Source organism: Helianthus annuus, chromosome 6, assembly GCF_002127325.2.
Source record: "Helianthus annuus cultivar XRQ/B chromosome 6, HanXRQr2.0-SUNRISE, whole genome shotgun sequence".
Classification (NCBI taxonomy): domain Eukaryota; kingdom Viridiplantae; phylum Streptophyta; class Magnoliopsida; order Asterales; family Asteraceae; genus Helianthus; species Helianthus annuus.
In genome coordinates this window covers 26,440,784-26,512,872 of record NC_035438.2, presented here as the reverse complement: position 1 = coordinate 26,512,872, position 72,089 = coordinate 26,440,784, and the positions used below count along the sequence as shown (strand labels likewise).

At 38.9% G+C, this 72,089-nt stretch overlaps 2 protein-coding genes across 4 annotated transcripts; both read left to right on the top strand.

The window, feature by feature from the left end:
* Window positions 1-8,365: 8,365 nt before the first annotated feature.
* Window positions 8,366-12,591, top strand: LOC110865062 (probable protein phosphatase 2C 80). 3 transcript variants are annotated; one of them, XM_022114264.2, is made up of 4 exons: window positions 8,366-8,526; window positions 8,763-9,483; window positions 9,654-10,128; window positions 12,103-12,591. In XM_022114264.2, the coding sequence occupies exons 2-4, from the start codon at window positions 8,873-8,875 to the stop codon at window positions 12,388-12,390; spliced, it is 1,374 nt and encodes a 457-aa protein (XP_021969956.1). In that variant the 5' UTR covers window positions 8,366-8,526; window positions 8,763-8,872; the 3' UTR covers window positions 12,391-12,591. The 3 variants fall into 3 exon arrangements, with proteins under 3 accessions (XP_021969956.1, XP_021969958.1, XP_021969957.1); XM_022114266.2 differs by having other exon boundaries at window positions 8,366-8,588; XM_022114265.2 differs by lacking the exon at window positions 8,366-8,526 and adding an exon at window positions 8,569-8,644.
* Window positions 12,592-49,699: 37,108 nt separating this feature from the next.
* Window positions 49,700-52,429, top strand: LOC110865063 (ethylene-responsive transcription factor RAP2-3). The gene is made up of 2 exons (XM_022114267.2): window positions 49,700-49,950; window positions 51,614-52,429. The coding sequence occupies exons 1-2, from the start codon at window positions 49,761-49,763 to the stop codon at window positions 52,126-52,128; spliced, it is 705 nt and encodes a 234-aa protein (XP_021969959.1). The 5' UTR covers window positions 49,700-49,760; the 3' UTR covers window positions 52,129-52,429.
* Window positions 52,430-72,089: the final 19,660 nt, after the last annotated feature.

The window sequence follows — 72,089 nt, the reverse complement described above, 5'->3', positions numbered from 1 at the left end:
TCTGGCGCGGTATGACACGTTTTCCCGCTGCACTAGTACGAGGTCATCCGGGTTTAGGGAATGTGACTCTTTCCTGGACAAGTCACAGTCCTTAAACTGTGTTTGTGTTTGTTGAACAATGTTTATGTCATTAGGGTGTGTTCCCGTTGATACAATGTTATTGTATTTGGTTTTTAAAACTAAATTAAATGGATGATCTTGCATGATTTTATTTCATATAGCTTTGTTATGATTAAGCTATGGTATTAAAAAGTCACACCAAATTAACCACGCTTCCGCAAAGCCAGGGTGTGACATCTTCTCGGCCTGCCCTCTCGGGGTATTCTGCTGACACAGAAGAAGGAATCTTTGTGTTTAAGGCTCAATCTGAAGAGCCATTCCTCAGAAAAAGAGGGGATGGTTCAGTAGGGGAGCACACGAGCGTAGGAAACGAATGAAAAAGTTGCAGGAACAGCGAGTGTTAGCCGTAGCAAAAAGAGAGACTGATGCCTATAATCAGGATATGCTCAATAGGGGTATAGCTAATATCCATATCTTAGCAACCACTGCTGCTGACCCAAACCTGGAACAAATGCTAGCACCCCAACCACAAAATCCTGACCAACCCATGGAAGTAGAAAATCAGATAGAAATGCCTGATTACAACCCGGAGGAGATACCTAGGGTACCTGCACCAAATCCCCTAGACCCAAATAACTACGACCCCTGGTGGGACGATGTTAGGGACTACGTGCAACAAAACCCAATACAGGAAAATGTGCCAATGCCCAACTTAGGAGCTTATCCAGGGTTAGATCCTCAAGATCCCTACAACATTAGTGATGCATATGTTAGGGAAATTTTAGAGAATCCATACCCGTACCAGGCCCCTATGCCTCCATATCAGGAACCCGTACCCCAGATTCCAAACCCAGTCCTAGAACCTGCACCCCCAATGAGTGCAGAAAATGTCCAAGAACTTAGGACTTTTGGAGAGGAAATTTTAGAAAGCAGTGAGAGAATGCGACAGGTGGGAGAACGCCTCGTATGGAAATACGATGAGCGTAATATGGATTTTTGGATGAATCCATATCAGTGAATGTGATTGCAGAAACGGTAGTAGTAATAATAATAATAATAAGATAATATAAGATAATAATAATATATGTGTGTAGGTGTTAGAAAAAAAACACTACGGATGCCTACTATTAGTATTGTAGCTTTACATTTCAGTCGGTATTGTAATTTAAATTTCAGTACTGGTGTGTAATGATGCATACTATATAAATAGAGTAAAAGTCGCAATGCTCGACGCTTTTGACCAAAAAGTGCTTGTCATGTGATTGGCTATATTCAAATATTATTTGTGATATTAATATTTGGTAAATGTTTAAAATTCAGATGGCCGACGAGGGAAATCAAGATAATCTGAATAACGATAACCAGAGTAACATTAACGTGGTTAATGAAAATCCGGACAACAATAACAATGGAAACCAAATGGATAATAGTGTCGTTCAACACATAGTGGCACAAGGAATTATAGCTGCAATGCCATTTATTATTCAAACAGTTCAAGAAGCGAATAATAAAAGTAAGCATAGCAGTAAGCGACCAAGTGAACCGGAACACAGCGTGAACAATGGACCCATACTTCAAGCGCCCATTCCCAAAATAAGAAGAACCATGCCATATGGTTGTTCTTACAAGGAATTCTGGTCCTGTAAACCAATAGAATTCTCGGGCAATGAAGGACCCATTGCAGCCCTACGCTGGATAGAGAAAACTGAGGCTGTTCTAAAATAAGCAAGTGTGCTGAAGAAGATAAGATAATGTTTGCTTCAAATCTGTTTAAAAATGCAGCCTTAGAATGGTGCAACACTATCCCCCAGTCAAGAGGAAGTGATAGAATTTATAGCATGGAATGGGAGGAATTAAAAAATATGGTAGAAAGGAAATTCTGCCCTCCCAATGAAAAGGAACAAATAGCAAATAAGTTTCTGAATCTTAGAATGACCAGGGTAGATAGTAAGGGTTACACTACCACATTCTTTGAATATGCTAGGATAGTACCCACCCTTGCATCACCTAAACCAGTGTTAATCTCCCGTTATATCTGGGGATTAATTGGAGAGATTAGGCATGTAGTCAAGGCAGCTAGACCCCAAACTATAGAAGAAACTGTAGAACTAGCCAATACCTTGACAGATGAGTTAATCCGTACTAGAGAAGAAGACCAGAAGAGAAACCTAACCCAAAGGCTTACTCAAGAATTCCGTTCAGGGAATTTTAACCGTAGGAATGTAGGTTCTACCTCAGCACCATACTGCAGAAACTGCAAGAAAAAGCATTCTGGAAGATGCTCTACTTACTGTAAGGCGCCAGGACACAAGGAAGAAAATTGCAGGAGAAAAACCAGTAATGAAATGTGTTACAACTGTGGAGAAAAAGGTCATATTAAGACAAACTGTCCAAAATTGGCTCCAGCTGCAAACAACAAGAATCCTAAAAATGCTAGAGCATTCGTTCTAACTGCAGACAAAGCTAGGATGATTCCGGGCGTTATTGCTGGTACGTTTTTAGTTAATGATATTTTTGCTAAAGTATTATTTGACTCTGGTGCAAACCAAAGTTTTATTAATACTTCATTTTGCAAACTCCTAAATCAATCATTAACTAAACTACCACAAGAATGTCTAGTAGAAACCGCAAATGGAGAAACCGTTAGGATTTCTGAAATCTTGCAAGGAGCAAGAATAGAAATTTTTAATCAAAAGTTTATTGCAAACCTTTACCCAATGAATCTGGTAGGATTTGATGTCGTGTTAGGAATGGATTGGTTAATAGCCAATAAAGCCAATATCTTATGTGATCAAAAGTCAATTCAGGTAAACTCACCAAGAGGTGAAAAGATTACAATTAAAGGAGATAAACCATCTAGATCCACTAAATTCATCTCTGTGATGAAAACTGCGAGTTATATAAGGAAAGGATCTATAGTGTATTTGATTTCTATAATCACTAACACTAAAGGAAAAGAATTAAAAGACATTCCAGTAGTGTCCCAGTTTTCAGATGTCTTTCCAGAAGAATTGCCAGGACTACCGCCAGACAGGGAAGTTGAATTCAGAATTCACCTGTTACCAGGAACAGCACCAATTGCCAAAGCACCTTACTGTTTGGCACCCGCGGAAATGCAAGAACTGAAGAAACAACTAGACGAATTATTGGAGAAAGGATTCATACAGCCAAGTTCATCGCCATGGGGAGCGCCGATTTTATTTGTTAAAAAGAAGGACGGATCAATGTGTATGTGCATTGACTACCGTGAATTGAACAAAGTCACGATTAAGAATCGGTATCCATTACCGAGGATCGATGATTTGTTTGATCAACTTCAAGGAGCTCGATATTTCTCAAAAATTGATTTAAGATCAGGATATCATCAATTAAAGGTACAGGAAGAGGATATTCCTAAAACCGCCTTCCGAACAAGGTATGGTCATTATGAATTTACTATCATGCCATTTGGTTTAACCAATGCCCCAGCCGCATTTATGGACATGATGAACCGAATATGTAAGCCATATTTGGATAAATTCATAATTGTCTGCATAGATGATATTCTAATTTACTCTAAAAGTAAAGAAGAGCATGCAAAGCACTTGCACTTACTTTTAAGTTTATTGAGAAAGGAAAAGCTTTATGCTAAATTTTCAAAGTGCGAGTTTTGGTTAGAACAGGTACAATTCCTCGGACATTTAGTTTATCATGAAGGAATTCATGTAGATCCAACAAAGATCGAGGCAATTACCAAATGGAAAACCCCTGCCAACCGAGGTTAGAAGTTTCTTAGGATTGGCCAGATATTATAGAAGATTTATTCGAGTTTTTTCTAGAATAGCCATTCCTTTAACTAAGTTAACCTGTAAATCTGTTAAGTTTGAATGGGGACCAAAACAAGAGGAAGCTTTTAGAATCCTTAAGCAAAGATTAACCCATACACCCATACTAGCGTTACCAGAAGGAACTGAAGACTTTGTAGTCTTTTGTGACGCTTCTAAGTTAGGATATGGATGTGTATTAATGCAACGTCAAAAGGTTATAGCTTATGCATCTAGACAGCTTAAGAGTCATGAAGAGAATTATTCAACCCATGATTTGGAATTAGGAGCTATAATTTTTGCCCTTAAGATTTGGAGACATTATCTTTATGGTAGTAAGTTTACCATATTCACAGATCATAAGAGTTTAAGGTATGTTTTTGGGCAAAAAGAACTGAATATGAGACAAAGGCGTTGGATGGAGATGCTCAGTGATTATGATTGTGATATCCAGTATCACGCAGGAAAAGCAAATGTGGTGGCTGATGTTTTAAGTCGAAAGTATCATGAAAAGCCAAAAAGGGTACGTTCTCTTAAATTAAATCTTCAAGTAGATTTAAACGATCAGATTAGGAAAGTTCAAGAATCAGTAATCAAGGAAGATACTGAAAAATTAAAAGGAATGATTAAGGAATTAGAACAAGGAACAAATGGAATTTGGAGGTTCCATAAAAAGAGAATGTGGATACCTAAATTAGGAAATTTACGTCACCGTATATTAGAAGAAGCCCATAAATCTAAATATACGATGCATCCAGGAAGTGATAAAATGTACCAGGATTTAAGGAAAAAATTTCTGGTGGATAGGCATGAAAAGGGACATAGCAGCTTATGTTTCTAAATGTTTAACCTGTTCACAAGTTAAAGCTGAACATCAGAAACCCTCAGGTTTGTTACAACAATTAGAAATGCCAGTTTGGAAATGGGAATTGATAACAATGGATTTTGTTACCAAATTACCCAAAACAAGAAAAGGTAATTATACAATCTGGGTGATTGTAGATAGGCTAACCAAGTCAGCTCATTTTCTACCAATGAAGGAAACTTTTAGTATGGAACAATTAGCCAAATTATATGTAAATGAAATTGTTTCATTACATGGAATTCCTTTATCAATTGTTTCTGATAGGGATAGCCGTTTTACTTCTCATTTTTGGTCAAGTTTCCAAAAAGCAATGGGAACCAAGTTGAATCTAAGCACAGCTTATCATCCTCAAACAGACGGACAAAGCGAAAGGACAATCCAGATGATGGAAGACATGCTTAGAGCTTGTGTAATTGATTTCAGAGGTAATTGGGACGAACACTTACCTTTAATAGAATTTTCTTATAATAACAGTTATCACACAAGTATCAATGCTGCACCATTCGAAGCACTTTATGGACGAAAGTGCAGAACCCCAGTCTGTTGGGCAGAAATTGGGGAAAAACAACTATCTGGACCCGAGATAGTACAAGAAACAACTGATAAAATCATTCAAGTCAAGGAACGACTGAAAGCAGCGCGTGATCGACAAAAGAGCTACGCTGATAACAGATGCAAACCATTAGAATTTCAAGTAGGAGATAAAGTATTGGTAAAAGTCTCTCCTTGGAAAGGAGTGGTAAGATTCATCAAAAGAGGAAAGTTAAGTCCCAGGTATATTGGACCTTTTAAGATTATTAAAAGAATAGTACCTGTAGCCTATCAGCTACAACTGCCAGAGGAAATGGCAGGAATACATGATGTATTTCATGTATCTAATCTCAAAAAGTGTCTAGCCGATGAATCACTCGTAATACCTCTCAAGGATATAGAGGTAAATGAACAACTCAAATTTGTAGAAAGGCCACTACAGATTGAAGATAGGAAAATTAAGAATCTCAAGCATAAGAGATTAGTTCTGGTCAAAGTGAAGTGGGACTCCAAAAAGAGGACCTGAATACACATGGGAACTTGAATCAGAAATGCAAAGGAAATATCCACACTTGTTCCAGTAGATCTCGAGGACGAGCTCTAAAACTAGGTGGGGAGGATATAACAACCCTCGGTAAAACCGACATCCTCATAATAATTCTGACACCCTAATATATCTTAAAACGTCTCAACATGTCTTTATATGCACCCCGTATGTGAAAACCGAGCCCAAAATACAATATAACATATAAAATAAATTAAAAACACTAAAAAGTAAGCTGAGGCGGGCCGCGTAGGACCTCACCTCAACTTAACGCGGGCCGTATAAAGGTGTAACCGGACTCCGCTGAATTCTTTAGTTGACGCGGGCCGCATAAGAGATTCCATTAGTTAACGCGGGTCGCGAGTGTCTCAAATGGTGGCGCAGCCCGGTGATGACACGTGTCATCATCGTGGCGGACCTATACGCTGACCCAGCCAAGCTACGCGTTGACCCAGAGTTGACGCGGGCCGCGTAAGCTTGGCCTGTTCTTTACGCGGGCCGCGTGAAGACGCGATTACAACCCTATATAAGAAGGCAACGGGCCTTCAGTCTGTTTCGTTCATTTTCTTTCTTTCAATCTCAATTTCTGTAGTGGCTTTATTATACCCGGGTGTTATACCCCCTAAAATAGCGAGGTTCTGCTACGATGTAAGTATTATAACCCCTGGAGACGTATTAGATACTCTGCCCGATTGATCTAGGGTTCCGTAACGGCTGTCGTGGTTCTGCCCGACGTAGTCGTTGGAATGCCGTCTCGGGGAGGGTATTACTAATGTTAAAATGGGTTATTATACTAACACACGTGCAATTGTGTAATTTATAGATTATTCACCAGGAAACCCTAAAGAATAACCTAAGACAGCAATGTGAGTTAATCCTCTTTTTATATACTCATTTTTGTGAGTAATCCTCTTTTTGTTAAATGTTTTTACAAAACCTTGAATACCTTTCCATGCGAATAACAGTTATTGAGTATTTGTAAGAATACAATTATCGTGGGTATGTTGGGGTTTTGTATACAAAATTTGTTACAACCTGGTTAAGGAGTAACATTTCCACAAGTCGGGTTCGACAGTACCAACGGGTGATAATTGATATAACTTGGAAACAAATGTAATTGTGGGATCGCCCTCAATACTGTTCACTGTGAAATGATTTTATTTAAACTTGATTAAAATGGGATTCACTCACCAGTATTTCCCACTGACAAAATGTTTTTAAAACGCGTTTCAGGTAACAAAATGTGAAAGCCAAATAGAAGCCAGCTGGACAGCACTGAAGGCTTGGAAAAGTGGCAATAAAATTACCTAAGAATAAAATGGATGTTTTTATTAAATAAATAGGATTTATTCCTATAAAATATGTGTACTGAAAACTTGGGTTTTACCCATATGTTTAATATTAGCAAATATGGTGGTTTACTCTGATTAAATATTTCCTAACTACGGTCCTGATGAAAATTTCCGCTGCCAAATTTGGATAAATAAACGTGATACCACCGAAACTGGCTCGCGGCCGCCCGTTCCCGGGAAATAGGGATCGGGGGTTGTGACAGTTTTCAACTCAAATCTTGTACTTCCTTGAGCTATATGCATTCCTTCACCTTTCTATCTTTCAAATTTCAACTTTTAACCGTGAAATCAACGGATTTGAGGTGTTCTAAAGTGATGTCATCATGAAGTTCTTATGAACTTCAAGTGTTGGCCTCATTCCACCAAGAACAACTCAGATCTAAGGGATTTCCACAAGAATAAACAAGGTTTTCACATCAGATCTACACATCATCATGAATAAGAGGATTGAAGGATGGTTTTCCAACTTTCTTTCAACTCTTTCACTCTCAAAGTATTCAAAAACGGTGGAATCAGAGCTTATACCGACCTTCTACTCATTCTTAGTGTCGTGTTGGTCAAAGATCTGATTCCTAACGATGAAACAACCAATTTCGGGTTAAACAAGGGAAAACCATCAAGAACGGCCAGATCTGAGGGAACGGGGTGACTCCCGGCCGTTAGAACGGGTCGGATTTGATGGGACTTCAGTGGTTTAACACGATGACACGCTACCTCAGTCTCATCACCTGAAATCTTTTCAAAACCCATTAAGTGTGACATGCAAACCTGTATACTCGCCAATACTTTTGTATTGACAATATTTTAACGTATGTTGCAGGTTTAGTTGAAGTCTTCATCAAATCAAGCTAGGAAGTCTAGAAACTCACCTAAAATCTAGGTTGTCGGATTTGAATTGTTCGAGAGGACAAGAAATCTGTGATGACTTATGTGATTGTATTATTTGTTAGTATGAGATAACGGATGTAATAAATATTATCGCAATATAGTTGTTATGGATTCTCTTGAGTAATCTGATTCGTCTAGTGCCGCGCCCCGATGATTTCGCCATCAGTTAAGGTGTGACAGATAAAACAAATATTAAATGAATTTTGATGCTCGCCTAAACTAGAGTGGGTAGTCTTACCCATAGTTACAAGTCACTTACAATCTAGAGTACCAAACCCACCAACCGGTCCAACCCTTACTTCCTATAAAACAGGTAGATACAAGATACACCTTCCTTGAAATCAAAGCTCCCATACCCCTTCCTTAAGTCACAGTTTATTTCCCCAACACTATCGGATATTCCCAAAATTAGGGTTTTCTTTCTTTGTCCCGTTCGACTTACACCCTTCAAGTTCCAATCTCAATTCTATACATACAGATAAGGTTCTTCTTCTTCTCTCTCTATCTCCATCTTTCCTCACTACATCAATACATAATCTTTCAAGGCAGATGTTAATTTCTTTCCGTTTTTCACAATACCCAGATTCCATTTTGCCATAAAGTTCCGATTTTTAACCTATTACTTGTTGAATATTCTTCTGTTTGTTTGATTTTTGAATGTTTTTTTATGTTAGTAGCGAATATTTACTGGGGTCTTGTTGTGATTGTGTAATTTGCAGGAATTTGTATGTTATACAGAGGACAGAAATTAGGGATTAATAGATGATATTAGCTGTTTATGATGATTAAATCTCACAACAGTTGTTTCAGGGTTTAAACTTTTAAGATAATGCCAGCTGGTTCTCTTTCTAAGTTTAATATCCCTCTTGGTTTCGGCTTTCGAAAAGGGATTAAGTTGCAAATAAAGAACCAGGTTCAGCCGAGGAACGGTTTGTTATTAAAACCGGGGAAAGATATTGTTCGAAAATCAGATTTCGAGTTTGGGAATTTGTGGGAAGATTGTCAAGTTGCAGGTGTTGTAAAGTTGCATTCTTGTATTTTTGGGTATAATCGGAACGCTTATTTTACGAGAACTATGGCTACTTCGGGTTCGGTGTCTGCGTCTGGGGATTTGATTGTGGATAATCTTATTTCGAGTTGTGGTAATGTGTCGAGTTTTGCTAGACCCGTTGGTCATTTTGTGGAAAGGAACAGGAGTTTTCATGCGGCTAGTTTGGGTATGAAAAGTAAGGAGCCGAATAAGAGCCATGGAGTTCATGGGTATTTTATATTTGGTGTTACGCACAAGGGGAGCAACGTTAGTACGTTTGGTGGGCAGTTGGGAAGACGATATAACACTTCTTCTTCAACGTGTTATTCGGAGGGTGGCGTTTCAGATGGGGGACTTAAAGAATCATCACATGATGAACCTATTGCTAGTCTTGCTATTGAAGTCGATGGGTATGTATGTCTGGCACTCGTTTCTTTATTTGTTATATTTCTGAATTTCTTATTGGGTATTTATATTTAAATCTACATCTGCATGCCCATTTATGTTTGTGTTTTGTCAAACATATGCTGCTAGTGAAAATGTGAAATCGTTACATATTATTTTGTAATTGAAACGACAGGAAGGGCGTGCATGGTAAAACCCTAAAACTACTATCAGGATCTTCATACCTACCACACCCTGATAAGGAAGCAACCGGCGGTGAAGATGCGCACTTTATATGTGTGGACGAACAAGTAATCGGTGTGGCAGACGGAGTTGGTGGCTGGGCGGATGTTGGTATTAACGCTGGGTTATATTCCCGTTCACTAATGTCCAATTCCGTAAAAGCAATACAAGACGAACCGAAAGACGGTATTGACCCAGCCCGGGTCTTGGCTAAAGCCCACTTAGCCACAAAAGCTAAAGGCTCGTCTACCGCATGCATCATCGCTCTAAAAGATGAGGGTCTTCACGCCATCAATTTGGGTGATAGCGGGTTTGTTGTGATCAGAGACGGGTGCACTATCTTTCACTCCCCTGTACAACAACACGACTTTAATTTTACGTATCAGCTTGCGAATGGGAATGAAGGCGATCAACCGAGCTCTGGTCAAGTGAGTTCTCTTGTATATTCTTGAATACAAACTTTAATCAAAGTCTGGGTTGTAAACGAACCGAAGGTCATGAACTGGTCGTGAACTTGTTCAGCGGGAAGTTCGTTTATGTTCATTTATTTAATAAATGAACGAACATGAACACACCTTTTTGTTCATTTAATTAAACAAACGAACATGAATGTACGTTTTGTTCGTTCATTTATATGTGTTTTATGTTCGTTTAAACTTAAATACACAAGTAGTTATATTTATGTAAATATTAAACATAAAAGGAACTTTCTATCTACTTATATAAATATAACTAATTGGTAATTGGGCTTTCTAGTAATAAAAATGGGTTTTTTTTCCAATGGAATTTTCGTAATTAAACTTTAATTTATATATTTAGTAAAGAGTAAACTGCAACTTTACCCCCCTGGGGTTTGATGTGATTGGCAACCTTACCCCCTACCACGAAATTTTTGTTGCCTTACCCCTCAACTATTGAAAAACGCTGCAATATTACCCCCTGAAACGTGAAAAGACTATTTTGCCCCTGATAATAATAAGAAAATAGAAGTAAATAACACATTTACACCCTGTGTTTTACCTTCACAAAAACGTTTACACCCTGTTTATTATAGTGTCTTCTCCGGCGTTGTTCCGACCACCAGAGCACTTAACTCCGGCCTTCTCCGGCGATGTTCCGACCACCGGAGCACTTAACTCCGCGCGATAGTAGTTCCGGATTGACACTTTTTATATACTACATACATACATAATAGGAAAACTCACCAATTTCACCTTTTTTACCCCTTTCTCTCTCGATAATCTGGCCACCGGTGTCGGAATTCCGGTTTAACCTCTCTTTTGAAGCAATAAAGAAAGCTTCTGGTTTCCTTGATAAGGAACTTTATGCGAGTGGTTTCAGCAGGAAAGAACAAGATGATATCGAAAAAGAACAAAATTTCAATACTTTATGTTCGTTGACCAAACCGGCGAGCACCCCCATTCTGTTATATACCCCCCCCCCCCCCCACCTTTCATCTTCTTCATTCACTCATATATATTTCATCTCAAATATGTACACCTGAATCCCGTTGTCATGTTCACATGAATGCATCCATACCACAAAATATATATTTCATCTCAAATATGTTAGGATTCAGTTATAGTTAGTTTTTCACCCTCACTCTGCAAAATTGCCCAATTTCCAATTATGGAACTCTTTTGAACATTATGGACATAGAGAGAGATAACGGGAGTGAGAGGAACAGCGAAGGCGGAGCCGACATCAAACTCCGGCGAGGAGTGACGGCAGCGCCGCCGCTGCGACAACGGTGGTGCTTTTGGTTCGACATGTTTTTGTTTGAGCTGGTGAGTATGTGGATTCACCAGAAGATTTTGAGGCTTCTCCGATGGTCGGAATATTGCCGGAGTGTCGGAATACGCTTCTCCGGTGGTTGGAATATCGCCGGAGAAGACACTGTAATAAAACAGGGTTTAAACGTGTCGTCTTAGATAAAGCACAGGGGGTAATATTGAAGTTTACTATATAAATATGGGTAAGATTACGAAAATACCCTTTTGGTAAGGTTACAGTTTTACCCCTCAGGGGTAATATTGCAGCGTTTTTCAATAGTTGAGGGGTAAGACAGCAAAAATTTCGTGGTAGGGGGTAAGGTTGTCAATCGCATCAAACCCCAGGGGGTAAAATTGCAGTTTACTCTTTAGTAAATTATAATCATTTATGTTTCTTCGATTATGTTCATTTCTTTCGTTTAGTGTTTGTTAAATTATGTTCGTTTACATCCGTGAACTCTTTGTTTAAGTTTTAAACGAACGAACATGAACAAAAAAATGTGTGCAATTATATGTTCGTGTTTGGTTAAAGTTAAATGAACGAACACGAACATGCCTCGTTCGGTTAATTTACAGGCCTGATCAAAGCGTCGAACACTTATTTTGAATGTTTTGCTGGACGATGAACAGGTTTTTAAGATTCCTGTGGAGGTGGGTGATGTGATTGTGGCGGGAACCGATGGGTTGTTTGATAATTTATATAACAATGAAGTAACAGCGCTGGTGGTTCAAGGGGTGAGGTCAAGGGTGAGCCCTGAGGTAATGGCGAAAAATATTGCTGAGTTGGCACGTGTGAAAGCGCTGGACAGAAAACGACAGTCACCATTTTCTGCTGCGGCTCAAGAAGCAGGTTTCCGTTATCATGGTGGTAAGCTTGACGATATAACCGTCGTGGTGTCGTTTGTCACTGGTGAGTGAGGTTTTTCTGTACGTCATAGGGGGCAAAGTTTAGTGAATTTTGGATGAGACTCATGTTTTTTCGTTTGTCACTGCTTTTAAACAATCTTTTGCTTTCCGTGAATTTGCTTTGTATTTGAGTAGCATAACGCATGTTACAATGTGAGTTAACGGGGGTGCTGAGATTGAAATAACAGAACACGGTTTATTTTACCTTATTCAGTTTATTGTTGAAATCTCGTCAACTGCCTGCGCTTTCACAGCGAGGTTTACAGTTTGTTTTCCGTCCTTAAGGTTTATATCAACATTGGACACTGCCTGTTCTTTCATTGCAACATTTTGACTTAACATTAAAATGTCTGTCGCGCGTCAAAAGTCGGTTTAAACATGCAGAATGCAAACTACATAAGCTTTATGAATATAAGTAGGTTCTAGGAGCTCAGATCACATCCACAACCAAAAAAAGCATAAGGCCACTCCCATATTTCTGGTATGTAACAATATCCAGAAAATGGTTGAAATATACTAGACATAACTTAGACTAGAAGCTTGCTTTTCAGGTGGTTGAGGGGCTCTCTCTAAGGTCCCCCACCTACATTGAAGTGCAGGAGCGGACCTACTTTATAGGGTAACGTCATCTCGGGTAAAGCAGCTACGTAATTTTATAAATTAACATAAAAAGTGTATCGTAAAAAATGGCTTAACGTACAAAGCTTGCATGTTATAACCCCATAAAGGAAATCTTGCATGTTGAAAATAACCAAAGATTGCATGTTAAAAAAAAAAAAAAAAAATCGCATGTTAAAAAGAAATCGCATGTTTATACTGGATCTCGTACGCAGCTTACGTTAAGGCAATTTGTACAATAACTGGCCTCTGTACATGTAATGTTGAAGGGGTATGGTCCCAGATCTCGCGTCAGCATCGACCGCGAGTGACCATTACCCTTATCAAAACCCCCATTAGCTAACAACCTACTTATGTCCATGCGGGAACGCATCGACACAGTGGGTGAATCCAATTTGTCCAGTGATGGAGGACTTACCTGGAATATTAGAACGGTAGAGTGATGCGGCACAGCATCACATCTGGTGTACGAAAACGGAAGTATTCACAGCGATGCGGCCTCGCACCGCGTCCAGTGAACACTTCTATCAATACAAGGAAGCTGGATAACAGCAACAGTCACCACAGGCGACGATGCGGCTAGCACCGCATCTCGCGTATTTCTTGATCACAAGCAAGAGACGCGATAGCATCAAATGTTACCGCAGGCAGCGATGCGGCTCGCACCGCATCCTATACGCCCGACAAGTGGGACTGACACACCAGTGCAAGTAGCGCCAATGACAGTCATCTGTCAGGGCTACGTAAGTAACAGACTGACGTGGCGTAACCTCCACACCCGACAAGCCTAACACACCTGCAAAGGTGCAGCACGTCGTCAGTCTGTCCATCATCCTCCTCCTTCACTCCTCGGCTATAAATACCAACCCCAAACCAGGTTTGAGGTATCTCTTCACAACTCTCTCACTACTACTACTATCATACTTTGCTTCCCAAGCAGATTACTGATTCTCACGCCGGAGAGTGGTAACAAGGAGCACCCCCCACCCCATCCTCCTTGTTACGAGTCACGGTTTGTTCCCTTGTGCAGGAGATCGACCCACCGTTGACCTAGCCAGCGATCCTCGAGAGGAAGGGATTAACCCTTCTTGACGAGACCAGTGAGTTAACCCTGCCCGGTTAACCATTGTTTCATCATTGGCGCCCACCGCTACTCTTAGCACTTTTTCAACCATCATTTTCCCTCTCTCAAGATCATGATTGATCACCAAAACAACACTGGGGATAACCAAAATCCCACAAACCTAGGTCCGGTAGGGGTCAACCCCTCAATCTCGCAACCCGGACATATCGGTCCGTCGACACAAAGGGGCCCATCCCTTACGTTCGGACACGACTTATCACAGTACGCATCTGTGATCCCACCAGGCATGGACCTTCATACCTGGTACGACCAGCAGGCAACCCTGCTGAATGCAACATACAACTGCGCTTGTGCGGAAGCGCAGATACAAGCTGGGCCTACCCCAGCACCGCACACCCCTGGCGATCGTATTCTACAATACGAAGGCAGGGTACATTCACGTCCAGCTTCGAAAAGCAGACCGCGGATCATCTTACTGTGAGATCCGCACAATAAACGAGAACGATTCCTCGTACGGGTCCCACACCAGGGGACCAGTGCATACCCGCCTAGGTCCGTACGGTGAGGACAGGCGACGGTCCGCATCCCGACATGGCTCTGGAATTCAGAGGCGGTTGAGCCCGCAACCGTATACCGAAGGATATGGTCGTACCGACCCGGACGACCATACATATATCGGAGATTCGCATGACACCAGCAGCAGACCGGGAGGACGCAACTATGTTCCTCCCACTCACCCCCGAAATACATACCTCAGGGCTGCAAAGCGCCCTGAGAATAAACCCTACAGACCAAAGGCTGCGGCCGAAAACTCCAAATTCGCCCCGCGAATTGCACAAGCCCATGTCACCACAACGAAATTTCCATTCAATGTGGGGAAATACAGTGGTTCGACCGACCCGGACGACCACATGAACATTTTCATGGGTGCGGGGTGCAACGGCCTGTGGGACGAACCTACCTGGTGCAACTTTTTCCCCCAGACCCTCACGGGCCTGGCCAGGGCATGGTTCGATTCTTTGCCAGTGGGATCACTGGCCTCATTCGAGGACTTGCACGCAAAGTTCCTCGCTAATTTCAGCCAGCAACGACGTCACGTACGTGACTCGTTGGACGTCATGAACATCTGGCGAAGGGACGACGAATCTTTAGAAGCATTCGTCGTCCGGTACAATAAAGAGTGCCTAGAGATAGGTGACGTGCAAGACCAAATGGCACGGAACCATTTCATCAAGGCCGTCAGGGACAGTCAGATGGTTATGACCATCTCCGGCAAGGAGGGCTTGCCTAAAAAATGGGAAGATGTCATGGCCGCAGTCAAGACATACGCCCAGACACAGCGCTCCCTTGAACCGCATGTGGCAAAGGCACAGCCCCAAGCCGAAACCTCCCACCAAGGGTCCAAGCGTAACAATAAACGCAACCGGGACGTTGGAAATCGCGATATTTCCAAACCATACTTTCCGCGGACCAACCCGTTTGACCCAAAGAACTACAACCCCCAACGGGACAACCAGGCACCAAGGAAGGATTCTCGGGACCGCAACTGGACCGAGATCACTGTGTCGCCAAGCGAAGTCCTTCTTACGGACGCACAGCTCTTGCGACCGGCCCAACCAATGAAGTCCAAGAAAAATCAGGATCTCACACTCTATTGTGAGTACCACAAGGACTCGGGCCACACCACAAACAACTGCATCAGTTTCCGGCTGGAGATTGAGCGAGCCTTAAAAGAGGGGAAACTGCAACATCTTTTGCCGGGTGGACAAAAACCCACCAAGCGCATCACCCCTCATGGCGAAGGCACCTCCTCCGGGAAGAAGACCATGTACGTGGCCTCCACGCACATGATCAACGGAGGTAAAGGTAGGCCGCACAAAGCGGCGAGAAGGCCGGACAATGATTGGAAAGACGAGCAAGTCGTCTTTCCAAAAGTCCGAGACGGACCGCGCGACAGGCGCCGTCGTAATTACAGGCCAACTGGCACATTACTGCACCGAACGTCTATTCATCGACCCGGGCAGTACTTCTGATATAATCTACGAACAATGCTTCAACCAGTTCGACCAGGAGGACAAAGATCTGTTGCAAGCAGTAGATTACCCGTTGACCGGGTTCGCAGGGGAACTGTATTTCCCCTGGGCCAGATTACTTTTCCTGTGCGTCTTACCAGCGAAAGGCACACAAGAACAGAAAAGGTAAACTTTATGGTTTTACCTCACACCTCCAGATATGACGTACTCCTTGGGAGGGAATCCCAAGGCGATTTCAATATGATTACGTCCGTCCCCCATTCTGCTGTCGGTTTCCCAACCGAATCAGGGGTCGCGATAATCTACGCACGAAGGGACATCATGATGTCGGACGAAATACGTCCGACCAAGGTCGCAAGGCCCACTCCCAACAACCAAACAGAAAAATGGGTTCTCAACGCGAGATACACAGAACAAAAGATTACATTGGGTCACGCCTTGTCCCCGACCACCAAAGCGCACCTGAAGCAACTTCTCTTCAGGAACCAAGACATTTTCGCGTGGACACCCGCAGACATGACAGGGGTCCCACGTGATATTGCGCAACATCACTTGAATACCTTGCCAGGTATCAAACCGGTGATCCAAGGCCAACGCCACCTTGGATGCGCTAAAAACCAAGCGATGCAAGAGCAGGTGTAAGAACTGCTCTCCGCAGGCATCCTGCGGGAAGTTAAATATCAGACTTGGTTATCCAACCCAGTCATGGTAGAGAAACCATCCGGGGGCTGGCGCATGTGCATCGATTACAAGGACCTTAACAAAGCCTGCCCCAAGGATTGTTACGCACTCCCAGAAATCGATGAAAAAGTCGATAATCTGGCACCATTCAGATGGAAGTGCTTCCTTGATTGCTACAAATGTTACCACCAGGTACAAATGGCAATCGAGGATGAAGACAAAACGGCATTCCGCACTCCTACCGGGAATTACTGTTATACAAAAATGCCGTTTAAGTTGCGCAACGCGGGCGCAACCTACCAAAAACTGATGAATGACACTTTCCGCGGGCAAATAAGCAAAAGTGTCGAAATCTACATGAACGACCTAGTCGTCATGAGCATGGAGGAAGATACCATGCTCACAGACATCGAAAGAACATTCCAGACGCTGCGAAACGTTAACATAAAGCTCAATCCAGGGAAATGTTCGTTTGGAATGGAAGAAGGCAAATTCCTTGGGTTCATCGTGACCAAAGATGGGTTCAAGGTAAACCCGGAGAAAGTTCAGGCGATCGAGCGCATGCCATCGCCTTCAACGATGAAAGACATGCAACGGCTGGCCGGCAAGCTAGCCGCACTAAATAGATTCTTAGCCAACCATGCAGCTAAGTCTTATCCCTTCATCAAGACCCTGCGGAACTGTTTAAAGAAGGAACAATTCCAGTGGACCGCAGAGGAGGAGAACGCTTTCCGGGAAATGAAGGAGTGTTTGATACAACTCCCCGCATCACGCAAGAATGAGCCACTCATATTATACCTATCTGCCGCGGACAACGCGGTAGGTGCGGTATTGATAGTGGAGCGGGAGGGGGTTCAAACACCCATCTATTACATCAGCAAGATGCTCAACGACCCAGAAACAAGGTACTCAATAATGAAAAAATTGGTATTAGCATTAGTGCACGCATCAAGACGGCTGCGACGCTACTTCGCGAACCATGTCATCACGGTGCTAACCAATTACAGGATCGGCCCGATCCTATTTAAACCTGACATCTCTAGGAGATTAGCAAAATGGGCAATAGAGCTGGGTGCGCACACGCTGAACTATAAACCGCGCCCCGCGATTAAAGGCTAAATTTTAGCTGATTTCGCCGCCGAAGTACTGGTGAATCGCATCCAAGAATGCGAAGAAGCACAAAACCCTGCACCAACACCATCTTCCTCAGAAACATGGGCACTATTTACCGATAGGGCCTCCAACGAAGAAGGTGCGGGCGCAGGTCTGCGACTCGTCAGCCCTGATGGCCAAGAACTTACATATGCAATCCGCCTCGATTTCAAAAGCACAAATAACGAGGCCGAATATGAAGCCTTACTGGCAGGACTACGTTTAGCAGTCAAACTCGGCGTGCAACATCTGGAAGCACACGTCGACTCTTTGTTGGTTGCAGGACAGATACGCGGCGACTATGCCGCAAAGGGGGATATCATGATTCTCTACCTCGAGCAAGCCCTGCAACTAACATCAAAGTTCACTTCATTTAATATCCGGCATATTAACAGGAGTGAAAACAAATCCACAGATGCACTCTCCAAACTTGCATCCACCAGCTTCCAACACCTGGCAAAGGAGATACGTATCGAAATTCTACAAAATCCTTCATTACCCCTGCGCCAGGTCAACGTCATCCAATACGGCACAACATAATGGATGACACCGACTATTGCATATTTGCATTCAGGTGTGACTCCCGAAAGCAAGTCAGAGGCACGCAAGCTGCAATACAAAGCATGCCATTATCAAATGGGAGACGGTATCTTATACCGCAAATCATACCTAGGGCCACTCCTACGATGCGTCAACCCCCAGGATGCCACATACCTCATTAGAGAGATACACGAGGGTATGTGCGGCATACACGCCGAACCACGCATGGTAGTGGCCAAAATCATGAATGCTGGGTATTACTGGCCCGGCATGCACCTGGACGTCGTCAAAGAATTGCGCAAATGTGTCAACTGTCAACGACATGCTCCAAAAACTTTGCGCCCCAAGAACAACCTGGTCCCAGTCACCACCGCATGGCCCTTTCAAAAATGGGCAATCGACGTGGTGGGACCTTTCCCTGACGCACCAGGTGCGGTTAAATTTATCATAGTAGCGGTTGATTACTTCACAAAATGGGTAGAGGCAAAACCGCTCGCCTTGACCACTGCTATGATAACAAGAAAATTCATATGGGAACACATCATCTGCCGTTTCGGTCTACCAATGTGCATCGTCACCGATAACGGCACCAACTTTGCTGCCGGCGAATTCCAAAAATGGCTAAAAGAACTGCATATTGAGCACATATTCTCATCAGTGGCACACCCACAAGGGAATGGCCAAGTCGAGAGTATCAATAAAAGTCTAGTGGAAGGCATCAAAGCACGGTTGGGAACAGCCAGATGTGGTTGGGTCGATGAACTCCCAAGTATCCTATGGGCTCACCGTACGAGCCCAAAAACGAGCAATGGGGAAACACCCTTCAGCCTAGTCTATGGTTCAGAAGCGGTGATCCCCGCGGAAGTAGGCATCCCTTCTCCCAGAATGTTGGCTATTGAAAAAATAGACAACAGTATGGAACGCAGGATTGACTTAGACCTCTTGGAAGAGAGGCGTGAAAACGCTGCCATCAATGAGGCTAAGTAAAAATCCAAACTGGAAAAGTACTAAAACTCGCGTGTCCGCATTTGTACTTTCAACCCGGGAGACTACGTCCTCCATGATAATGAAGCATCTAATCCTGAACGCCCAGGAAAACTTGCCCCCAAGTGGGAACGACCCTACCTCATCAATGAGGTCTTGGGAAAAGGCGCGTACAAATTGCAAACATTAGAAGGCGAACCTATCGCACGTACATGGAATGCACAACAGCTTAGACGCTGTTACATGTAAGCCATGTTTTTACATTTTCATGTAACTTATCGGGCCGCAGGCCATTTGCAATTAAATAAACGAGCAATTCAATGCAATATTGTTTGTTACTACTATTACAAATGCGTGTTCCACTTTGCGGTATCCGCAAAAACAGATTAGCAAAATCTTCATTCGCGATACCCACACAAAGTGCCAACCACACACAAATATTGTACTAGGCCAGCAAAAGGCAGAATATTAAGTATCTATCCGGCCGGATAGACAAGTTTTTACAAATCTTACACAATTCCTAAACCCTAAAAAGGTAAACAATGGAATTGACGCGTACTCATACGACAAAGGTATGGAGTATACTTGACCCCATTCACAAATGGGTAAAGTCCCGGATATACAAGTTTTTACAAAACTTACTCAGTTCTGAAACCCTAACGGGGTAAATGACGGAATTGACGCGTACTCATACGACAAAGGTATGGAGTATACTTGACCCCATTCACAATGGGTAGAGTCCCGCATATACATGTTCAAACATGCAAGAAATTAAAAAACTTGTACACATTGAACAACAAACTTTATATTCAAAAAATTCAAGCACCCACGCGATTCTTAATGGATTTACATGAAGTTTCTAACATATACAAGAGGAAAACAAAAAAGGGGGCACACTAGCCAACCTAAACCCTATTTGGTACCGCTGGTTCCCGCGCCATCTTGGCCGCCACCAGCAGGATCCTCTTCTACATCGGCATACAGCATCCGCAACCGATCTACATAATCTGCAGCCTCCAAACATTCGTCCAACTTCTCCACACAAGAGAGGGACGTATCGTAAAAGAAGGCAACAGCCGCGTTAAGGAGCGCTTCGGTGTCCACATCACGAAACCCGGACCGCTCTTCAGTATAATCGCCTTTAGACATGACGTTTATGTGACCGATACAGCGGCTGTAACCAGCTTTAAAACCGGCATCGCGGGCACATTCCTTGACCAAGTCCAAACCAGTTGCGGTTTCAGGAGCATCCATGATGGCCTGAACAATCTGCAACAAAAGGATAAAAAGGTCATTATACGGTCAACCTTTGATACAAAAGTCACAAAATACGTACATGTCCAATGCCATGACTCCGCATCCACTCACGATCAGCCTCCAGTTGTTGGAGCGAAAAAGTCAGCGCATCTCTGGCTTCAACAGCAGCATCAGCCCGCTCTTCCGTAACAGTCACGTGGGCTGTGAGGTCTGTAACCGCGACCTCCCGGGTCTGAACTTCAGCCTTTCAAAGAGCAAAAAACAGTTTACTCAAAATCAGTAAACATTCTCAAAAGGCGGAAAGAAAAATACAAACAGAAATAACGAATCATACCTGAAGGCTGGCAACAACTTGATCCAAACGGATGCACTCAGCATTCGCCACCTCAAGAGCCTTAGAAGAGCGACTCTCACTCTCTTTGGCCTCCTCAAGTGCCTTTGCAGCACGAGCCCCTGCTTCCTTGGCCTTTTCAAGCGCCTTTACAGCCCGGTCCTCCACCTGCTGCGCTTTAACCGCAACCGCCTCAGCTGCAGCCTTCTCTTTGCACGAAACAGATTGTCATTCTGCTTAGCCCAAGATTCATTCCACTTCTTGCGCTCATTGGAAAACTTTTCGTTCCAACTCTTGCGTTCATCAGAAAGTAACTTGGCAAGAGTACGAACCTGTTTCAGCTCAGCAGTTGCAGCCCACGCTGCAGTCTGTTTCTGCTTATCAAAAGCAGCTCTATCTCTTTCAAGCTGCTCCGCACTCGCACGAGCAGCCTTCACCAACTCTTCTGCTTCGGCCCGCAAACGAGCAGCTTCTTCTTCCCTGCGGCCTAGCACCTTGTAATCTTCCAAAATGGCATTCGCCACAATGGAACTTCCTACTAGCATCGTAGAAAGTTGGTTGATGCGCAGCTCACGGGGTGCGGCACGGGCACGTTCAGTTTCAAATGGGGTGCCCAGTCCACCCAGAATCTCCCTGCACGCGGAAGGATCGTTCGAAATATCATCCCCCTGCATAACAGTTCAGGGGGGTCGATGATAAGCTGTACTTCGATCCTGTGTGTAGGTGCGGTAATAGTACTCCAATTCAGACTCCCCAGGCTGAATAGGAGGCCCATCATAACCCGCACCACCGGAAGAAGAACCGGTAACCTTCTCACCAGCAGAAGATTTCTGCGGCTCAGCATCAGTCTGCCGTGGCTCAGCATCCGACTTCTGTTTCCCAGTATCTGAAAACCTCAAGTCCAATCCATCACCCTCATTGGGAGAGATTAGATTGTTGGAGAAATCCACAGTATCAAAAATCTGGGAAACAGTCTTCTCCACCGTCTTCTCCACCTGCACGGTGGGATCAAGGGTCACCTCAAAAGGTGCCGCAGGCTCCTTTGGTAACTCAGGCTCCTTTGGCACCCCCGCATCCACAGCAGCGGTATGCGAAGGAGACAAAGGAAAATCGAAGAACGAAAAACCTGCATCTTGTGGTTCTGCAAATACAAAGAGCAATAACTATTAATCCAACACGATGTGCATGCAAAACAATGCAAAAAGTTATACTCACTAGCAGCAACCGCAGGTTTCTTTTGCACCGGAGCAGCCCTTTTAGACTGCAGCTTCTGACGCTTCGGTTCACCACCACCAGCCGCCTTTTGCTCTAGTTCTCTCTTCTTACCAACAACAGGGGGACCCGCAGCGGTTCCACCCGCAGCCGCACCACTACCTAAAACACCCAAACCCTCAAGGGTATCAGATACTACCACGTAATCGGTATATCTGGGATAACAAGATCGATAGGTACCTGCAGCCCGAGAAACCGGAAGAGGGGCAACTGAGCCCTCAGCTTTCTCCTTACCACGACCCCACGTGGTTTTCTTCACCTGCTTCTTCTCCACATGCTTCTTTGTGATGCGCTTTTCAAACTTCCCCAAGTGCGCAAGGATAGCTGCATGGGAGAAATCAAGCAAACAAATTACGAGGATAAACTTGGAAAACAAGTACAACTTGGAAAATACCTTTTTCGCCTTCTGGCACGGGTGCCTTCAGCACATCACGTTTGGGTACGCGGAAGTTGCTAACAATTTCCAGATTAAAACCTTCCCGTAACCCAACCGGAATTAGCTCAACTTGGCCCTCGAAATCGGGCTCAAACATCCTCGACAAGCCGACCGCATCCACTGATACAACATATGCATGCATATTACTACAAGGATAATGAAGCAAGGAAAACAATAAAGAGTAACAGGCTTACCACCACTCTTTTCCCGCAGAACGGGCCTTGCCTTCCTGTCCGGCCTAGTAAGCATCATCCGCAACACCCACAGCTGGTTGTTGTCTAACTTCTTGAGTTCAATAGGCCGCAGCCTAGAGAACCAGTCCACAGTCTTCGCGGTGGCAACAGGAATATCCTCATCAGTGACACCAATATTGACATCCCGGAATGTTATATTGGCATATACCGCACAGGCTTTAACATAGAAGAACTTCATCTTCCAATGGGTCACACCCTTCGGAGGGGTCATCAACTTCAAACTCCCATGACGCTGAGTAAAAGAGAAAAAACCGGTGTTCACCGTCAACTGGTAAAATCGCCGGAAATTTTCAACAGTAATGGGAAGCCATGGGCGCGAAAGGTATACTCAAAGTTCCTGATTCGGAACATCCCAAATGGACTAAGTTGGGAGATATGGAGATGATAGTACTCCAACACCTCTGCAACGAACACCGTCACCGGCAACCGAAGGTTGCCTTCGGTGAAAAAATCTGCCCACATAGTAATATAACCGGCCGGAGCATCGGCACCGGTGTCCCCCTCTTGTGGGTAAGTAGCCTTCCAGTCGTCGGCCATATGAATGGTGGTCATCAGGTTTTTAAAACCACCCTTTGACCACTTCAACACCGGTAACCCACCACCGGAAGCATCAACGTCATCATCTTCGTCTTCATCAGCCGCCACTACCGGCTGTTCAGGGTTCTCACCCTCCACATTGTGTGGATTCGATGGTTCAGCCATCAGGAATATAGAAGATGAACACTACAAATTCAAAAAACCTCACCGGAAACTTCAAACAATTGATCAGAGAAGACAAAGTAACTTCTTTTCTCTCACCGGGAAATTTTTGAAATTTTCAACAAGTGAGGGGAAACCACGAACGGTTTCCCCTTATATACCCATCGCAATTAATGCGGAGGGAGAAACTGAATCATCACGTCCAAAAAGAGCGAATTACGCGACACCACGTGTCAAGCGCCGTTTCCGCTGACGGTTACCACGCGCGCGTGGCCGCTCACGCGCCTGACAAGAGAGACCTTTACACTCCTTGCTACAGCGCATTTAATGCCTCGGGCAGTGCAAATGTCCTTTCATTTCAGCACATGCCAGAATGATCTCACCAACTTCCACCAACTCACACGTGAGATCAGCCACGTATGCAACAAAAAGCGACTACATTTTCCAATTATAAGCGGCATGCGGTTTCTCTGGTATACCGCACCATAACCTATACCGCATGTCGTTTTATTACATACCCCTAAAAATAGGCAAAAATATATATCTCCACACTATAAGGGGGTATAATACCTATCCGCACTACCCACGAGCACACGTGGAATATGCGGAAATGACACACGCGAGCCCGTTCAGGTGTGTCAGATACTCAGAACCAGCGTTGTTCTTTGGACTGAACCGCGTCTCAGAAACAGGTAAACCGCATTGCCTTCATTCTCTTCAAGCTTCAAATCCCTCCTGTTCGGTTCACAACCACAGAGGGTGCATAAACAACTTTAACAAGAAGAAAGAAGGGAATGTACGCGCATGCACATCAGCAACCCTGACTCCTGATCCTTCAAGAGCCACATCCGAGCAACACACCTGTTTCAAGCGAATATGGGGTGACAAAACCGCAGACACTCATAAGTCACTGCGAACACAACCATAGCTTCCGCAAACGGTTGCTACGGAAGAGCCAAAACTAACTTCACATCGAGGAACGAAACTACTTCAAGGAAAACTCCTCGGTATTGGAGCGTGAAGGAAGGTGCCTAAGGAAGAGATGCGGACGAGATCCCCAATGATCATACGAGCCCTTGTCGAACAACAAGCGATCGAACAAGCGGTAACAAGTCTGCTTATGACTTTGTTACCCTACTTGTAAGATGGATAGAATAAACAATGGTGGGCATTACCATGCCTATGACCATGTTTATTTGACCATTATCTAGAATCACATTGTTCGACCAAACATGGCCAACAATGACGCAAGTACTCAACGTTGTTCCCACAACCGTGGCCAACAATGTCAAGCAGCGAGGTAACCGCAAAGGACGTGCGGTTACTAGGGAGCTAATTGGAAGAACATGAACACCCCACAAAAGGGATCATCATTTGATGTCCAATCATGACATCAGAAAACTCTCTTCTTCGTTCACCACCTCAAAGGTTGGTTCGAAGTTTGTGCACACCTTCAACCACCATCTCAGAGATTGGTTCGAAGTTTGTGCATACGCCCAGCAAGGTCTCAAGGTTGGTTCGACACACCAACAGGTGGCACCCAACCCGAGGCTGAGAATTTCGCATCAGACGAAACATTCTCACCGGTACGGAAGAGGCGTCAAATGACCCTTCCAGACCTCCAGCCTGATTTACAAAAAGCAAAGACCATCCACATGGTCTAGGATCTTCTCCAGACTCCAAACTACCTTCTAAACACCATAGTCTAGTACTCCTTCCACATGCAACTTGCATATGGCAGCAACACTAGACTGGGGGGACTTGAAGGGGTATGGTCCCAGATCTCGCGTCAGCATCGACCGCGAGTGACCATTACCCTTATCAAAACCCCCATTAGCTAACAACCTACTTATGTCCATGCGGGAACGCATCGACACAGTGGGTGAATCCAATCTGTCCAGTGATGGAGGACTTACCTGGAATATTAGAACGGTAGAGTGATGCGGCACAGCATCACATCTGGTGTATGAAAACGGAAGTATTCACAGCGATGCGGCCTCGCACCGCGTCCAGTGAACACTTCTATCAATACAAGGAAGCTGGATAACAGCAACAGTCACCACAGGCGACGATGCGGCTAGCACCGCATCTCGCGTATTTCTTGATCACAAGCAAGAGACGCGATAGCATCAAATGTTACCGCAGGCAGCGATGCGGCTCGCACCGCATCCTATACGCCCGACAAGTGGGACTGACACACCAGTGCAAGTAGCGCCAATGACAGTCATCTGTCAGGGCTATGTAAGTAACAGACTGACGTGGCGTAACCTCCACACCCGACAAGCCTGACACACCTGCAAAGGTGCAGCACGTCGTCAGTCTGTCCATCATCTTCCTCCTTCACTCCTCGGCTATAAATACCAACCCCAAACCAGGTTTGAGGTATCTCTTCACAACTCTCTCACTACTACTACTATCATACTTTGCTTCCCAAGCAGATTACTGATTCTCACGCCGGAGAGTGGTAACAAGGAGCACCCCCCACCCCATCCTCCTTGTTACGAGTCACGGTTTGTTCCCTTGTGCAGGAGATCGACCCACCGGTGACCCAGTCAGCGATCCTCGAGAGGAAGGGATTAACCCTTGTTGACGAGACCAGTGAGTTAACCCTGCCCGGTTAACCATTGTTTCATCAAATGTATACCACAACCTCTCGATTGATTCCTGGGTATTTTGAACGATGATCCTTATTTATTTGTTGTGTGATTGAAATTAAATAACGATTGATGGTTGAAGTGATTAACCTATCTTCTACGTTGAACCAATTGATCAAGTTTCAAACCTTGAACCTTTTTCAAAAATCATTTTTTTTTTTTCTTTCCGTCGTCTTTAAACGGATCTTAAAGAATTATTTTGATGAAAAAGTGAAGGTGGATTACATTCTTGTTTGACAACATAAAAAGTATATTTTGATTTAAAGACAAATGTATGAATAGCAATCTTATCACATGGTGTTATAAATGATGTCTTACATTGTTTTGACATAATTAGTCATTTCTTTGTGTTTGAGAAAGTAGAAGGGGTTGAACGAAGCCTAAATAAATATGAACTAATACGCAACTTTGTTTATTATACGTAAATTTATGTTGGCAAGACGGTCTAAGCAATTTTAGGGGGCCTAAAGTGAGACAAAAATTTGAGGTATGAAATTAGAAAGGTTATAGTTCCGGTTTTAATTTGAGTTGATACAAATTAACAAGCTTAGCGAATTGACAGAATATTAATCAAGTTGGATTTCAGTCTTCCGAACAGGTCAACTAACTCAGTTAGGACTTTTAGAAGTTTATTCGAGGCTAAAGGACACTTCGATTTCTGCTTCTACCCTTTATTTTCTATCAAACTGTTGAGTTTTCACCTTACACAAAACCACCTTTTAGAAAATGAACCATTAGAAAAATGGGTCCCTACCAACCCTATGGGCCACCGGTAAAGTCACTTGTCACATTTATCAACTAATAAAGAAACAAGATTCTAAAAATACACGACTCAATCAATCAACCGTACCGAGTAAATCCCACAACATAGCAAAAACTATTTGTTGAGTCTGGAAAGGGTGGGATGTAGGTAAACCTTACCTCTATACTTGTGGATTGAGAGGCTGCTTCTAGAGAGACCCACAGCTCCAAAACAAACGACATGCAAACACATAGAACTGTAAAGGTAGAAGTAGAAAGTTACCAAATACAAATTAACGGAAGAAAAATTAAGAAGAGAAGTGGTAAGTAACACAGTAACTTGAAACAAATATATCATACAGGAACCACATATACCCACGTACCCAAGTAAGACCTCCTAAAGTGTCTAAGAAAGTTCACCCTTAAGACCCAAGTAAGATACTACTCTACCCCCCTCTAAAAATCCTTAACCTTGATCTTACGCCTCCACGACTGAAAGGTAATAAAAAACCGAACACTGATACGCAACACAATATTGCATCACAAAAATTGATTCAAGATCCCAGTAACAAAACACAGAACTATCTTCCTTCTAAAAAGAGTATTACTTCCATTTTCTCAATTTAACAAAAATATGAAAATCGTGAAAAATCACGCTTGTGGCACTAGGCCTGTTCACGAGCCGAGTCGAACCGAGCGAACATTTGCTCGTGCTTGGCTCGTTTACAAACCGAATCGAGCGGAGCAGCTCATTTAAAACCGAGCCTCAAATCAAGCGAGCATTTTTCGAGTAGTAAAAATTCCGAGCGAGCGTCGAGCGAACTTCGAGTGATTTGGACAACCGTGTCGCCCAATTTTAAATTTGCTGAGAGAGATAGTGACAATGTTGGGTCTCAAGTTTTTATGCCTTTAAAATCATGCACATTTCATGGCATAATATTTTTCTTAATAATAACAATGTTGTGACCGATGAGACGATGATCATATTGCACGAACAATTACGTTGAGAGCAGGAGACGATCGACTTAAGGTAACGACATGAAACATTGAGGCGATTAACAGACTGTCGTTTATCAGTTTAGGGTTTAACTTTTAGTTTTGATATTTATTTTTTTATTGGCGTTGTTGGGCTAGTACGTATAGATATAGTTGTAAATTTGTATATAGTAGACCAAAATCTAATAGAGTAGTACACATAAAACTGTAAATTTAATTTATATTTAAGTATATATATGCATGTGTAAGTGTGTATATATATAGGTGTGTGTGTGTGTATATATGTATAATTTATATTTGTGTATATATATGTGTATATACATGTTTATATATGTATATGTATACTAATTAAAATAATAATTCGAGCCGAACCGAGCAGATCTTTGCTCATGCTTGGCTCGTTTACAAACAGAACCGAGCAGAGCAGCTCATTTACAACCGAGCGTCAAATCAAACGAGTATTTTCCAAGCAATTTCAGAACGAGCAGGAGCGATTTGAACGGCCCTAGTGGCACCTACCACCTTTGTTTAGTTTGTGTAAACACAAATTTTAATCATTTTATTAGAAGGAAAAAAAATAGTGTGTAAACACAAATTTTAATCATTTTATTAGAAGGAAAAAAATAGACGTACGAGTTAACTTTATTTATTATTTGTGACAACTGGCACTTTTCGTGTAAATTCCGTACAATGTGAACAGTGTTTTATATTACATGGTTGTGTATTATGAACTTATGATGTGTATGATTTCATGGATTACGTTTAAAGGACTCGCGAAAACATTTCATGATGCATGATACTTATTATTCTCGATTTCGACTCGAAACAGTTTGAACAGTACACAGAACGAAACTAGCACACTTATCAGATAAACAAGTAGTACTGACAGGAGTTCAGTACTCAGACAGACAGCATGTTTAGGACACAGATTGAGTCCCAGAACCCATGTTATACTAGAACCTTATGTGAGAGAGTAAAGGTTTATATTACTGCTTTCCGAGAGACAAACGAACACTAGAAACGGCCCGAAACTAGCTAAAACAATATAATTCAGCAAAATTCAGCATCTTATAACTTATGTAGTGATCTGAAATAACGCCAGAACGCTCAAAATAACTTAAAAAGTGTTGAAAACATTATCATGGTACAACTACATATTACACCATACAAGACACTAATGTTAACATTTTTAAGCGATCTGAGAACCAAATGAACACCCGAACACAACTAGAAGCACCACGTGAACTAGTTAGCAATATTTTTATGACAATGAAACTAGTTAGTGTCTAAAACACTATGTTTTATATCTAGAACATTTAAACACCTAAACCTTCTAACTAATTACACATATAACACTCTTAAACACTTAACTAGATTTTAAACAATTAACCACCCCCTCCTAACCGTCCCAAGGGGACCCCACTCCCCTTGTTTGTGTTGACTAAATTTCCTTGTAGTCAAAGATGCCACATTGAAGTCCATGAGGTAATAGAGTGGAGGGAACTTATTAATCAACATGTATAACACCTTATCTACTTCAAGATCTCACCATTTACAACATAACACAAAATCAAAACACTCTCCTTTTCCCTATGCTTCACTCTTGGCTGAACTCAACCCCCACCGCCATCCTTTCTTTCATTCACTTCCTAGCTATTTCAAGCACATCACAAGGTGTATCAAGCATACTTAGGAATGTGTCAAGTGTTGGATATTGAAGGACCTCTCTTGGGAGCTTTTATCCACCATTTTTCTTCATTTTCATCTTCTATACCCTAGCCTTGAGCTAGTAGTAAGTGTTTTGAGAACTCATTTTTCATCTTGTTTTAGTAGTAAAAGTTTATATGTAACTAAAAATCTAAAGATCTTACAAAACCAAGAAGATGAACTCATGAAACAAACTAAAAATCATAAAAATATAAGTTGTTTATGTTATGTGATGAAGTTGTTTGATGATTATTTGTGTGTATGGTGTTGAACACCACATGAACATGATGATTAAACACATGATCTAACAAGTAGGTTGATGGATCTTGAAAGATCCATGTTGAATATACATTATGTGAAGTATGAACTTGAAGAATAAGTATGATTTTGTGTAGAATATGGTTCTTACAAAGTGTAGATCATGAAAAATGAAAGATTTGAAATATCAAAGTTTCAAAGAAACAAAGGTTACTTATGATGCACATGGTTTTGATTTTTAAAGATAAGTGGACTTATTACATGTGTGAAAATGAAATACTTGAAGTATTTAGAACATAAAAAGTTATAGAAAATGAATTTTTACAATAATGGATCATAAATTGTAAGGATAAAATTTGTACAAGAATGGTTTTTATGAAAGAAAAATCATGTTTTTTTTGAAGTTTATGAAACTTGTTAAACACTTTGTTAAAAGACTACAACTTTTTATAAAACCTTCAAGTTCGCATCTTCATGAAAAATGCATTTATATGCATATGTTAGGATGTAAATTGTGGGGGATGAATTGTTGATGATTTTTTTTGAAAAGAAAATGATATGCTTGAAAGCATGGAAACCTCCAATTTACAAAGGAAACTATGGCGAAATTTTTGTAAAATTTAAACACTTAGAAAAATATGTTTTTAACAAGTGTTTACAAGTAATCTTGGATTATGGTTTTAAATATAAATTTTTTCATAATTTTTGGTATAAAAATTACAAGTAATGGAGGTTGATTTTCAAAAATAAAAATGACTAAATATATATATTTAGGAAAATATATATTTAGAGATCACAAAAATTATGTGCTATGTGTATATTATTTGTATTAGTTATACTAAAACTTAGGAACTTGAAATAATATACCAAACAAAATACCAAAAAAATGTAATTAAAGAATTACAAAAATTACAAGAAAATAAACATATATCTTGTACACAAATATTGGACATTCGGACAAATGGACACGTTGGACAAATTATATAAATATTCCGGAATTTAATTTGTATTATAACAAACTTGGTAAATGGTATTTTCTAAACCGAACAAACGACAAAGTATGTATTTTTACAACTATCATAAAATATATCATATTTTGTCAAACTTGAAAATACATTTTTTTGAGTGTAAGAAAATATATATTTTCATAAACAACTTAAAAATATATTATTTTGGTAAAAACTAAAAATATATATATTTCTAGCCTTAATCTTAAAATGGGTTATTTTTAAGATATAAGTAAACCTTTATATTTACCAAGTAAAAATATAGATAATTTTTCTATAAACATATCTTAATATATATATATATTTTAAGAATACAAGAATATTAATTTTTAGTTGTGCAAAAACAATATTCCGGAAAAGTTAAATATATATTAAGTATGAAATACTTAATAAATACAAGAAAATACGCATTCCTATACGTACAAATACATACCAACATACACTACCAACACTTGGTAAAATACCTTCATACAAGTATTATACATAAATATGAGAATATAAAGTGACATACTTAACATACTCATAATACAAGTATACCTATTCTTGGGAATACGTACAAATGTATAATACTCAATAAACGGTATGTTGGTTATGGAAACTACAAACACGTGTATATGAGAACCATATGTCAAAACGAGTTAAAAATAGATTATTTTAACGAAACTCTTAAATAATATACATGCAATGCATGCAAATAATATGAGTTAAAATGTAATATTTTAACTAATATACTAAACTTGAATTTTATATAATTATGAGGAATCATATAAAGACATCATGCACTGAAAGTGCAACTCAAAACAAAAACAAATCCAAAACAAGTCTTAGTAAGTGATTAAGACTAAGAAGCGTTACAAGACCGAAGCGTCTAACAAAACCTAGCACGATTGTAGGTTGCACAACAAACCCAGGAAAACGCATTTGAGTACGCACGTTGCACGGACGCAAACTTGTGAGTTCATGTCCCCTTTTCAGTGACGGACCCAGGATTTTTTTTCAATGGGGTCCAATTTTTTCAGTGTTTAAAATTGTCACAACAAAACATTAAAATTTTCGGGTCGGTCCTCGTTCAGGTCAGGTCATAGTGAGGTTTGAACTAGATTTAAAAAAAAAAGAGGAAAAATGAGTTATACAAGGATTGAACCCATGACCTCTTGTTGGTAAAAAGAGGGATTTACCACTGCACCAGGTTTCCTTTTCTTTTTATGGTGTCCACCTAATTGTATTTATGGGGTCCTTATACAATTTAATTTACCGAATCTACTAATTTTTTTAAAAACATTGGGGTCCGTGGACCCCGATCCAATTCATGTGGGTCCGCCCCTGTCACACCCTGGCTTTGCGGAAGCGTGGTTAATTTGGTGTGACTTCTTAATACGATAGCTTAATCATAACAAAGCTATATGAAATAAAACCATGCAAGATCATCCATTTAATTAAGTTTTAAAAACCAAATAAAACAACATTGTCTCAACGGAAACACATCCTAACGACATAAACATTGTTCAACAAACACAAACACAAACATCAACATGACATAAACATAGTTTAAGGACTGTGACTTGTCTAGGAAAGAGTCACATCCCCTAAACCGGATGACCTCGTAACTAGTGCACCGGGAAAACGTGTCATACCGCGCCAGATCCTTTAATTCCCTGAAATACATGTAAGTTGAAAAATCAACAATAATGTTGAGCGAGTTCATGTGTAAGTGAGTAAATAAACCTTTGTAAGTATAAAAATCCTGGTATGTAGCAAATAAGGAAAAAGAGATCACCAATGGTTTGCAAGGCAATTGATATGTGTGAAGTGCAAGTAGGGAGACTCAAACCTAGCGGATTTATGCGTTGGGCACAAAGTCACCCCGAGGTCCGTTTCTAGTTTGGCCTGGGGCTGGGCTCGCTACACCCAGATAGATCTACCGCTCCTGTCCCTCGGTCCTACCATGAGGATTAATGGCCTCATGTTGCGCCTACCCACTCACATGATCTAAGTAGTAAACCTCCTTACGCTAACCATACCATGTATAAAGTACTTGTAATCATAGTAACATGTATTTCACCCCCGCAGTTTATAAAACTGAAAACAGTTAAGAGAAAAGGGGGACATGAACTCACAGTGGGGCGTCTCTACCAAGTATGTCTCCTGCTCAAGCAGCTGTGTGACGACCTACACGTACTAACTCTATTAGACGGACGGCCGTGCCTTAGCTTTATGGTTTAAGTTTTTGGGAAATAGTTAGACAACTATTTCGTGTTTACATTTAGTAAATACTTGGTAATCATTTTCCTTCCCAAGGATGGGAGATTTAATACATGGGCGTTCGAAATATATTATTAAGTCTCACTTAAAATATATTTTATTTCTAACTACAAAATATAAATATTCTTCTCAAAAATATTATATTTTCTATCACATAAAATTTTCCCAAAATAATACCTTGACAAAATACGCGTTCAGTCATATTTTCTTAATAATGCGTAAGTTACGTTTTAACGATCGAGTGGTAATAATAATTACCGGTGTAACTTATATATTTATCGTGAAAGCGTTCGTATTATTTTGGATTCGTTAACGTTCGATAGTATTATTTTTACCCTAAAAATAATATTTGTATACTTCACAAAATAATCATAAACACATATCAAGTGACTTTATGAAAAATATATACTAAATATATATTTACCAAGTTTTATTTTGTGAAATCCCACCTCCGATATTTTGTAAATAAAGTCGTGGCGAAATCTATAATTTGAAAACAAGTCGAAAAGTATTTCTAACACTTATGGTGAAAATAATTCTAAGTGTTAGGTTTTTGGAAAAATTTCGCCAGAGTTTCCTTTGTAACGGGAGGTGACCACGCTTTCAAGCGTATCATTTTCTTTTATAAATCAACCCAACAATTTCCTTATTCAACCAAAACAATGTTCAGAACAACAAACTAGTTAATAAATATGTAAATCGCAAAAGATTTCATGAACTTGTGGTTTAACCAAAAATATGAAGTAAATCCCATTACTTTTAGTGGATCTTTATATAAATCAATCCGGTTTCGTAAAAACCTCGCTTTTAAAGAAATTCCATCTTCACAACTTCTTGTCATTTTTACAAAAATAGTTATTTTGTCGAAACTTTGCGTTACACATGTGTTTACACACTCATGTGTTCTAAAAATCATCCTTGTCTTTAGTAAATATGGTTTCTTTGACACTCGGTCCTTTGAAAATACCGCTTGTAGATCCGTAGATCTACTAGTTTTAAACGCTATTCCGTAAGTAAAATCATTTTTACACAAGTTCAAGTTTCGCGTGTGGTAGAGTTTCATCACTTAACCCTTGTTACACTTAAACAAGCTTTATGTCATAATCCACGATCATGACCAATCCGGGTTAAACGATGATCCGAGCTACCACAACATGGATCGGGCCTAAATAACTACACAAATCAAATACTACAAGATTTACACAACATTCAAGCTTTTAACCATCATTACTAGCATTTTTAGTAGACTTTTGCACTTCATCTTGTATGTTTACGAGTTTTAACCGTTACATAACATTTTAACCATCTTAAAATAGTTCGAGAAGGTGATTATAGTAACTTACTACTAGCTCGAGGCTAGGGAAGAATCTAGACGCAAAATGAGTGGATAAAAGCAATGAGGTGAGGTCCTTCGAGTTCCGAATGCACCAAGCCTCCTCGTATGTGATCCTTAGCACTAGAATGATCTTGGAATGGCTTGAACTAAACTCGAAAATTTGATGGATGTTGAAGGGGGTTCGTCCGAGAGCTTCTTGAGAGAGAGAGGGAGTGTTGTTGTGAGTTGTGAGTGTGAATGATTATGATGTGCAAAGCTTGTTACTTATAGACCAAGATCAAGTTCACTAACCTTTGGTTTCTATGCTTTCTTGATATGGGACAAAAGGATTAAAATAATCAAGATTAGGACAATGTGTGTCCCCCTCTTGGGGACGGTTTGGTTAGGGGGGGGGGGTAATCCGGTTCAAATCCAACCAATTAGTTAATATAGTTAGTTAAGTTTAGGGATTAACCCAGTTACTAGTGTGTTCTGCTTTACAGCGGGTGTTAGGGTATTTAGGGACCCTAACTGGCTCAGAAAAAGATAAACAATGTTAATGGCAATATTTTCATGTCCCGGGTAAAGTGCGGTTGTTAGGTTGGATAGTAATCCGTTAAAGCGTTTAACAAAGCTTTAAAGTGTCGTTATTATTAATTTTAGTGACACAACTTATTCCCGACACTTGGGAAAGTGTCTAGTAATATTTTTCTCATGATTTGGCACTTTATTAGTTAACCAAGTGCTGAATTTTTAGTTAAAGTGCTGAGTTTTGTACTTAGAGTACGTTTTTGGCACATCCTGTCACTGTAACTTATTCCTAGAGACGCAGTTCTACAACCCTTGTATCTCTACACTCACTATTAGTGTAGTTAACTATCTCGGGCTCATACAGGCCTTAGAGGCAGTATCTGCCTGGTGCTAGTTATGACATCACGTTCAATAGGTTATCCGTTCATTGTGCTACTGTGCTTTTGTGCATCATGTTTGTCATTAAGGTTCAACATGTAAATAATGTAGTGACGGTAAATAGAGTATGATGCAAGTATGTACATGTATCAGCATTCAAGTAGCAGTTTATCCATAAGTTCAAGTAAGCACAGTAATTAAGCAGTAATTAATTATTAATTAAGTCGTACGGATACCTGGTTTGGTGAGGGTTGTCACATTCTCCCCCCGTTAGAAAAATTTCGTCCCGAAATTTTAAGTTCTGCTTCTAGATGCAGGGTTCTTGGGAAATAAGTGGGGGTACTTCTCTTTCATTCGGTCCTCACGCTCCCAGGTGTATTCAGGACCATGTCTGGCATTCCAACGAACCTTGACAAGCTTGACACTGCTCCGCCGGGTCTTGTTCGCTTTCCAATCCGTAACCTCAACGGGTTCTTCAACGAAGTGGAGCGTGTCGTCAACATGAATCTCGTCGGTAGGAATGACAACAGTATCTTGAGTTGGACTTTTCTTCAAATTGGATACATGAAATGTATCGTGAACTCCATTCAGTTCAGCAGGTAAGTCCAGCTTGTATGCTACTAGCCCATTTCTTTCCAAAATTCTGAACGGACCAATATACCGCGGATTCAACTTTCCACGCTTCCCGAAGCGTGCCACACCCTTCCAGGGTGATACCTTCAACAAAACCATATCACCTACCTCAAACTCTAGAGGTTTCCTTTTTCGATCCGTGTAGGCTTTCTGACGGTCACGAGCCGCACTGATGCGATCTCGGATCTGTGCAATCTTATCTGTGATTTCCTGGACCACATCAGGACCAACCAACTGTCTATCACCTGCTCAGACCAACAAAGCGGTGACCTGCACTTGCGTCCATATAAAGCTTCGAATGGCGCGGCACCAATACTGGTGTGGTAGCTGTTGTTGTATGAAAATTCAACCAAGGGCAAATGCTTATCCCAGCTACCGCCCAAATCCATAACACACGCTCTCAGCATGTCTTCCAAAGTCTGTATCGTCCGTTCGCTTTGACCGTCGGTCTGCGGGTGAAATGCGGTGCTCAAATTCAGTTGTGAGCCAAAAGCTTCTTGGAAGGATTGCCAAATCCTTGATACGAACCTTCCGTCTCTATCAGATATGATCGAGAGAGGTACTCCATGGCGTGTAACAATCTCTCTCATGTAAATTTCGGCCAACTTGCTCGTATTATCCTTCTCTCTGATAGGTAAGAAGTGCGTTGACTTCGTTAATCGATCCACTATTACCCAAATAGTGTCATGGCCTCTTGGCGTTCTTGGCAACTTTGTAATAAAATCCATTGAGATTTGTTCCCACTTCCACTTGGGAATTTCCGGTTGTTGCAGAAGTCCTGAAGGCTTCTGTTATTCCGCTTTAACCTTAGCGCATGTTAAACACTTGCTCACATAAACAGCAACATCGCCTTTCATCCTAGGCCACCAATAATAATCCTTAAGATCTTGGTACATCTTATCCGCTCCAGGGTGGATAGAGTACCGCGATTTGTGAGCTTCATCGAAAATAACCTTCCTTAAACCTCCAAACAAAGGAACCCAAATCCTTTTCTCAAAACATAACATTCCTTCTTTGTTTGGCACCAATTGCTTCTCCATCCCACGGAGATATTCCTCTTCAAGGTTTCTTTCCTTAAGGGCTTCCTTTTGCGCGGCACGAATGTGCAAGGAAAGATCGGTTTGGATGATCATCTCTAAAGCCCTAACCCTTATGGGCTTGATCCTCTCCTTTCGACTTAGGGCATCGGCGACCACATTCGCCTTCCCTGGATGATACTTTATCTCGCAGTCGTAATCATTCAACAACTCAACCCATCGTCTTTGCCTCATATTCAGCTCCTTCTGGTTGAATATGTGTTGCAGGCTCTTGTGATCTGTGAAGATCGTACATTTCGTACCATAAAGGTAGTGTCTCCAGATCTTTAAAGCAAAAACCACTGCGCCAAGTTCCAAATCGTGTGTGGTATAGTTCTTTTCGTGCACTTTCAATTGACGCGATGCGTAAGCAATAACCTTTTGGCGTTGCATCAACACGCAACCCAAACCTTGACGCGAAGCGTCGCAGTATACCACAAAATCATCCGTACCTTCCGGTAGTGCTAAGATTGGCGCATTGCAGAGCTTATCTTTCAATATCTGGAATGCTTCTTCCTGTTTAATTCCCCAATCAAACTTCTTATCCTTCTGTGTGAGGAGCGTCAATGGTTGAGCGATTTTTGAAAAATCCTCAATGAATCTTCGGTAATAGCCAGCCAAACCCAAGAATTGTCGAATTTCGGTTGGCGTCTTTGGCGTTTCCCAATTCTTAATCGCTTCGATCTTGGTGGGATCCACGTGGATTCCATCTCCATTCACCACGTGTCCAAGGAATTGTACTTCACGTAGCCAAAACTCGCACTTAGAGAACTTGGCGTACAACTGTTCTTTCTTCAGCAGCTCCAAAATGGCTCTTAAATGCTGTTCGTGTTCACCCTTTGACTTTGAATAAATCAAAATGTCGTCGATGAACACAATCACGAACTTATCCAAGTACGGCTTACAAACTCTGTTCATCAAATCCATGAACACTGCAGGTGCGTTTGTTAACCCAAACGGCATAACTAGGAACTCGTAGTGTCCATAACGAGTTCTGAAGGCTGTCTTTGGGATACTCTCCTCTTGTATCCTTAACTGATGGTATCCAGATCGAAGGTCGATCTTAGAGTAAAAGCTTGAACCTTGCAGTTGGTCAAACAGATCATCAATCCTTGGCAGAGGGTATCTATTCTTAATCGTCAGCTTGTTCAACTCCCGGTAGTCAATGCACATTCGAAAACTACCGTCCTTCTTCTTGACAAACAAAACTGGAGCTCCCCAAGGCGAGAAGCTTGGTCGGATAAATCCCTTGTCTAACAACTCTTGAAGTTGTGTCGACAGTTCTTGCATATCAGACGGGGCAAGTCTATAAGGTGCCTTAGCCACATGCGCGGCGCCTGGGACTAAATCGATGCGAAACTCCACTTGCCTCTGAGGCGGCAATCCAGGCAAGTCCTCTGGGAAGACTTCTGGATATTCCCTCACGACAGGGATGTCTTCGATTTTTGGTTCTGCAGCTTTCTTATCTACAATGTGTGCCAGAAAGGCATCACATCCCTTCTGCAAACACTTTCGCGCTTTGAGGCAGCTGATAATTCTTAACGGCGTATCACGCTTCTCTCCGTGAACCACAATTGTTTCGCCATCTTCGGTTGGGATACGAACGACCTTTTTGTGACAAACTATTTCTGCCTTGTTGCCTGATAACCAATCCATTCCTACTACCACATCGAAGCTTCATAGCTGGACGGGTAGTAAATCCAATGCAAACTCACGCTCTCCCAATTCGATCACACAGCCTCTGACAACTTCATTTGCTTCTACTAACTTTCCATTGGCCAATTCGATTGAGTACGGAATATCTAACTTACTAGCGGCTAAACCAAGGATATTCTTAAACTCTAACGACACGAAGCTATAATCGGCGCCAGTATCAAATAAAATGGATGCATAGCGTTGGTTTACAGGGAACGTACCAGTAACGACATTGGGATCCTGGCGTGCTTCCCTCGCTTCGATATTAAACACTCTTCCACGGGCTTGGTTTAACTCTGGGCAGTTCCTCTTGTAGCCCAAGATCACCACAGTTGAAGCATCCGGGTCTTTCCCCGTTTCCACCTCCATTCCCAGCTTGATTATTCCTCTGATTACGATTCATAGCGCCCGCTTGGTTAGCATTGTTGCCTCGATTCCCATTACCTCCATTGTTTCCTTGTGGGCGATTTCCATTCCCACCCCGGTTATTATTTCTGTTTCCGAATCCTCCCTGGCCTCCCTGGCCAACAGTGGCCCAACAAGAATCCTTCAAGTGGCCAGGTTTTCCACATGCTTCGCATACTTTCACAGTACAATGGCCAGAATGGTGTCGTTAGCAGGTATTACACTCGGGCTGGGTGCCCATATATCCTTTTCCTTTCTTTCCACTACCAGCTGTAACCTGTGCTGGCATGCTTGTTTCTCCTTTCTTAACAACACCACTGGTGCCTTGCTTGAAGTTCGAGAACTTCCGCTTGTTACCTCCTGATGACTCGACGTGAGTCTCTTTCTTCTTAGGCTCGGCATCATCAAACTTGTTCAGGCGAATAGCCTCCTCTGTGAGAGCCACGCTTAGATCAATCGCCTCAGTAATTGTCGCAGGCTTGGAGGAGGTCACCATGCTTATGATTTGAGGAGTTAATCCCCAAATAAAACGTTCAATCCGCTTGAACTCTGGAGTGACCATATAGGGTACCACATGTGACAGATCGTGAAACCTCTGGACATACTCTGCGATCTTTGGACCTTCCATTTTTAAATGCCAGAATCCAGTCTCCAATTTTTGGATTTCCGCACGAGAGCAGTACTTTTTGCGCATAAGTTCCTTTAGTTCGGTCCAGGTTAGTGCGTAGGCAGCAGCCTCTCCAAGTGTCTGTACTTGCAAAATTCCACCAAGATAGGGCTCCATCCAAGAATAGCCCAGAGATATAGGTGACTTGCTGGTCTGGTGCACATTTGCTCATGCGAAGAACAGATTCAGTTTTCTCAGCCCAACGAACAAAGGCGACAGCACCTCCTGTGCCATCAAAGTTGACAGGCTTGCAGTCTAGAAACTGCTTGTAGGTGCACCCTGCACATACATTATAACATGTGAACGGCATTAGCATCTTTGCTATAGATATCCAATTAGGTCATGGTATGTCTTAATGACTTAGTATTACCATGAGGTGGGTTGTTGTTGCCAGTGTTGCCAGAGTTACTTCCACTAGTCCCTCCTTGAGAGGCGGCGTATTGCGCGATGGCAGCAGCGATGATTTGCTGGAGTTCTGCCTCATTGGTAGGCATCGGCGTTTGACGTCTCGGCATCTTCTAATGATGTGTTCACGTAGGTTAGGCCATAGTAAAACGTACGTATATAATAATAGTAATAGCACATAACATCTCATGTTATAAGTACATCAATCACACAACATCCCATGTCATAAAAATATAAATAATCAATCAAACATCAAATATGATGAGAATACTGCGATTGCCATACATCGAGACCACATAGTAAGTGTACAAGTACATCACAGTGTCATACAACATCAGTCGACTAAGGGCTACATCACCCCAGTCCAAGAACTATATCAAATCAGTGTCAATACATCCCATATACATGATCAACAAAAGTCAGAATCAGAAAGTGGTCTCCAAAAATGCTGTGCAGTCAAAACAATCGTCGTCTTCTCACCAACGTCTACCCATACGGTACTGAAGAGCTCTACACTGATGGCGGTGGAGGAGGGGGAAAGTGGGTGTAGAACAAACGACGCAACTGGAGCCAGTCCTCCTCCATGGCTCTCTGGGTACGCAAGAAAGAAGCAACCTGCTGCTCTAATGCGAAGAGGCGTGCAGCATAATCTGGTAGTGCAGGTCGAGGGTGCTGCAGAGGAGTAGGGTGGGTCTGACCCTGGCACTGACATGTCGGCGGCTGAGCTCTCTCAAGCTCCTGAATGCGCCGCGTGTGTGCCTCGTGCTGGGCGACAAAGGACATCAAAACGTCCTCAATGGAGTATCCCATGTGGAAAGGATGGTAGGGGTCGGTCGGTGGCATAACAGGTGGTGATGACCAAAGGAATGGCTCACTGGCTGGATCAAAAGGTGCCACATGAAACGGAGAAACAGGGGGTAAAACAGGTGAAATCTGTGGCATAACGGGAACAGACGTCGGCACATGTCCAAAGGGATGGGCCGAAGAACCCTCTCCAGGTCGAGCTGGAGGTGTAAACTGAGGGAATGAAAAGGAGGTATCAACGTGACGAGTGTCAGTGATCTGAGGGGGAATAGGTGGAACCTCAACATTAGCAGGAATCCACCCATGCTGGGCGTGCTCATCTCGTGGGTCCATCTGTGCCTCAAAATGTGCACGATCAAACTGAACAGGCATAGGATCATGGTGGGGTGCAACAAGAGGGTCAACAGGTGCATCAGCAATAAGTGGGGGATCAACATGATCAACAGCAACGACATGATCGCCCTCCAACAACGGAGCATCCACAAGGTGATCATCAATAGGTGGGTCAGCAATCACAGGCTCAATAATGGGTGCGCCAGCATGAACGGGGTCATGGTCAAACGCAGGGTCTAGAGCGGCTACCTGCTCAGGGGCCATGACAGGCTCGGGATCATCAAAGGCCATCTCAAAATCAAACTTAGGGTCGATGGGATCAACTGGGTCAACTGGGTCGACCGGATCCTCCATAGGCTGATCCATGGGTATAAACTCTATATCCTGATCTGGGTCGAATCCTGGGGGAAAGACAGGATCGGAATCCTCCTCAACATCGTGGTCGAAAGCAAAGCTAGGAATAGGGGCAATAGAGGATGCTCTATCTAGATCTGAACCGTGAGAAAAGTGCTGCGCACTCTGAGTGTGTGAAGGTGCGGAGGCCACAGACTCGAAAGAGTCTGGGACCGGTGAGTGTGCAGGTGACTCCTCAGCGGGAGCATCTGCAATCATCAAAAGATCACCAGCAGCAAGAAGGGCCTCGCCCTGAACAAATATTCCGGAATTTAATTTGTATTATAACAAACTTGGTAAATGGTATTTTCTAAACCGAACAAACGACAAAGTATGTATTTTTACAACTATCATAAAATATATCATATTTTGTCAAACTTGAAAATACATTTTTTTGAGTGTAAGAAAATATATATTTTCATAAACAACTTAAAAATATATTATTTTGGTAAAAACTAAAAATATATATATTTCTAGCCTTAATCTTAAAATGGGTTATTTTTAAGATATAAGTAAACCTTTATATTTACCAAGTAAAAATATAGATAATTTTTCTATAAACATATCTTAATATATATATATATATATATATATATTAAGAATACAAGAATATTAATTTTTAGTTGTGCAAAAACAATATTCCGGAAAAGTTAAATATATATTAAGTATGAAATACTTAATAAATACAAGAAAATACGCATTCCTATACGTACAAATACATACCAACATACACTACCAACACTTGGTAAAATACCTTCATACAAGTATTATACATAAATATGAGAATATAAAGTGACATACTTAACATACTCATAATACAAGTATACCTATTCTTGGGAATACGTACAAATGTATAATACTCAATAAACGGTATGTTGGTTATGGAAACTACAAACACGTGTATATGAGAACCATATGTCAAAACGAGTTAAAAATAGATTATTTTAACGAAACTCTTAAATAATATACATGCAATGCATGCAAATAATATGAGTTAAAATGTAATATTTTAACTAATATACTAAACTTGAATTTTATATAATTATGAGGAATCATATAAAGACATCATGCACTGAAAGTGCAACTCAAAACAAAAACAAATCCAAAACAAGTCTTAGTAAGTGATTAAGACTAAGAAGCGTTACAAGACCGAAGCGTCTAACAAAACCTAGCACGATTGTAGGTTGCACAACAAACCCAGGAAAACGCATTTGAGTACGCACGTTGCACGGACGCAAACTTGTGAGTTCATGTCCCCTTTTCAGTGACGGACCCAGGATTTTTTTTCAATGGGGTCCAATTTTTTCAGTGTTTAAAATTGTCACAACAAAACATTAAAATTTTCGGGTCGGTCCTCGTTCAGGTCAGGTCATAGTGAGGTTTGAACTAGATTTAAAAAAAAAGAGGAAAAATGAGTTATACAAGGATTGAACCCATGACCTCTTGTTGGTAAAAAGAGGGATTTACCACTGCACCAGGTTTCCTTTTCTTTTATGGTGTCCACCTAATTGTATTTATGGGGTCCTTATACAATTTAATTTACCGAATCTACTAATTTTTTTAAAAACATTGGGGTCCGTGGACCCCGATCCAATTCATGTGGGTCCGCCCCTGTCACACCCTGGCTTTGCGGAAGCATGGTTAATTTGGTGTGACTTCTTAATACGATAGCTTAATCATAACAAAGCTATATGAAATAAAACCATGCAAGATCATCCATTTAATTAAGTTTTAAAAACCAAATAAAACAACATTGTCTCAACGGAAACACATCCTAACGACATAAACATTGTTCAACAAACACAAACATCAACATGACATAAACATAGTTTAAGGACTGTGACTTGTCTAGGAAAGAGTCACATCCCCTAAACCGGATGACCTCGTAACTAGTGCACCGGGAAAACGTGTCATACCGCGCCAGATCCTTTAATTCCCTGAAATACATGTAAGTTGAAAAATCAACAACAATGTTGAGCGAGTTCATGTGTAAGTGAGTAAATAAACCTTTGTAAGTATAAAAATCCTGGTATGTAGCAAATAAGGAAAAAGAGATCACCAATGGTTTGCAAGGCCATTGATATGTGTGAAGTGCAAGTAGGGAGACTCAAACCTAGCGGATTTATGCGTTGGGCACAAAGTCACCCCGAGGTCCGTTTCTAGTTTGGCCTGGGGCTGGGCTCGCTACACCCAGATAGATCTACCGCTCCTGTCCCTCGGTCCTACCATGAGGATTAATGGCCTCATGTTGCGCCTACCCACTCACATGATCTATGTAGTAAACCTCCTTACGCTAACCATACCATGTATAAAGTACTTGTAATCATAGTAACATGTATTTCACCCCCGCAGTTTATAAAACTGAAAACAGTTAAGAGAAAAGGGGGACATGAACTCACAGTGGGGCGTCTCTACCAAGTATGTCTCCTGCTCAAGCAGCGGTGTAACGACCTACACGTACTAACTCTATTAGACGGACGGCCGTGCCTTAGCTTTATGGTTTAAGTTTTTGGGAAATAGTTAGACAACTATTTCGTGTTTACATTTAGTAAATACTTGGTAATCATTTTCCTTCCCAAGGATGGGGGATTTAATACATGGGCGTTCGAAATATATTATTAAGTCTCACTTAAAATATATTTTATTTCTAACTCCAAAATATAAATATTCTTCTCAAAAATATTATATTTTCTATCACATAAAATTTTCCCAAAATAATACCTTGACAAAATACGCGTTCAGTCATATTTTCTTAATAATGCGTAAGTTACGTTTTAACGATCGAGTGGTAATAATAATTACCGGTGTAACTTATATATTTATCGTGAAAGCGTTCGTATTATTTTGGATTCGTTAACGTTCGATAGTATTATTTTTACCCTAAAAATAATATTTGTATACTTCACAAAATAATCATAAACACATATCAAGTGACTTTATGAAAAATATATACTAAATATATATTTACCAAGTTTTATTTTGTGAAATCCCACCTCCGATATTTTGTAAATAAAGTCGTGGCGAAATCTATAATTTGAAAACAAGTCGAAAAGTATTTCTAACACTTATGGTGAAAATAATTCTAAGTGTTAGGTTTTTGGAAAAATTTCGCCAGAGTTTCCTTTGTAACGGGAGGTGACCACGCTTTCAAGCGTATCATTTTCTTTTATAAATCAACCCAACAATTTCCTTATTCAACCAAAACAATGTTCAGAACAACAAACTAGTTAATAAATATGTAAATCGCAAAAGATTTCATGAACTTGTGGTTTAACCAAAAATATGAAGTAAATCCCATTACTTTTAGTGGATCTTTATATAAATCAATCCGGTTTCGTAAAAACCTCGCTTTTAAAGAAATTCCATCTTCACAACTTCTTGTCATTTTTTACAAAAATAGTTATTTTGTCGAAACTTTGCGTTACACATGTGTTTACACACTCATGTGTTCTAAAAATCATCCTTGTTAGTGTAAGATCCGTCTTTAGTAAATATGGTTTCTTTGACACTCGGTCCTTTGAAAATACCGCTTGTAGATCCGTAGATCTACTAGTTTTAAACGCTATTCCGTAAGTAAAATCATTTTTACACAAGTTCAAGTTTCGCGTGTGGTAGAGTTTCATCACTTAACCCTTGTTACACTTAAACAAGCTTTATGTCATAATCCATGATCATGACCAATCCGGGTTAAACGATGATCCGAGCTACCACAACATGGATCGGGCCTAAATAACTACACAAATCAAATACTACAAGATTTACACAACATTCAAGCTTTTAACCATCATTACTAGCATTTTTAGTAGACTTTTGCACTTCATCTTGTATGTTTACGAGTTTTAACCGTTACATAACATTTTAACCATCTTAAAATAGTTCGAGAAGGTGATTATAGTAACTTACTACTAGCTTGAGGGTAGGGAAGAATCTAGACGCAAAATGAGTGGATAAAAGCAATGAGGTGAGGTCCTTCGAGTTCCGAATGCACCAAGCCTCCTCGTATGCGATCCTTAGCACTAGAATGATCTTGGAATGGCTTGAACTAAACTCGAAAATTTGATGGATGTTGAAGGGGGTTCGGCCGTGAGCTTCTTGAGAGAGAGAGGGAGTGTTGTTGTGAGTTGTGAGTGTGAATGATTATGATGTGCAAAGCTTGTTACTTATAGACCAAGATCAAGTTCACTAACCTTTGGTTTCTATGCTTTCTTGATATGGGACAAAAGGATTAAAATAATCAAGATTAGGACAATGTGTGTCCCCTCTTGGGGACGGTTTGGTTAGGGGGGGGGGGGTAATCCGGTTCAAATCCAACCAATTAGTTAATATAGTTAGTTAAGTTTAGGGATTAACCCGGTTACTAGTGTGTTGTGCTTACAGTGGGTGTTAGGGTATTTAGGGACCCTAACTGGCTCAGAAAAAGATAAACAATGTTAATGGCAATATTTTCATGTCCCGGGTAAAGTCCGGTTGTTCGGTTGGATAGTAATCCGTTAAAGCGTTTAACAAATCTTTAAAGTGTCGTTATTATTATTTTTAGTGACACAACTTATTCCCGACACTTGGGAAAGTGTCTAGTAATATTTTTCTCATGATTTGGCACTTTATTAGTTAACCAAGTGCTGAATTTTTAGTTAAAGTGCTGAGTTTTGTACTTAGAGTACGTTTTTTGGCACATCCTGTCACTGTAACTTATTCCTAGAGACGCAGTTCTACAACCCTTGTATCTCTACACTCACTATTAGTGTAGTTAACTATCTCGGGCTCATACATGCCTTAGAGGCAGTATCTGCCTGGTGCTAGTTATGACAGCACGTTCAATAGGTTATCCGTTCATTGTGCTACTGTGCTTTTGTGCTTCATGTTTGTCACTAAGGTTCAGCATGTAAATAATGTAGTGACGGTAAATAGAGTATGATGCAAGTATGTACATGTATCAGCATTCAAGTAGCAGTTTATCCATAAGTTCAAGTAAGCACAGTAATTAAGCAGTAATTAATTATTAATTAAGTCGTACGGATACCTGGTTTAGTGAGGGTTGTCACAGCCCCTGCCCCTTTTCTTTTAACGTTTTTGGTTTACCACTTTCGGGGGGAAATACATGTCAAGCTTGGGTATGAATAAGTTATGGAATGAACTCTTAGATCATATGAGCATAGGCTGTAACTGAGGTGCCATTAATCCTTTGAAGGACCACGGAACAAAGGTTAGATCTAATGGGTACGGGCGAGCCCCACTCACGGTCCATGGGTGACCACTTAGAGTGCTGTTGTGTCCCTGTCGGGAGTGAACCGACACTAAAAATTGCCTACTCGGGTTGAGTACCTCCTATGTCGTCACATATATTTATGTCCTTGCAAAACATTAATGATTAACATGTTCATAGACACTTTACATACCTACTTACAAACTGAACTTTCAAATGTTTTTGAGATTCATTTGATGCGCATACACACATGAACTCGCTCAACTTTTGCTGATGTTTTCAAATTACATGTATTTTAGGAAAATAGATGGATCTTTGGCGCTGGTGTTGTTTTCAAGCTGTGAATTTCAAGTCTAGATGTCATCTATTTTTGGAGAGTTTGATTCGTGTATCTCATCGTTGATGAGATATAGGATGCAAAACCTCGTGAAACTAGTCTTTTGTTAAACAAGTCCTTCTGTCGAACTTTGAATCTTATGATGGTTTGTAACTTAAACTTAATACTTTTGTTGGTTGGAAACTTAAACAACTTATGTTTTGTAATGTTTTAAACCTGTGATTGGATGAACATCGCTTATTTTAATCATGTAGTTGTTTGTTATGATCGAATGCAATGAAAACTGATCAAGTCACACACATACGCTTCCGCAAAAGACAGTATTAACCAAACTTTTTTGTTGATCTTGTAATACATAATTAGAAGTAATTGATAAGGATATACAAAATTATTATTCTTGAATAAAAATGACATCAAAAATACTTATTTATCATAAAACTAGTTTATAGACCCGCGTATTACACGAGTTTGTATAATATAAATGATATAGTTATATAATCTTTAAAAACCTTTATATTACTAACGACCTATGTTAATTAGTAAAGAAAATTTATATATACGAATTTCTATTACCATATAATGGTTCACACAACTAACTTAAATTTATCACAAAAACTGGTCCATCTTAATTAGTAATACTGAAAATACCATAATAGTCGTGTATTACAAAAGTTGAATACTGAAAAACATGTAATAATACAAATTTATATGTTATTAATATGAATGAAATTATGTATTAGTTACATATAACAATGTATAAATAATAATAATTTTTATCATTGTGTATCTTTTAAATATAACTTTTATTTAAAATAAATCTCTAAGACCTCAATCTGTTTACAAAGATCATTATTTAAGTTGTTCTTTTTCTTTTTATTGGTAAAAAGCCAAGTTTATTGGTATGACGTAAATTTGATTTGTTATTCTTACTAATAATTGTTATGCGAATTTAATTAATAAATAGTATTTGTAAAGTTATGATATAAGTTACAAGTTTATATATTTATATATGATGAATAAAAATCTTTTCATTATTAAAGGTTAATTGACTATGTCGCAAATGTGTATAAAATGAATTAATATATTTCTTAGCTCTATTAAATTGAAAACACATCGTAAATCAATGTAGCTACAAATCTTAATATTATCGCATCTATAAAACTTCAAAACGTTAAGTTCTCACCATCTATCAATTTAAAACCGAGCTCAATAAAATTTTAGTCTTGTTGTGAGATAGTCCTTTGATTAGTTACTCTTTTTTAACTTTTATTTTAATGTTAGAAAAACTCATATATTGATTTTATAGATAATCTCAGATATGGATAACAGTTTTTGTTTTTTTCTTTTGTAATTTAAACTATTTTATTTTAAGAAGTACTAAAATCATAGTTTTAAATATTATAGATCACTTATATATATTTTTAATTATAAATTAGAAATAGATATTAATTATTATATATTATTAATGAATTATCATAAATTAGAATTAGATATTAATTATTATATATTATAAATAAATTTAAGATGAAAATGCCATGTGATATTAATTTGAAGAATGTTAGAGAAGAAAATACCATGTGGCATTAGAAGTATTCTTTTATTAGTATTAGATTAGACTCAAATATTTCAATTTACATCGAGATAGATGGTAAACGGGCAACAAGTTGTGCCGCAACTATTTTTTGAATAACAAAACTAAGTCTTTTAAAAACTACGTCCATAGATCTCGGTATCATAACATTACTATGCATGATCCTTTAAACTCGAATAACTAGGTCCATGACGTCAGGAAACCAAAAGTATCAAACTTTTAACTCATCAAGTTATATTATTGTTAGAAAAGTATTTGTTACATGAAAAGTAACATTGTTATTTTTTTTTAACGGTAAATTTGGATCATTAGCGGACTACTGGAGTATCATCGTGCCATCAGTGGAACCACCCGATCATATGCATCTCCACTAGGCATAATGCCTATACACCACCAATTCAGAAGGAAACCCAATAAATATGAGAAAATACCCTTTATGAGAATCGAACCCCAAACCTATTACTCCTAAAATTTTATTCCACCCTCAAAATGCTACTGTACACTATGCACGAAAAGTAACATTATTGCTTGTCTTTTTCCCTCATTACTAGTTGTAACCGTCCGCTATAAATGTACAAGTTGATCATCAACCCTCTTGCATTTCACCATTTCTCTCTCTCTCTCCCTCTCTCTCTCTACCAACACCAAAAATGTGCGGTGGTGCAGTCATCTCCGACGACGATCAGGTCTTCGACCGTCGCCGCAAGCTGACACCCAACGACCTCTGGTCCGAATTCGACACCGACGATCTCTTCGGTTGGGATTTCAAACCTCAAAACCTCCGTTCCACCGCTAACAAGAACAAAACTACTTCAGTCTCCAACAAATTCAGCAACAAAGGTATCAATTCTATATTGCTTGCTTTGATCTCTTATTCAAAATTAATACGGATACAATTGTCCTTATTTTTTTTAACGGCTAAACTTATATTAAAAATTGGTCTGAAAAAACTAAATTACAAACTGATCTAGAAAAACGAACCTTAAATTAACTGTTCAGTTGTACTTTTGCATCGATATTTTCTGCGGTTATTGCTTAGTTTTGAATTTTATTTTATTTTTATATTTTTTTTTCATTAAATTTGCTTCAGAATAAAGTAAAGTTACACTTTATGAAATTTGAAACTTGAATTCCGATTTTTTTTTAAATTTATTTACTGACGTGTGAACCATTTGATTATCGAATTTTGGACTAGTTACAAGTTTTTTAATTTTTTATTTTTTGTAATATATTCGTCTAATTTAGGAATTTGTGCTTCAAAATGGAATTTTGATGTTATAAACGTGATGCAATTTTTAAGAAATAAAAAGGAAATAAATGAAATTGATGATTAATGTGGCCTAATTTATATCGAAAAAACTGGTTGTGCAAAACATGTTATCTTTGTGTAGCAAAGTTGATTTTGTAATAAATTTGTTTATTATACCTGACCATGTAAATCACATGTGATTATTTGTAGATTTGTTTTTATGATTTATGGACAAAATTAACTTTTATAAAAAATAACAAGTGATTATCACATATTTTCAGTTATGTTACAAATATTCTTAAAAATAACACAAGTGATTATCACCTCTTAATTTGTGTTTATTGAAAAAGTTATTTGGCACCATTTAATTTTTTTTTAATGGTCAGATCTGATAAAAACAGAAACAGCCTAGCAAAGACCATGCAATTGTTTATTTAATTCGTAAATAAAATTAAAATATTGGAATAGTTTAAGAAAATTCAGATGATTTTGTACATTCACGAGTTCCAAAATGCCTACTATGCATCATTGAAATTCTAAATAATTTGATTTTCATTTATAGCACACGCACAACACACGCATGTAATTATTTATTAATTATTGTAATTTATTTAAAAGCTACAATTTGCAATTTAAAATCATTAAATCAGGATTTGACATTCAATGTATAACAACTTGATACACGATCCAATTAATTGTTGTTTCAATGATTAAAATTTGAAATATCTATCTTATTTTTTCTTATCTTTATTGTTGTTTTAATGATTAAAATAATTTATCATTGTCATCACCACCACAATCACAAACCTTTCTTATAAAATTGAGTAAACTTCCGTTTTGCTCCCTGTGGTTTGTTCACTTTAACGGTTTTGCTCTAAACCTTTAAAAATAGCCATTTTACTCCCTGATGTTTCGGTTTTTTTGCCAGTTTGCTCCCTGCCTCTAACTCCATCCAAATTGTTTGTTTTTCCATTTTGCTCCCTGCAGGGAGCAAACTGACAACAAAACCAAAACATCAGGGAGTAAAATGGCTATTTTTAAAGGTTTGGGGCAAAACCGTTAAAGTGACCAAACCACAGGGAGCAAATCGGAAGTTTACTCTATAAAATTTTATAAAAATCATCATTTTCACATTTTCTTTATTTTTACTAAACTTATAACAATTTTATTTACGGTTGTGCTATACGTACCCCTGCTCTACTTTATATCATAGGGGGTACATTTAACCTCACCAGAGATGATATGAAATTGCAGAGCCAAATGAAAAATCTCCCAAGCCGAGCTTGAAAAAGGCGAAACCCCGAAAGAACAAGTTCAGAGGGATCAGGCAGCGGCCATGGGGGAAATGGGCAGCCGAGATCCGAGACCCACAGAAGGGTGTTCGAGTCTGGCTTGGCACATTTAACACGCCTGAAGAAGCGGCTCAAGCCTATGACGAAGCAGCCAAGCGTATCCGAGGGGATAAGGCTAAGCTCAACTTTGATTCACCACCTGCCAAGAAACTGTGTGTCCAGACCCCTACTGAGTCAACTCAGTCAACTGTGCACGAACCACCATCGCCATCAGAGTTGCTGAACTATGATCAATTCCAAAACCAGTCTTACTACTCGAACAGCGTCAATGTGGCTGATGATTATGAGTTCAAGGAGCAGATATCGAACCTCGAGACCTTCTTAGGACTTGATCATGAGCTTACTCAGTTTGGTGGATTCGGTGGTGGCGAGCTGAATAATCTTTGGATGATGGACGACTTTCCGGTTATAATTTGAGCAACCGAGTTGAGTGAGTGAACCCAGTGAGTGAAGTTAATGGTCTCTATATTAAAAGCAAGACTTGTTTATGAGGTGGCTGTGATAATGGTAATGGTACAATAAGTTGTGTTGCCGTGTGTGTTGTACATATGCGGCACACAACCATATGTGTGTTTTCCTTACCGTATGTGTGTTTTCTTAATGGTTTGATGATGCTATTTTTTTTTGTTTTGTTTTAGAATATATATGTATATATAGGTTGGTTTACTGTAAAAAGTGAATTTTGCATCTTAAGAAGCCATATAAATATTTAGGATTTGACATATGCATTTTTAGGATGAGAGAATATGTGTTCGTAAATTTAAAGGTTGCTGATTTTAGAAGCATAATGTTCTAATACTTTAGACGCACCATTGTAATTACATAGATTGTTCATGCATCAAACCTAGACAATTTGGACGCACTTTTACACATTAGATGCACTTTTGTAATTGGTTTAACTAGTAATAAGACTCACGTGAGTTGCGGCGCGAGTACTTTGTAAATATCGAACGGATTAGTCTAAGCATTATGGATTTTAGTGTGGGTGCCACATCATCGAACTTCATTCCATCACTAGTGATGGATTTTAGCGTCGGTGCTCATCACAAGTGATGGGGTGCCCGTATCATCTTCTTCCTCATCATCATCCAACGGTCCCCTCAACAACTTTCAAAGATTGCCACGCGTTATGGCTACAACGAGTTATGAAGTTCATGTGTTTTGGAAAGGATGGCGGCGGTGTTCCACGGGGTTTCACGCATGGTCACTGTGCCACCACGGAGCGCCCCGTCTCCCCTAATTAAGGGTGTGATGATAACCAAACCACTATCACCTTTATTATTTTAATTTATTTTTGTCTCAAAGTCATCAAATGGAGGGTCGTGATAATCGTCGTTTAATCTACGACAACCACCCTCAATCAAGGGGGGGGGGGTGTAGCCTTACATTCATGTTTCTACGTGACGAATCATGTTCCAACCATTACCCTACTCTTCGGCAATCATAACTAAACTCACGACCATTTAATAGCAAAATTGTATCGCCTCATCTTAAACAGTGATTATCTTAATTATCAAAAGTCCAGAACCATTTAATTCACTTCTCGTGATTAAAAAAATACTTTTTATTGTACAAGGTAGTTTTTGCGTGCGAGACTTAGGCCATGGGGTATGGGGTTTGGGTTGGGGCTTGGGATGGCTGAAAACGCCCAAGTCATCACCCCGGGGGCTTGGGTTGGGGCGTGGGTTTGGGGCGTGGCCCCATTGGAGTGGGTTTGAAGCCGGGCGTGGGGCGGGCTAGTAGGGCTAGTAAGGTGGCATGGCGGGCTCTCAATGGCCAAACCAAACTCATGCCCCCAACCCAAGCCCCACCATACCCATGGGCGTGGGTTTGAGTGGTGGGGGGGGGAGGGGGGCTCCCATTCCACGTGTCAACAAATGTCCCAACCCAAGCCCCACCATACGTTATGAAGGACTTACGAATGACTCATGATGTGACACATGTATAATTTAGACGGTAGTAAATACATTTGTATACTTACAAGTGCCTCTTTAAATAGTCTAGGCTCCCTATTGTAATCACATGAGTTGCTCATGATGTTGATCAGTTCTGTTTAAAATATAAAGGAAAACGAAATAACATACCTTTGATTGCATCAGTAGAGAATCCAGTCAGAGACGCAGCCACGGACTTCGACATAGTTGTCAGTTTAGATCTGGTTCCTCCTTAGGGTGTAAAGTGATGATGGTGATGAACCGAAAGTAGGGAGGTTTCGGTTATAGAGAGAGAGGGACGAATTGTGATGTTATGTTGTTAGGTTGTGTGTCTAACCTTTAACCTCTCTAATAATCTCCTTATATATACACCCAAGAGGAAACCCAATTAGTTAATAAGGGTAATATGGTCCATCAACAATTACCAACTAATTATTAATAGGTTATTAATATATTTTGATCTATATTATATAAATGATAATGATGGCTATTAGATTAAATATAAATAAATAAATATTTAATCTTACATTCTCCCACTTAGCCGAATAATCATTTATCATGAGTATTAGATTAGTCTGATCAGAAGTTAATACTCATTTTAGCCTTAAACAAGTACTATAGCAGAGAAATACAGCCGTTGAATCATTATGCGACTCAGGACCACCATTAGTCATACTATAGCCTTAATTTAAAACCTAACAGTTATGATCAAAATAAGTAAGCCCTTTAATGCTTGATTTGTATTTATAGTTGTCTAAATGTCATTACACCGGCAGAACATATGTAAGAGACATACAAAATCAAACTGATGAGGAATATTAAAAGTTAATCATTCATAGTACGATATGCAGTTGTACATAGTCATCAATAAACCCGTGATTATTATAAGCGCTTACATAATAGTTATGGGTGATAGACTTTTAGTTATAGGATCCTTAAGCATATCATGAATACATTCGATACAAAGATTTAGTTTCCTCAATTCGTTCATAAACGAATAATTAATTGTGTATTGAAATTTAATGCAGCACCTCTCGAACTGTTACTGTTCAAGGAGACATGGTAGCTGACTTTATCACAATAAGTCTTCAATATATTAATTATATGGAGTTAATAAACTTATGAGTCCACTGATAAATTTTCAACAACATTTAGTGACTATTGCTTTGTGATCAACAATATATTATATCGTTATAACTTAGGTTGTTATTATCAGTTTATTATCACTCCTCCATAAGATAGGTTTTGTCTGCTGACATAAAGATATACCCGAAATTACATTTTGTCATCTTTGAATATTACAAAGTTAGAGTAATAAACCGGGTTGAGTTATCACTTCTTCTTTAAATTATAGCCTCTCATTTCTTTTAAAGATATTGTAATACTCTATTAGATGCTTCACGTTAATCTAGACATATCTAGTGTGTTGCAATGTGAGAAATACTTAAACGAGTATAGACTTAAACTTACATAAGGCTTCTAATTAATGAAGCGTAAGAAATAATCTCATTTATCCTATTATCCTCTAAAGGAGAGCAGTATTGTTTGTTACATATGTAAGGACCAATTTAATGTTAAACTTATGGAACGGAAGTAATGTCCCATTTGGTCTATCTCAACATGTTATGATATCTATTATGTAAGAGATATCTCTGAGATCTATTATATCAAAGTTTGTGTTAACAATGCTTTGACTTATGTAACATCTACTTGTCAAAAGAATATCATCTATATAGACAAGTTTATCGTAGTTGATGTCACACCCCGGCCGCGTATAACATGCAACCGCGGCGGAAACGCCGGGGAGTGTTGGGACAGAATTAATTGTTTCATAACCATGGAAATTAAAGTTTCATTTTATTTATTAAACACGAGTGTTACATCGTTTCAAAACAGGAAGTACAGAGTTCATAACATAATTAAACTAGTCTATCTTCATTTTTAGTCTCTAAGTGTCACGACCCCCAACCCCACCCTGGACGGAATCGGGAGCCGCGAGCATCCTAGTGGTACCGGTGATTATTTTTGAAAACATTTTGCAGCGGAAATTTCATCAGGACCGTGAGTTAGGAAAAATATCAGAGTTTAGAAAACACCGGTTTTTATTTATTAAATAGATGGGACAAAACCCATGTTTTACAATGGTAGCTTTCATATAAATAAATTTGATTTTATAAAACAAGATTTCTTAATTTGATTCAATTAATAAAATAAGCCACTTCTTGAAGTCTTTCAGTGCCGGATCCAATTCTTACTCCAATCTACTGTAATTACCTGAAACGCGTTTTAAAAAGGTTTTGTCAGCGGGAAATACTGAGTGAATCATTCTATTTACATAAAATGATGCATAGTTATTAATTACAGCATAAGAGCGATTACAATGGCTTCTATCTTATTTTTATCTGGCGCTCTGTCACAATGGTGACAAGTCACAATGGTGACGATGGTCATACCACTATTAGGTCAATGAACCCAAAATAGTGATGATTATCCCTAGTAGGTCAATGAACCTAACTGGGAGAAAATTAGTAATGTAAGACCCGTTTTATAATACCCATTTTTAATAGCAATTAAGCTTTACATAATACACTAAAAGTAGTCTTTACAAAAACCTTCAAGATTCGAAACCCATTTAATAAAACATTTACATGTTTAACCTACAACAATGTTCCAAAATAAACTACTAGAGTTTACATAATAACAAAACGAGGTTCAAGTGCGGAAGCGTAACGTTAGGTGTTCGGTCCGAATCGATTGCTTGATCATCACCCTTCACTTGAGTACCTGAAAAACTAATGTTTTTAAACAGGCATTAGTATTATTAACGATGGGAATACACGTATTTGGATTAGGATCGATAACTTATTCAAATCAAAAGTAAAATTTCAGCAAAACTGGGCTCCACCGTAATTTACGGTATCACCGTAAATTACGGTGGGTTCTGGGCACTTGGGGTACCTACCGTAAATCAGTAGATCCCCACCGTAGCATTTTAATGGCCACCGTAAATTACGGTGTCACCGTAATTTACGGTGAGCCCTGCACTTGTTTTCTTGCTTTTTGACCTTGAGCATTCAAGTTCCATTTTGCAGCAAAGTGACCTTGAACAGGTTTATTACCCACCCAAGGTTAATTACCCAATTTAGGACTATCACCCGTTATCACTTTTGCTATCCCAAAAGGGAAAACTCCCACATCAATCTATACATGACTATATCCAAACTTTCGTATTTGCCATCTACACAACTATTCACAATTATCAATCAAGATCACAACTCCTATATAAGGAATTTAAACTTTACAACTATCATGGCATGTCTAAATTACGACTTACACAAAGGATATATCCAAGCATTAAGCGATAGTGTCTAACTTCATGTTTAATACAAGACTTGTTTTGACCCGTTTGGGTGCTGAATCAAGCACCATTCAGGGCATGTAAGTATCCATGTTTGTCGCTTGTTTTGACCCATTTCGCTTGTTTAGATCACTAATCATTTTCATGGCATTTTGGTAACCTTGATTATCATGTTTCAGAATTTATTACATAAACTAGCAATTAGGTATAATGTATCGAAACAATAAATTTCGTACCTTTTAGAGCGCGTCTTTTCCTCGTGAACTCCCTCCGGCTTGTCCGCTAGATGAACCGGACTCTTTGCCTAGAAGATTCAGTTTTATAACATGGCTAGAACTCCTTTTTATGACCACAATCACATAATTATGGACCATTATCAAATCTGCGTTTTTATCCAAATTTCACATTTAAATCCCCACTTAGGCATTTCTACGAACACCTAGCGGGTCAGATTTTCCCACCTTCATAAACAAGTTCATGACTTTATGATTTGACATCAAATATCACTATAATAGCAATTTTTGCATACATTTAGTATCAATATCACTGGAATTACTTCTTATAATGAAATTTATACTAGGATTACACTCAAAATCCTAATATTCATTATCAACATACAAAACCCATAACTTAACATCCATGGATTCATGGAATTTTCCTGAATTAGGGCATGATTTCATATATAGTTGTCTAGGTTTTAATCCTAGACACTATATCATCTTTAATCTAACTAATTACTGTCATGCATCAACAATCAAACTAAATTTCTCATGTTTCACAATTAACCTAGAATTTGTGATGTAACAAAATCACTGAATTTCACATACCTTTTGATCCTCACAACGAGGTGTTTACTAATATGTGATTAGAGCTCGATTTGGAACTGATTTAGGGCTTCAATTGAAGAGATTTTGCTTGAGTTAGGGTTTGGATATGGGGATGTCGCCCCCTGCTTGTTTCTTGATCGACCAGACTCCCAATTTGGGAGGTTTGGTTTAATTTTGTTACTATTAGTAACACAACTTTGAGTCTTGACAAGTTTAGTCCCTTTACTATGATTTTTCTTTAGTTTTTAATTATTTTAACCATAACATGCATTAATTCAAGACTTGGAATTTAACTAGGTTAAATTCCTAGTTGGTAAACTCTTGTTTATCTATTCTTTGAACTTTATAATATACGGGTTTATGTTTTTGGGGTGTTACAAGTAATGTGCACAATACCCCACTAGCCAGTGATTAAGATATCCACGACTTAGTCCCTGTAATTATAACTTTTGAAAATAATTTGGAGTATTGTAAAACAGTTGATAAAAAGAGAATGACTCACAGTATAAGCATGCAGTATTGATTTAACAAACTTCTTGATTCTACTCCTTCTGATAATTTAGCATATACTTTATTATTTTGGATCTTCTGATGATTAAGCATCCATTTTGATTGTAAAGGTGTAGTTGGGAGTATTTGGATGGTTTAAACATATAGTTTAACAGAATGGAATACGTATTTGTGTAAAACCCAAATCAAACCTAACGGTAGTCACGAGATTCGAACCTTAACGAATTTCACAAAGTATAGTCTTATTCAAACAGTACTTTGGTATCCATTTGATGAACTCACAAAGTATAGTACTTTGGATTCCGTTTACCGAAATTCACAAAGTACAGCACTTTGGCATTCGTTAGTTGGTTTCTGAATCGATCGGACAGAACATTGCTTCGGTGATTATTGGTTGAAACACCAACGTATAGAGAGAAGAATAGAAGAAATGAGCAAAGGAAAATGAATCCTAAGCTTTCTATTTATAGGTAAGAGGATAAGCTTTACCTTATATAGAATTTCCCTAGATAACACTTTCCTTAGATAATACCTTTCCTAGGTAATACTTTCCTTAGATAAAATCTTCCTTAGATAATACCTTCCCTAGGTAATACTTTTCTTTAGATAATATCTACCCCATATAAATCTATTTTTCATGTTTATCTATTTAGGTGATAAATAAATCTTACTTAGCTTAATTAATCTTGCTTAGCTTAATTAATCTTGATTAACTTAATTAATCTTTGATTAACTTAATTAATTAATCATAGTTAACTTAATTAACAGATTAATTAATCTACTCAGTTAACTTAACTGCTAAGTTTATTTAACTATTAAGTTTCTTAGCTTTTAAGTATTCTAACGAGTTCTATTTTCTAGATACAATGGAACTCGTATTAGTGTATTAACTCATTTCAACTTTAACGATAATCACGAGATAAAACCCTCACAAGAACGACAAAGTGCAATCACTTAAACATCCATCGGATTCACAACGAATGACAGAGTATTCTCCGAGTTCGGGTGGTACTCAAACATCCTGTCGGAATCACGACTAATGACAAAGGATAGCACTTAAACATTCTGTCGGATAGTTTCAATCGATCGGATAGAGTATCGTACCAGTGATTAGAGTTATTACTCTAATAACGAGCAGAGTTTCGGGGTTTTAGGGCGTTGATAGAAAGAAACAGAGATACAAAGAATAGGACGACGTTTTAGACCGTCGAACTGAGCGATTTGAACTGATCCCAAACCCCTGGCTTTATAGCCAATTTTGTTGCCTCCCGCGTGTCGCGCACGGGTCGGCTTCCCCTGTCGCGTGTCGTGGGGAGGGTCGACTTGGCTTCGGTTGCCACGTGTCCCACGTAGGTCTGACACGTGTCGCAGTGTCGTGACACGTGTCCTTGGCCACCCTTCTCATCCAATCGTGCGTTTTTCCTCGATTTTCGTGCCGATACTTATCACGTATGCTTGATCTTGATTCCAATCAATTTGGTTTTTAATTGTGAATCTAATAATACTATTTTTATGCAATTTGGTTCATCGGACTACAAGATTCCTTACCTGCTAAATTTTCCAGATTGAGTATACAAGTTTCATCGCGTGTAGTTCTGGTTTTGATTACGGTTTGTTATCGAGACTATCTTTGAGGGTTGTTACATCCTCCCCACCTTGTTTTAAATCTCGTCCTTGAGATTTGGGTTACGATATCTCTTTTAGAGTTATGTCACGTCTTTAGTCAGTAAGAACAGTATTTAAGGTAGATGGTATAAAATCAAAATATCAAATTTTGTAAATATGAGTTGTACAATAAATAGGACTCAATGATTCAACTGAATTATTTGAAAAGATCAATATCATATGAATGAGATGAAATGATCTAGTTTCCAAGGTGATTAGGTTCAAGTCGAAAAGATATATGATCAATGAATGTGAATGTTTACAAGTTGTGAATGATTTGTCAAAGGAAACTTATTTCGATTGTCAACTGAGAAAGAATCAGAATCAACAAGCTTGAATGAAATAAAAGTACGAAAATGATTTGTCAACTAGCAAAAATCAATGGGTTGACATTTATTGATTTACAAGGATACACCGGAATATAATAGAGTTTAGTGTATCTTTGTCTTAACACATAGTTGTATTAAGACCACTTTCAAGGATGAGTCAAGCGAAAGGTATATATAGATTAGCTCAAGCTACAAGTCTATACTGACGTCACAAGGTGTCGTAATGATTGAAATGATTCAATAATTGCGGTGACCGAACAATTTCACCGTTTTTGTAATCAACTGAAAGCTTTAATGAAGTGAAGTCGAATATTCGTTTCGAATAGGATTTTCAATTGACGATGATAAGACCAAATGAATATTATAGAATTTTCGATCAAGGATGAAAGAAACTTTAGAGATACACCGAAATATGATATGAATTTGTGTACTCTTATCTTAACACATAATTGTATTAAGGCTGTTTAAGATAATGAACCAACAGGAAATAAATAAATAAATCCGTACATCAGGTGTGAAAAGAAGATTAGCTCAAGTTTCAAATTAAAGAAAACGTCACCCCAAGGTGTCGTAGTGATTGAAATAATAGCAGTGACTGAATGAGTTCATGAAATCAATTGAAAGTTTAACGAAGTAAATCCGAATGTTTGATTCAAAGAATCTAGTAGGATTTTTGATTGAAAATGAAACAATTGAATAATGTTTTTCTATTAAAGATGATAAAGCAATAAAGATTACGAAACACTTGATTGATGATGTAAGAATCATTAAGAGATACACTGAAATGTGACAAGAATTTGTGTATCATTATCTTAGCACACGATTTGTGTTAAGATTGTTTTTATAGGATAAACCCACAAAGCGGATTCAGTACAAATTAAATCCGTATATAATGTGTGCAAACGAAAAGTATAATTAGTTCCGCGTGAATCGACTGATAGTAAATTAGCACGATTTGCAAGTTCATACCAACACCACAAGGTGTCGTATTGATTGAAAGAAGGCGATAATAGAAGTGATCAAACAAGTATGTAACACCCCGAAAACGGGTTTGGTAATCAAACCGCGTTAACACTACACGATGGGTAAAATACAGTAAGTGATAAAACTTACCCGGTAAATTATAGGATTTAAATAAATAAATCTAATATATATATTAAAAGGATGAGAAATACTTTGAGAAAGCAAAGTATATAAAAAGGCCCGAGATTTAACGGGACTTAAAATAAAACGGGTTGTGAACAAGATAAAGTAACTAGGAAATAAATAACTTAGTACAAGTCTTGTAATTAAATGAAAGAAGTTAGTTTGATGTGCAAATAGTCTAAAAAGATAAACTAAAGGGGCTGATTATGTATAAGTGGCCAAACTAGACTTTTATAAAAAAAAAAAAAAAATCAAACACACACACACATCAGTGTGTGCGTGGATGGGAGCGACCAGGAGAGGGGGAGAACCCCCAAACCCTTATTTCATCTAATTTGATTAATTGAAGGGTGAATTGGGCATGTAATCGCTGCATGAATCAAAAATCTTGATCACCTACACTTGTCTAACATTAGGTAAGTTGCAATTTCAGATTCGGTGATGTTTGATTTTTGGGTAAAGTTTAATTAGCAGAAATTTTGGAATGAATGTTGAATCTATGAGTGTTATTGTGATTATATCTTGGTTTAGAAACAAACCCTAGCAGAAAACTTGATGAATTGTTGTCAAAACTAGGGGTTTGGTAATTACCCTATTATGTGCTAAGTGGGTTTTATGTTAAGATGATGAACACTCAGATTAGAATGTAAGATTGATGAATATTGAGGTTAGGATATAAGTTCTTGATGCAGTTCATGAACACTAGACTTAGAGTTTTGAATATGTTGATGTAAATCTTGGTAAAGATAACTAGTTATGAACTAGTTAGTAAATAAGTGATATTATGCACATTAGGTGTTTGTTAAAATGCCCGAATGAATGTTGACATAATGAAATTATGAAAGAAACGCGTAATTGGCTAACTCGACTAACTACGTGTAATACGGAATAATATGGGTTCTAAACGTGATGTTGATTGAACTTATTGTGCGTGTAATATGATTGAAGTTAGTTGATTGTCGAAAGTCAAATAAACCAACATTGAAGTCGGATAGTAGTTCCGACATAGAGTTTGTAAGATGGAATAGTCGTAAGTAATAATGACTAAACTAACCGTCTTACGAATTATGATGATAGTTTGACGCTTGACAAGCTAGGTGGAGGCTTGGAAAGGAAGCGGGTCAAACGAAGCAAATAAGAAGTAAAAGCATGTTTCGGATGCAAGGTAAGTAAAACTTACACCTACTTGTAGTATACGTGTTTATTTTATAGGAGATAAATACAACAAAGGATTTGGTTCGAATTATGGGTTCCAACACGAAACGAATTGGGTTGGAACGAATAGAAACGTTTTAAACCACGATTTAGTCATGAATTGGTTAATAGTTTAAGAGTTTTCTTAAAGTTACCTTATAGCGTAACTAGTAATGGAAAATGGGTAAAAATGGAAATTTAGTCAAGTATTGACTAAAGTAAAATAAGTTTCAAAGGACACCCATAGCATAAGCCGAATGGGTTAAAAATATAGGAAATTGACTTTAGAAAGAAAGGGATCTAGTGAGAAAACCCGAAATGGTTCGGATGTGTGATTGGTAATTAAAAACCATGTTTTGTTACATATGAAAATGTTGGGTTATATAGACCGAACGGGTCAAATGGTGGGAATAACGTCATTTGACAAAATCAACTAATGTGGTGGTCAAGTCATGTGTTACAGGAGCGAATAGTAATTGGGATAATTGCGTCGCCATAGAATATCGGTAATAAAAGCAAGGTGTTGAAACGGTTCACTAGGTTGACTCGAGCCAGGTACGTATAAATACGATTCTGGTTAAACATACATTTTTGGGGTCAATTAAGTAGCAAATGCCCTTCGTCGTAAATGAGGGGCTAAAGTTGACTAAAATGCCCTTGTTGGATAAACCGGGCAAACGACCTTTAAAGGTTGTTGGAAATAAGTGATTTGGTAGATTAAACCCTTAAGATAAGTATAAAAGGGATGTTATGGGACCTTAGTGCATAAATACCCTTAACGGGTCAAAATAAGCATACAAACGAAAACGGGTTTAATTTGTGTAATAAACCGGGGATTAAAATCTAGTATGGTAGATAACATTAAGTTGAAGAAGTATATGAGATATAAAGGTCAAATACACAAGTTTGATGATGAAATCACGAACGGGTCAAAAGTTGGCAAAAAGGGTAATAAGCCAAAGACTTAAAAGTCTGAAATTTTGTTAAACCGGATGTTAGATTTTAACTCCATATGATGGAGAATCAAATTACAAACACGTAGGAAGAAACGGTAGGTTAAACGGACGAGCAGATTGAAAGATACGAAAGTTTTCGTGTCAAAAACGGCAAAAAGGAAAGGAATGATGCAGGGGCCACCGTAACTTACAGTGCCACCGTAAGTTACGGTGGACATAATTTGGTTACGGTAAATGCCTACTGTTGTACGGTTGAATAATTGAAGCACAGAGGCCACGGTAACTTACGGTGCCACCGTAAGTTACGGTGGAGGTCAGAAATGAGTTTTTGTTTTGGGTTTAAGATATCCATGTTGGATTTTCCTAATTTTCCCCTTTGTATTAGTTAATGAATTATCAAAACTGACCTTTAAGTTGGTTTTGATCACAGGTGAATATCGAGAGTCCCGGATGAAGATCGAGCATCGAGCAAGAACCGAACACACACTAAACAAAGCTTCCGCAACGTTGTTTTGTCGTTGTTCTAAACGGCGAATTAAATCACATTATGTTTATCACTTAAATTGTAAAAGTTTTTAATAAACCCGTATTTCCGACATATATGGAATCTAAATTACATGGTTGTTTTTCGTATATTTTACGTTAAAACTTGATTTTTAAGAACGGGTGTTACAAGTTGGTATCAGAGCCTTGGTTTAAGAGATTCAAGTATGGTGGGGAAAACCATGCTTGGACTTAAACCTTATGCTCTTGACAAAGATTGGTGTTCGGTTCAAGGCTTGATCGCAAATCCGGTAAGTACATGTATGTTAATGGTTTAGTGTGTTAAAGTGTTGTAGACAACACATAGGGTTATCGTGTAATACACGTTACCCTAATTAAAATGATTGATATAGTTGACGAAAATACGCGCGTTGACGCGTATAGAAAAAGCCTTGTATTATAATACGGGTGATTATTAAAGTTGATATAATTAACTCTTGTAAATGTTTCAGTTGAAGGACACTCGCATCTAAAGATAGCGGGAGTCTAACAAATTGCGGACTTGACGGGGGAACGGTCCAAAGTACGACAAGTAGAACATGCTCACCAAGGACCTAAATCGCGTAACGATCGCGAACAAGGCTAATGGCAAGAGAAGCCTGTCAGGGCAAGCATTACCAGGTGCACATTTTTTTTAATTTTAATTGCACGAATAGAAATATGCAACAAATACGTAGAAACTGATAGTTGCATATGTAAATTGAAAACTTGGAAAAAACTGAATAGAATACCTATCCGGGATATTGTTTCCAAGAGAAATGAATAGAGGTGTTACTTACATGGGGCGTGATGTGAAAGTTATAAAAAGGTCATGTATGTCATGTGTTGATCGCCTACTCTGGCCAAGTAGGTAGTGAACACATGATACCATGAACTTTTCATAATCGACATGCTTACACCCGATGTAGTAAGAACGGGGTGAATGGGACAAATTAAAAAGTACCCAAATGAATCAGATAAGCAAAATATTGTAAAATGATTTAGACAAGTATCGGGAGGGGTGTACTTACACTCGAACCCGTAAAACGGAAACATGTAAAATGATGTAGACACGTATTGGGAGGGGGTGTACTTACACTCGAACCCGAAGAATATAAACATGTAGACATGGAAACATGTAAAATGATGTAGACACGTATTGGGAGGGGGTGTACTTACACTCGAACCCGAAGAATATAAACATGTAGACATGGAAACATGTAAAATGATGTAGACACGTATTGGGAGGGGGTGTACTTACACTCGAACCCGAAGAATATAAACATGTAGACATGGAAACATGTAAAATGATGTAGACACGTATTGGGAGGGGGTGTACTTACACTCGAACCCGAAGAATATAAACATGTAGACATGGAAACATGTAAAATGATGTAGACACGTATTGGGAGGGGGTGTACTTACACTCGAACCCGAAGAATATAAACATGTAGAATGATCAAGATATGCACTGGGAGGGGGTGTACTTACACTTGAACCCGGAAAATGCAAAATATGTCTCTTAACGGGTCGTTTTTGTAAAACGTCAAACTTAAAGACAAAGTCGGAATGTAAGATTGAAGCGAGGTCTTAATGCATACCGGGAGGGTTGCAATAATAGCGACTTCGGTAAAACACCCGGTTGGTGGGTAAGGATTTAAACGCATACGTAGACTGAGAAACAGGAACGCGAAATAGAAAGTCAAAAGACTCGGAATATGAGTCATAACTAAAAGATGACAAGAATTTTCGCAAACATAAATTTTGATAAAAAAAAAATTCGTTCGGCTAGTTAAAAGTCGAACGGGTCGAACAAAGAATGAAATTTGATGTTCACCAGTGATGAAATTTCACACGAACAAGTCAAACGAATTAAATAAATGATGACGCTTACTAATATAAGTAGGCGCGGACTGAATAAGTAGAAGTGTGAGATGTTAACTAACCTATGTAAAGGGTTATGGGCATTAAGAACGTTAAGATAAAAGAACCTGGGTAATGGGTTGTATAGAAGTATAAGTATGAACCGGGAAACGGTAAGCGTAGAACAAACTGACGCGTAAATAACGTCAGAAGTCATAAAGTCGGAGGATTAGTCCGAAAGTAAACAAATGAAGCCTTAGACTACGGTCAAGGTCAATTGAGGTTCAAGAGCGAAAATAAACGATTCCAAACATAATAAGAGATGCCTTGAAGCTATATATGTATATATACATTTGAATATAGACAAGAATAAAAGATGATCTACGGGATCATCATAACCTACGGGATTAAACACAGTGTTAAGGTCTACGGGACCAAAAAGACCCTCGGGTCATAAAGAGAAGGAAACGAGTTGTTAATATCTCACCTTAAAAAGGTGAAAAATTTAAAGAAATAGCCTATGAGGCTAAGTGAAAGAACTTACGGGTCAATAGTGTAAAGCAAGGGAACTAGACATGATTCCCCGCGTGAAATGAGAACGGAAAAGAATAAATTATGGGTTGTCAATTTCCTTAATATGAGTAATTGACATAGTTAAAAGGAAAAACGTTAAACTAAAATTCAGTTTTAGTAAGAAACAACGTTTTAACAAATATGAATACTATAAGACGAATTTGGAAATAACAAATATCAAAGAGTATAGGTCTTAACGTCGATAGGTGCAAGACGATATATTCGAAAAAGTGGTATTTTCGAAAATGAAAGGTTGATATAAATTAAACATGACGTGACACGATCACGGTCAAGAAATGTAACGTGAAGTGGAATCACATTATCACCAAGTGAGCGGTAACAAGCAACTGGACTAATAAGTCTAGTTAGTGAGACCGGTTAAGGTCATTTAAGTAAGTTGGTTGCTTGTAAGAGGTGGATTCGGTATAACTGAACCGAATAAATGAATTTGGAAAAAAAAAACAAAAGAAATTGTTGCTAAAAGTGAAAGATTTCACTAAAGACCTTTTTAAACGGGTCAAAGTAACGGGCCCATAAAGAATTCGATAGTATATGAAAGCGATGAATATCTCTAAGTAACTAAACTAGTGGAAATAACGAGATCACGTTATTCCGAGTTGCACTATGTCGTATGAGATACGTAGACAAATAATAACCAAAAAGATGTTACCATACTTTTCTGGTAATACTAATAATTGGATAAAAGTATAAGTAATGTTTAAAAGAATTCTCGGCTCAAATACATTGAGTTTAAACTCAATGAATTATGTAAGAAAAGGTTTCGAAGACGAAACCACTTTAAGGGGGGTAGACTTGTAACACCCCGAAAACGGGTTTGGTAATCAAACCACGTTAACACTACACGACGGGTAAAATACAGTAAGTGATAAAACTTACCCGGTAAATTATAGGATTTAAATAAATAAATCTAATATATATATTAAAAGGATGAGAAATACTTTGAGAAAGCAAAGTATATAAAAAGGCCCGAGATTTAACGGGACTTAAAATAAAACGGGTTGTGAACAAGATAAAGTAACTAGGAAATAAATAACTTAGTACAAGTCTTGTAATTAAATGAAAGAAGTTAGTTTGATGTGCAAATAGTCTAAAAAGATAAACTAAAGGGGCTGATTATGTATAAGTGGCCAAACTAGACTTTTATAAAAAAAAAAAAAATCAAACACACACACACATCAGTGTGTGCGTGGATGGGAGCGACCAGGAGAGGGGGAGAACCCCCAAACCCTTATTTCATCTAATTTGATTAATTGAAGGGTGAATTGGGCATGTAATCGCTGCATGAATCAAAAATCTTGATCACCTACACTTGTCTAACATTAGGTAAGTTGCAATTTCAGATTCGGTGATGTTTGATTTTTGGGTAAAGTTTAATTAGCAGAAATTTTGGAATGAATGTTGAATCTATGAGTGTTATTGTGATTATATCTTGGTTTAGAAACAAACCCTAGCAGAAAACTTGATGAATTGTTGTCAAAACTAGGGGTTTGGTAATTACCCTATTATGTGCTAAGTGGGTTTTATGTTAAGATGATGAACACTCGGATTAGAATGTAAGATTGATGAATATTGAGGTTAGGATATAAGTTCTTGATGCAGTTCATGAACACTAGACTTAGAGTTTTGAATATGTTGATGTAAATCTTGGTAAAGATAACTAGTTATGAACTAGTTAGTAAATAAGTGATATTATGCACATTAGGTGTTTGTTAAAATGCCCGAATGAATGTTGACATAATGAAATTATGAAAGAAACGCGTAATTGGCTAACTCGACTAACTACGTGTAATACGGAATAATATGGGTTCTAAACGTGATGTTGATTGAACTTATTGTGCGTGTAATATGATTGAAGTTAGTTGATTGTCGAAAGTCAAATAAACCAACATTGAAGTCGGATAGTAGTTCCGACATAGAGTTTGTAAGATGGAATAGTCGTAAGTAATAATGACTAAACTAACCGTCTTACGAATTATGATGATAGTTTGACGCTTGACAAGCTAGGTGGAGGCTTGGAAAGGAAGCGGGTCAAACGAAGCAAATAAGAAGTAAAAGCATGTTTCGGATGCAAGGTAAGTAAAACTTACACCTACTTGTAGTATACGTGTTTATTTTATAGGCGATAAATACAACAAAGGATTTGGTTCGAATTATGGGTTCCAACGAAACGAATTGGGTTGGAACGAATAGAAACGTTTTAAACCATGATTAATGGTGAAAGAGGCAAAACGGTAAACTTGTCATGAATTGGTTAATAGTTTAAGAGTTTTCTTAAAGTTACCTTATAGCGTAACTAGTAATGGAAAATGGGTAAAAATGGAAATTTAGTCAAGTATTGACTAAAGTAAAATAAGTTTCAAAGGACACCCATAGCATAAGCCGAATGGGTTAAAAATATAGGAAATTGACTTTAGAAAGAAAGGGATCTAGTGAGAAAACCCGAAATGGTTCGGATGTGTGATTGGTAATTAAAAACCATGTTTTGTTACATATGAAAATGTTGGGTTATATAGACCGAACGGGTCAAATGGTGGGAATAACGTCATTTGACAAAATCAACTAATGTGGTAGTCAAGTCATGTGTTACAGGAGCGAATAGTAATTGGGATAATTGCGTCGCCATAGAATATCGGTAATAAAAGCAAGGTGTTGAAACGGTTCACTAGGTTGACTCGAGCCAGGTACGTATAAATACGATTCTGGTTAAACATACATTTTTGGGGTCAATTAAGTAGCAAATGCCCTTCGTCGTAAATGAGGGGCTAAAGTTGACTAAAATGCCCTTGTTGGATAAACCGGGCAAACGACCTTTAAAGGTTGTTGGAAATAAGTGATTTGGTAGATTAAACCCTTAAGATAAGTATAAAAGGGATGTTATGGGACCTTAGTGCATAAATACCCTTAACGGGTCAAAATAAGCATACAAACGAAAACGGGTTTAATTTGTGTAATAAACCGGGGATTAAAATCTAGTATGGTAGATAACATTAAGTTGAAGAAGTATATGAGATATAAAGGTCAAATACACAAGTTTGATGATGAAATCACGAACGGGTCAAAAGTTGGCAAAAAGGGTAATAAGCCAAAGACTTAAAAGTCTGAAATTTTGTTAAACCGGATGTTAGATTTTAACTCCATATGATGGAGAATCAAATTACAAACACGTAGGAAGAAACGGTAGGTTAAACGGACGAGCAGATTGAAAGATACGAAAGTTTTCGTGTCAAAAACGGCAAAAAGGAAAGGAATGATGCAGGGGCCACCGTAACTTACGGTGCCACCGTAAGTTACGGTGGACATAATTTGGTTACGGTAAATGCCTACTGTTGTACGGTTGAATAATTGAAACACAGAGGCCACGGTAACTTACGGTGCCACCGTAAGTTACGGTGGAGGTCAGAAATGAGTTTTTGTTTTGGGTTTAAGATATCCATATTGGATTTTCCTAATTTTCCCCTTTGTATTAGTTAATTAATTATCAAAACTGACCTTTAAGTTGGTTTTGATCACAGGTGAATGTCGAGAGTCCCGGATGAAGATCGAGCATCGAGCAAGAACCGAACACACACTAAACAAAGCTTCCGCAACGTTGTTTTGTCGTTGTTCTAAACGGCGAATTAAATCACATTATGTTTATCACTTAAATTGTAAAAGTTTTTAATAAACCCGTATTTCCGACATATATGGAATCTAAATTACATGGTTGTTTTTCGTATATTTTACGTTAAAACTTGATTTTTAAGAACGGGTGTTACAAAGTATCACCGTGTTTTGAATTTAAGCGAAGGATTTACCAAGTAAATCTGAATTTTTGTTTCAAATATTTGTCATAGGATCTACAACTGAAAGTGGAATGAATAAACAGTATTTTTGAGTGAAGAGGAAAGGCAATGAATATCATGAAATGTTCGCTTGATGGTAAAGGAATCGTTAAGAGGTACACCGGAATATTTAACATGAACTGGGGTACCATTATCTTAACACATAATTGCATTAAGACTGATAATACATAGGTCGAACAAGCGGATTTAATATCAATACACAATAAATAATTAAATAATTAAATCCGAGAATGGTGTGAGCAACGAGATTAGCGCAAGCTTCAAATTTTGTGAAAATATCACCACAAGGTGATCGTGATCGAAGAAACGATTCAATGAAGTCGAAGACCAAACAAGCATGTTATGGTTCAAGAGAATTGAAGTGCTTGTTGGGATTATTTTGAATATGATAGCTGCAATCCATCATATGGGACCTTGAATTGAATATGTAATGCGAGCAAGTTCAAACAATTGGACTTGGTTTAAACGAAACGAGTCCAAGAAAGTTTTGACATGGTTACAAATAAAAACTATGTTTACCAAAAGAAATTCGAGTTTTTCAAGAAATTCAGCGATTCGATATCAAAGGGTAATCATTTTGCAAAACGCGGTTAACAATGCAAAGATCAAATATAGCGAAATAATATTTGAGTTTGGATAAAATAACAATTTGGAATGAAGCCCTCCAGAGGTCTTCATGAATCAAACGAACCACATGCGCAACAAACAGTGCATGTGTAATGTGTGGATTTATCAAGAAATGAAATAGATCAATATTTGTTAATATGAAAGAAATCCTCATGGTATGATGACCATTAAGGGAAGTAGAAACGCGAAGGTAAACTTATTATATGCAGAAGTCAGGATTTCAACGAAAGAAATATAAGAACTTTATCTGGAATTTCGTGTGATAACCGTTGTTGAGTGAGATTATCATGGAATGTGAAATGAATTAGAGGGATTGTAAAGGTATGTGACTTCTTTTGCAGCGTCAGGAATTGTGACTCTGCTTAGATTGTGCATCGATGGTTGTAAAATCTTGTTTCAACGTACCTCAGCGAGATTCATGTCGTTCGTAGGATCATGTGGCCAAGTGCCGCTAGTAGTTCTTCCACCGACGGAATTAGCATTGGAGTCGTCGTGCCCAATCATATTTTCCAAAGGTCTTGCCTCGAAAGTCGTGTGTGATATACTTCGACGTCTGTGGACGTATAATTTAAGTTTCATGTGTTTTCTTGTGCACTAGCACAACTTTACATGCTTCTTACTTGCGTTCATAATTTATGGCGTTAATAATTTATGGTAACGCATTGGTAATTCTTATATTTTTGATGGTGTCCCAACTTAATGGGTTTCCATCGATTTATTGTCGCTCGAGTTACGAGGTAGATGATCAAACGAAATAATGTTTGACATCGGAATTAAAGATATATGCAAGAGATTTCTGATAAAGAAATCTAGATTTATTATTGACACATATGCTTGTGCTTTATTCTTAATTGTCAATCGTTATGGCTTTTGGAATTTCTTATAGATATACATATCTATATAATCATATATTTCACATGCTGTAATATACATACCCTTTATAAGGTTAATGTATTTAACAGATTCTTATTTCCAAAAACAAGTCAGATATCAGGTCATGATATTATTTAG

Coding starts and splice junctions, on each gene's coding strand:
- LOC110865062 (XM_022114264.2), top strand. CDS start 8,873: ATGCCAGCTGGTTCTCTTTCTAAGTTTAATATCCCTCTTGGTTTCGGC. Junction 9,484..9,653: donor CTTGCTATTGAAGTCGATGG/GTATGTATGTCT, acceptor TTGAAACGACAG/GAAGGGCGTGCATGGTAAAA. Junction 10,129..12,102: donor ATCAACCGAGCTCTGGTCAA/GTGAGTTCTCTT, acceptor GACGATGAACAG/GTTTTTAAGATTCCTGTGGA.
- LOC110865063 (XM_022114267.2), top strand. CDS start 49,761: ATGTGCGGTGGTGCAGTCATCTCCGACGACGATCAGGTCTTCGACCGT. Junction 49,951..51,613: donor CAACAAATTCAGCAACAAAG/GTATCAATTCTA, acceptor ATGAAATTGCAG/AGCCAAATGAAAAATCTCCC.